The following is a 60,987-nucleotide window of genomic DNA, read 5'->3' on the forward strand; positions in this document are numbered from 1 at the left end:
TTGTCCTGGCCCCTTGGGGGGGGGGGGTGAGAGGGCGCTGGTGTTGTGTTAACCTGTGGAACTCCCTACCGGGGGAGGCTGTGAGGCTTTGGGCTAATCAATGGTGTTTGACAGGGAGCAAGATGAATCCCCACACAGTGCCTGGAAGCACATATGGCAGACGTGGTCTGGGCTCTCAGATCCCCATCGCGTGGGATGTCTCCTGGATGGAACCAGGAGAGTGACTGGGGCGTGTATCATCCTTGCACAAAACTGAGGTGGCCCTAGGGCTGGCCCAAGTACTTCCCCCCTCCCCCTCCCGTTAGCCCTCACACACGTAGCCCAGGGACATGTGTGGCCGCAGTGGGGACTTCCCTTGGGGGGCCAGCCAAGGCACCGGGAGCAGGCGAGGGGCTCAGTGGGGGCCACACTCACAGGGCTGTGATGCTTCGGTTTTCCCAGGAGCAGCTGATTGTGCCTCACAGCCAGACATGGGACAGTGAGCCATTCTGCGTGCTGCACTCTTGCGGAGGTGCGGGCTCTGGCCTGAGCTCCTGGGGCCCTGGCTGGTTCCAGCCGGCATCCACCCTTCCCCCCTGGTCCCACCGGATGTATGTGAGCAGCACAGTCCCAGGCATGCCCTGGAGCTGCCTACCACAGCCACATGCCGCTTGGTCACCAGGTTGCACTTGGTTGCACGTGCTGCTTACTGCCTAATGCTACACAGTGTGCAGTTCACGCGGCCTGAGTGACGTGCTCTCCACCTCCTCACTCCGGGTGCCTGGGTCCCCCCTGCCCTTGTAAGTACAAAGTGCAACACTCACCGGTGGATCCTTCCCCAGCCTCCGAGGACACACGGGAGACATCGGGGCTGCCGGAGGGGGCCTCCGCCTGGAGGGTCGCAGTGCTGCCCTCGTCCTCCGACCCGCTGGCTGGCTCATCTTCCTCCCCCGCCTCACTGGTCCTGGTGATGGGGGGGTTCCTGCAGGTGTCCACAGGGACGGACAGTCCCTGGGTTGGTGCCTGGCTCAGGATGAGGTGGAGCTGCTGGTAGTGGGGGCAGCTGTCAGCTCCTGCCCCCTGGCCCTCGCTGACCTGGACATAGCCCAGGTGCAGTTCTTTCACCTTAGCCCGGATCTGCTCGAGGGTCCGGGCTGAATGTCCCTGGTGCGAGAGCGCCTGGGCCATGTGGCCAAGATCTCCGCATTGTGGCGATGGGAGTGGGTGTCGTGGAGGGCCTCCTCCTCCTCTTCCCACAGGTCCAGGAGGGCCTCCAGCTCCCCCATGGACCAGGATGCCGCCCTACATTTTCAGCCCCTTCGGGCCTCTTGCGCTGGGGGTGCGGGTGGCTGTTCCCCCCCTGGAGCGGCCATCCTGCTCTGGTAGCTTTTGGGGATGGCAGCAGAGCCGCATGGCAGAGCTCTGGGCCCAGGTGGCAAAGCTGCTTCTGCCTCGTGGGCTCTGCAGGCTGCGTCTGCCTTTAAGGGGGCTCGGGTTACCAGGAAGTCCAGAGCTGCCTGCAGGTATGGAGCGTCCAAGCGGTCACTACAGCTTTTTTCCATTTAGCCTGCTTTTGCGCAAAATGTCTTGCCTGCCTGTCTACAGTGGCCTCTTGTGCAAGAACACTTGCGCAAGAGGGCTTATTTCTGAACGGGAGCGTCAGAGTATTTGCGCAAGAAGCACTGATTTCCTACATTAGAACGTCCGTGTTCTTACGCAAAAGCTCACGGCCAGTGTAGACAGGCGGCAAGTTTTTGCACAAAAGCAAGTGCTTTTGCGCAAAATCTTGCCAATGTAGACACAGCCTTGGATTGCATGAGAGTATAGTTAAGCACGGATTAAAATGTTTGCAGGATTGGGATCATGTTTGTATTCTGTAGTTTTGAGGAAGAAGGGTTCTGAGACATACAGTTTGGACTTGGCTCTGATTCAGAGTTGGAGCTGGGGATGACTTTCAGATCCGAGGCATTGATTCGGTCATTAGAAAGTTAAGGCCTGATCCAAAATCCACTGATGTCAGTGGATGTCTTTGTACTGACTTTTTATGACCTTTGGATCAGGACCTCAGTGGTCAGCTGCAATTTGGATAAAACTTTTCCAAAACAGAACTAGATAAATTCATGGGGGTTAGGTCCGTCAATGGTTAGGATGGGTAGGAATGGTGTCTCTAGTCTCTGTTTGTCAGAGGCTGGAAATGGATGACAGGAGAGGGATCATTTGATGGCTTCCTGTTTCTGTTCACTTGCTCTGGGGCATCTGGCATTGGCCACTGTTGGAAGACAGGACACTGGGCTAGATGGACCTTTGGTCTGACCCACTATGGCCCTTCTTATGTTCTTATAACTAGGGTTATTCACATTTGGAATTTAGCTTTGGATTATGCCTAGGACTGAGAAAAAACAAATAGCATAGTTAGAATTAGCTTTGACTGAAACAATTTTATCAATATTCTCATTAAGCACTTAAAAACAAGAAAGTAGAAGTTGCTTATTTCTCATGAATGAATGTGAGCCACAGTTATTTCAATCATTTCTCTTTTATTTTCTCAAATCATTTTAAGGACAAGTTGATTAGGTTTACAGTCTGCTGACTGTATCATTGTTTCAGCTGTGTAAATACTAGCATATTTACCGTGTCAAACTGTTTGTGGCTAATACAATTATATGCTTTTCACTGATATCTGATCTGCTAATTAGCTGGAAAAACACTTTGATTAGGGTGACTGCTTACCCAAATTATTTAATTGTCCACAAGCAAGGCTGTCAGCAAAAAATCTGAAATTGAACCTAGGAAATGCAGTAAAAATTCACTAGCAGTTGAACATAGAAATAACAAAGTGCAATGTGAAGAGAAAAGGACAAAAAATTAGTTCTGTGTTGCTTTGAAATTATTTTTAATAAAATAATAACATCACATACCTTTTATTTAGCCCTATTTATCCATATACGTCAAAGTAGTTTGCAAAAGAAGGTATTATTAGCTCCATTTTATAGATGGGAAAATTGAGTCTGGGAGAGAGCTAAAGGGATTTGCTCAGAATGGATGACAGTCAGGGTCCACACAAATTTAAATAAAAGGAACTTGATTTTAAAATAAAGATGGCTAAGTTCTGACACTAACTGCAGATGTGCAATACAGTCCACAGTCAAAGAACTGTGTAGGATCCTTTACTCCTACACAGCCATTGAACAATTAGAGGCTGTCCAACATTAATAATAAATTCTACAGGAGAACAAAAACACTGGTAGCTGTGGGTAGGTATACATTGCAATTAAATACTTTTGGCCACCCTGAGTCAGCTGACTTGGATTTGCAGGGTTCAGGCTGCAGGGTTATCAAGTTTCAGTGTGCATCTTCAAGCTCACAGGGAGCCCAAGATCTGGAACCCGATGAGGGGCAAAGGTCACAAAGGCTAAGCAACCAAGACTGAGCCAGCTGATGTTAGCCTCTGTAGATGTTCAATTGCATTTTAGACAAATCAATAGTGTACACACCTTGTCAGAAAGCTGCTACTCTTACTCATTACCAAAGCTAGCAAAGGAAATGCCAGCTCACACAGTTGATCTTGTCAGATCACATGAGCTCAGCAGTCAGGCCTACTCTCCACAGTACTTACATGAGAGACCTTCACTAAAAATCCAGGAAAGGATTTTGTGGGTTGTGGTGATTTTTATGGAAGTCTAGAGCCAATGCCTCATTCTTCTCTTGAAGCAAGATGCTATTTTTTCAGATGAGACATTAAGCTGAGGTCTTGACCTCTACTCCTCTTTAAAAGTCATATAATAATTTGTATAAGAGAAGGGGGTTTTGTTAGCCATGGTGCCTAGGCCTTAATTCTTGTATCGACAATTGTACTTTCCCAACCTCATATTACTCTGCAGTGTGTTGGATATACTATTCTGCTCCATCTTTTCCCTCTCCTAATAGAATCATAGAAGATTAGGGTTGGAAGAAACTTCAGGAGGTCATCGAGTCCAACCCTCTGCCCAAAGCAGGACCAATCCCAACTAATCATCCTAGCCAGGGCTTTGTCAAGCTGAGATTTAAAAACCTCTAAGAATAGAAATTCTACCACTTCCCTAGGTAACCCATTCCAGTGCTTCACCACCTGCCTAGTGAAATAGTTTTTCCTAATATCCAACCTATACCTCCCCCACTGCAACTTGAGACCATTGCTTCTCATTCTGTCATTTGTCACCATGAAGAACCACTTCACTCCATCCTCTTTGAAGCTCTTCAGGTGGTTGAAGGATGCTATCCATTCCCCCTCCCCCCACTCTTTCCTTTTGTAAATTAAATAAGCCCAAATCCCTCAGCATCCTCCCATAAAACATAATATGTTATTCCCATCTCAGTATACTACACAGAGCCCTGTTGAGCAGGTGGTGAGGATCTGTTCCATATCAGCTCTGAGGGAGTGTCTCTTGAAGAATAATCTCTCTGAGGTTGCCACATGCACATGCTGCACCAATTGGTTCAGATTTCTTCCATCCACAAAGAAAATGTTTTTACTCCTGTATTGATCTCCATCAATTCCAGCCCCACCAGACTGGATCTCTCTGCCTATCACTAGGTAATTCTGAAGGGAACAAAGGTAAAAGTAGTTGATTGAAACTCAGCATAAACCAGGAGTTTCTAGCCACCAACTGGGCAACACTTTGATTTAATTAATTTTACCATTTAGTCTACCAGTCTTTCTCCAATTAAATGTTTTCTCTTTCAAATTGTTCCTTGATGTTGTAGAGATTTCTGCCACTTCAGCTGTGATGCTTTTCTATTTTGATAACATTTTAGTAAATAAAAATGCTTCAGTCTAAAATGAAATAAAATGAAGCTTTTGAATATTTTATCCTACCTCTTGAAGTAAATTAGATTCTCCATAATCATTTTCAGGATCAGGAATATCACATTTTCTGATATCTGATAATTTTCTACCATAGTTGTTTATGTGTATTGTTTACCCAACAGACATTTCTCTTTCACTTGGATATTCATTACTAAATAATTCTGTGAGAAGACACAGGCCATTGATTTTTTGCAATTTGCATCACTACATTCTAAGTTATGTTGAAAGCTAAGCTTTTTGGTCCTCTTGCTTTGGAAATACATTAATATTTCTGTGACCTTTACTAGATGGCAGATGAGAATCATTAGGAATAAAATAACAGACACCAAAAGAAACCAATATTTTAAAATGCATATTTCTGGTGCTGGCCTTGAAAGGAGCAAGAAGGAGGAGAATCTACTACGACAAGTCTGTAAACTTTATGTAAATAAATTGTTTTGCTGTAGCCTACAGTTTTTTCCATGTCAGAATGTTTTATTTTTACACATACTATGCAAAATAACAGCAAATATATTTTAGTTTTTTTATACATGTGCATTTTTCAAAACACAGATGGACTTGTTTAAGGTATTTAAGAAAGTATAGAATGGAGTAGTTGAAGACATGCTTATTCACCATACATATTTAGGTTGCTATATTAAAAGCATGTTCACAGTGTCATGACAATTATTTTATACCAAGTGACATTAGGTTAATTCATTTCCAAAGCCTGCAGGTTAAATAGCAATGATGTCTCTATAGTTTATGAGTGAGTGATATTTCTTTTTGTGCCCTAAATGTTCAGCTTTAAATTCTTATTTTTAAAAGAAAAACAACCAATTTCTACCCAGGAAACTGTTTCTATCTCAACAGTATTGTTTTGCAGTGGTTTAACTGCACACCGGAAGCCAACTCTGTTCCTGTTCATCTAGGTACCTATGCCATAGCAAAACAGGGCAGGTCCAGGAATGATTCATTAGCGACTTATATATGCGCTGCTTTATAAGTGGCAGATACATATTAAGGCTCTGATTCAGCAAGGTGCTTAAGCGTGTGCACAGCTTGTATTGCCAGTTAGATGAAGATAAGGGAAGGAGTCATTTGGATGTACACATTTTTGCTCTGCCTTCTTTGAAACCCAAAAGATGAAGGGTTCCGTCGGTAATGCATGTCTCGTAGAAAGTGAAAGTGACTTGAAACTAATATTAATAGCATTTCATTGGCCCTCTTTTCTCACCATTTGCTTTTTCATTTTTCTCAGTTTGGTCTAACAGCATTAACAATTAAATGTAAACCAACCTTTTAGATTTTTTTTATTATGTTTGGTTATCATTTATTATGTTTGCATATCATTCTTTTATATCATTCTAATATAAAAGGACATTCATTTTGTTATTTTAAACATATGGAGATCCTGAATCTCAGCAGGTGTAAATTGCCAGAGTTTCATTAAAGTAATTTAACATTGTTTCTTTTCATTGACATCAAAGGGAGTTAGACTAATTTACACCATCTAGAACATCGTCCACATTTTTTAACTTGACAACTGTCTCTTTAAACCATTGTACTTTCTATGTGTGTCTATCATGTATACTATAATCTAAGAGAGAGGAGCGGAACTCCTAATTTGAACCCACTTGAACTTTGGAGAAGTTTGGATTTTTCTTTGGAATGTGTGGGTCTGACCCATCTCCAGTTTAAAATGTGATCACTGTTTGTTTCAGTGGGATTCAGACTTTTAAAAGTTGGGCCCTGATCCTGCAATGCCATTCCACCCAATGGGACATTACACAGGCTCAGGGGAGGACCAGGGTCCTAGAAGATTTAATTTGACATTCCTGAGGTGCTTTCTGCATCCACCTACCCCCCAAAAAAATGCTGCACACAAATTATGCACACAATATTTTAAAATTCTGCTAATTTTATTTGTCACTGAATGTGGAGGCTCCGGCATGGCACTGAGGAGTACAGGCCTCTGGCCGCACAGAGTGGGAGATCATTCTGCCACTCCTCCCTGGTATGGAGACTCAGTGGTGAGACTGCACCTAGTCGTAACACAGTGCAAGGACCAGGCCTGCCCCCAAAATCCCCAGGGCCCTGTCCCTCTATGCCATGTGTACCAGGTGTGGAGAGGGGGTTAGTATGGTGGGAGCTACATGTGAGTGGAGAGTGTTCTGTGTGGGACAATTTGGGTGTGGGAAGCTCAGTGGGGAATCTGGATGCACTGGGGTTTGTTGAGGGGGACTGTCTGGATGCAATGGTAATGGGACTCTGCAGGCGGGTCCAGGTGAAGCTCAGCAGGGGTGGGGATCTGGGAGCGGGGATAGGATAGAGTTCAATAGGGAGATGGATTCAGGTACAGTTGATTGGGGCTCAGTGAGGTGGGGAACTGGGTGTGGATGACTCCTCAGGGTGCTCCAGGTGCAGGCCTAGAATTCAGCAGGGTTGGTTCTGCGTGCAGGGGTGAGCTCAGCAGGAGGCTTAGGGTACGAGGGGGTACGAGCATGAGGGTTAGGTGGATAGGGGAGCACTCCCTTTAGTGATCCCTCCCCCTTGCTGCTGAGGAGCGATGGGTGCAGGAAGCAGGGGAGGGGGAGTTTGAAGAGTTTCTTGCAGCCTGGGGGAGAAATCTGTGAGTGGATCAGACCCGGCCCTGGATGCTGTGCAGAGGAAGAAGAACTCCCATCCTCCTCCAGCACCAGCTAGGACTAGCAGCTGAGCCTGGAGCAGGGAATGAGCCACTCAATGGGTCTGCCCCAGTCCCACCAACTTCCTTACAGTGATTTACCTCTGTGTCAGCTGCTCTTGGCCCCAAAACCTACTGTTGGGGAGGGTCGCATGACCGTTCTTGTGGCTTCTCTTTGCTTCCCATTGAGAAAATCAATTTTTTGTGGGGAAGGAAATAAATCTGAGGGGGACATGAATTCTGTGCCTGTGCAATGGCACACAATTCCCTCAGGAATTAATGTGAACACTTCTCCTTCTCATGTATATTGATAGCGTAGCATTTGGAGCTGACAACAAACTTTCAAGTGCCTTTGTATAGTACATATTACATATTCATTCAATAAAACATAAAGGATGAAATTTGTAAGAGTCTCTGTAATTATGTAGGAAAAAGACATATACTCATCGGCTACGTCTAAACTGGCATGATTTTCCAAAAATGCTTTTAAGGGAAAAGTTTTCCGTTAAAAGCATTTTCGGAAAAGCACGTCTAGATTGGCAGGATGCTTTTCCGCCAAAGCACTTTTTGCGGAAAAGCGTCCATGGCCAATCTAGATGCGGTTTTCCGCAAAAAAGCCCCGATCGCCTTTTTCACGATCGGGGCTTTTTTGCAGAAAACAGTACTATGCTGTCTACACTGGCCCTTTTGCGCAAAAGTCTTTTGGAAAAAGACTTTTGCCCGAACAGGAGAAGCATAGTTTTTCCGGAAAAGCACTGATGATCTTATATGAGATCGTCAGTGCTTTTCTGGAAATTCAAGCGGCCAGTGTAGACAGCTGGCAAGTTTTTCCGCAAAAGCAGATGATTTTGCGGAAAAACTTGCCAGTCTAGACACAGCCATCTAGTTTTGAAAATTCCACATGTACTGGCATACCAAGTAACTGTACATTTAAATATGCATCTGGGTATCCACTTCCCTGATGTGCAAATTAAAATTTCTGTTTAGTAGATTCAGAGACATGCGCACACTGACCAGGACAAACAAGGTGAATAATTGACAGACATGTTGCATGGGTTTAAGTAGCAGGTCACAACTTCATTCATTATACTTTGGGGAGAGCACTATATTGCCTGCCCCCGTTCTCACATACCAGACATGTAATTGGTCGCACACTGGGTTACAGGGCTTTAAGCACAAACCAAACAATAACTTTAAACCTTGGGTCTCATTTAGTTCTGGGATCTGGCCCTTTTATCCTTTACTCACACTGAAGGTTGTGACAAGTTAGTAATCATAACAACATTATATGAACTGCAAATCCTATTGTTTTTAAGCCAACTGTGCTGATGAGAGGCTGTGAGGAAGGTGAGAACACCCACCAAACTACATGCCAATAAAGGAAGCTAGTATGATCCAGTAGTGAGGATGCAGGTCAGGGAGTCAGGAGGTCTGGGTTCTTTTCTTATCTTTGCCACTATCTTGCTGTGTGACATTGGGCATAACTTCTATATATTACAGTTTCTCTGGAGGTGTGGGGGGGGGGTCCTCTCCCACCCTTGATCAGGCCTGGACTCTGTACACCACTATGCAGTATATAAGAGCCACAGAAACCCCCTTAGCGGTCTGTGGGAGAATATTCTCACTGGAAATATGCTGCATACACAGGCCCCTCACAGACCCTGGTGCCAGTGGGATGGCTAGGGACTAGAGTGAGTGCGATGCATCTACTTGGCCATGGTGCCACCATATGGAATCCAAGATAGGCTGTTGTATCTAGCATACCATGGCCTAGGGATGTGAATGGTTAATTGGCTAACTGGAAAGCATCACCCCGTAAGGTGACATGTAACTGTTGGGGCCCACCACCAGCAAGGGGCACTCCAGCTTGGCCAGAGCAGCTTCTACCCACAGCAGACCTGGCCAGGTACACCATGAGCAGGGGTGCTCCAGTCCAGCAAGAGCTCGCCTCGTTGGGCCTGGCTTGGCATTCTGCGGGAGGGGGCAGTCCAGCCCAGATGGAGCAGCCCTGCCCATAATGGGGGGGAGGGGCAGCCCTTCCCGCTGGCACTCGTTTAATTGGCTACCAGTAAAACAGTTTAGTGGGTTAACTTAGGATTTTACATTCCTACTGCGCCAATGGGAGATGCGAGCAGCTGTGCCTACTGACATGCAGGTAAATAAAGTGTCTGGTGATGCACCAGACGCTAACACTGATGAACTGTGTCCATCATGCAGGAGGGTTGCTGCAAACCCTGGCCTATAATCTTACCTTATGTATGCTACCCACCCTTGTAAAGAATTTTAAGAGCTACTGATGAGAGGTATGCTGGATGACTACTTTTAATATGTTTTTTAAAAGTTATATATACAGGCTACACTGCATATTGAATACAGTATTTATGGCTAATTGTTCTATTGCACCAGTTTCTATAATAATACTGCAACTCAATACAATAACTATCTTTCAAGCAGAAGAGTCTTCCTACTTCTGAAATGATACAATAGCAAGTCATACATACTGAGTATAGAAAGACCACATAATAAAGACTAGCACATCCACCAGACACCCACTTCTGTATTTTTTTACTATGGTCCCATTTTTAAGGAGTATATACTCGACACATTTCCTTCTTTCCCACCATTGGTCATTGAGACTTGCAGTCAAACTGGTAGCCGGATTCATTTTTGTTAAACCTTAATTGTTTCTCTTTCTACCTTGTTGAAAGAATTTTGAGGATAAACTGGAGTAAGTATTTGAGACAAAGGGCCATGGTGATTAAATCGAGAGGAGTATCCACACTTTGCTATGTATCTGCAAGTACAAAAAAAGAAAAGGTTTTTTAAAAATATTTTTTTCACATTTCTCAGAAACACATTCTTTGCTAACCGATGTGACCACTGACTTTGGGGGAAAATTATGCAATTCACAACAGTTCCACACTATTAGATTCAGCTGGCTCAACAATGGTGCCAAGAAATGCATCAAAACAGTCTTTGGTGGAACCCTCTCCCCACCCAGCCTAGGCAAAATGTTCCAGTGTATTCTGAGGTGTTATGGTGAGCCATCGAGTCAGATTATGACTTCAAGCACCCGGAAAGGAATTCCCTTGACACAGGAGAACTTCCTGATAGCATAAATCTAGCACAGGCAGTTCCTACACCACATGTTCCCAGCCCCTGGCATGTGGACCATTTAAGAACTCTATACCAGTGATGTAAGGTAGAAGAATTTCTATTGTAATCTTTATCAGGGCTAGAATTGGTGCAGAAAAGACATCCGATTCAAGGAGCTGTAACTTCCTGCCTCCCCCTGCTTCTCCTGCACGAAGTTCAGACTGGTAATAGGACAGAACTTGGCTTGTGATGGGAGCAATGGTTGAGGACTCAGGTTTTACTGAAAGTAAGTGCTATGAGTGCAAACTCATTTGCTTGTACTAAGAACACAAAGATTTGTTACTGCTTTCCCATATTTTGATTAGAAGAATTAATTTATGTTGCATTGTATATACTTAAGGGATACCACACATACACATGAGTGAGTCTAATTCTGCCTTTATTTACACTTATACAGCCCCACAGATTTCAATGGGTGGGTCACATGAGTATAAATCAGGGTAGAATGAGTCCAAATGTCTTAAATCCTACTTTACCTCTTTTGCATACACTTCCCCAAACAAATCCATTCTCCTTTTTAAAACTCCCTTTCTTTCTCTTACGAAGTGCCACAAGCTCAAAATCTTAGAAACAGCAAGCTGAAAGAAACCAATCCTTCTTTCCAAAAGCAATCAAATGCTATCTGCGCTCAATTACAAGTATACTACTTATTTAAACAAATTTGTGATAACCCTGAGTTGAAAAGATAAGAAGGCTTAATACCGTAAAACCTCACAGTTACAAACACCAGAGTTATGAACAGATCAGTCAACCACACATCTCATTTGGAACAGGAAGTATGCAATCAGGCAGCAGCAGAGGCCAAAAAACAAACAAACATAAACCAAACACAATATTGTATCATACTAAAAGTAAACTAGTAAAGAAATAAAAGGAAAAATTGTATAAAAAGATGTGACAAAGTAAGGAAACAGTTTCTGTGCTACCTTCCTTTAAAGTAAGATTGTTGAAAGCAGCAATTTTTTCTTCTGGATAGGAAAGTTTAAAGCTGCATAAAGTCAATATTCAGACATAAACTTTTGAAAGAAAAAACATAATGTTTTGTTCAGAATCACAAACATTTCAGAGTTATGAACTGCCTCCATTCCTGAGATATTCATAACTCTGTTGTAATGATAAGATCATGGTATTTGTACCACATTATGTAGTCTATAGATTTTTTTCTGATAAATGTCTGCGGATAGATATTTCAAACAGAGACCAAAATATAAAATGTTGCAAAACAAAAACATTCTACATCCTCTGTAACATACCCTTGTAGCTCATGTCTTGACAAAATATTTCTAAAGTGGTATTCAGCTCCCATATTTTAGTTATGTTAAAAGACTTTGAAATTATCTATCATTCAAAACCACAGTATCTGAGAACCACACTAACTAACTAACTAATTAATTATTTATAAAAGAATAATATACAGGCAGTCCCCGAGTTACGCGGATCCGACTTACGTCGGATCCGCAGTTACGAACGGGGCGTTCCTCTCCATGGTCTCCAGCAGACCAGGGAGAGGAAGCAAAGCGGCGGAACACGTGGGCAGCGGACAGGGCTGTCCGCTGCCCACGCACTCCGTGGCTTGGCTCTGCTTTGCCCCCCGTCCCACGGTCCCCCTGGTCTGCAGACCAGGGGGACGGGGGGGGGCAAAGCAGAGCCAAGCCGGGGAGCGCCCGGCCAGCTGACAGCCCAGATGCGTCTGGGCTGTCAGCTGATTGCGCGCTCCGCGGCTTGGCTCTGCTTGGCTCTGCTTTGCCCCCCCCCCCACCCCCTTGGGGCAAAGCAGAGCCAAGCAGAGCCAAGCCGGGGAGCGCGCGGTCAGCTGACAGCCCAGACGCGTCTGGGCTGTCAGCTGGCAGCGCGCTCCGTGGCTTGGCTCTGCTTTGCCCTCCCCTCCCTCTGGTCTGCAGACCAGGGGGACGGGGGGGGGCAAAGCAGAGCCAAGCCGCGGAGCGCGCGGTCAGCTGACAGCTGTCAGCTGGCCGCATCCTCCGCGGCTTGGCTCTGCTTTGCCCCCCCCCCCATCCCCCTGGTCTGCAGACCAGGGGGACGGGAGGCAAAGCAGAGCAAAGCCGGAGCACGCAGGCAGCGGACAGCCCAGACGCGTCTGGGCTGTCCGCTGCCCGCGTGTTCCGCGGCTTTGCTCCCCGTCCCCCTGGTCTGCAGACCAGGGAGACGGGGAACAAAGCAGAGCAAAGCCACGGAGCCTGAGGGCAGCAGGACAGCTACGGTGCATCTGGGCTGTCCCGCTGCCCCCGTGCTCCATGGCTTTGCTCCGGACACCTGTGGTACAGCAGCTGGGGCGCTGCCAGTTGGTCCCGTAGCGCCGCTCTGGGTGCTGCTGGACCAACCGGGCAGCACCCCAGCTGTTCTGCCCCAGGCGTCCTGATTCAGCCACTGCTGGTCAGATTCAGCAGCGGCTGAATCAGGACGCCTGGGGCAGAGCAGCTTGGGTGCTGCTGGGTTGGTCCAGTAGCGCCAAGGAGCGGCGGCGCTACTGGACCAACCCAGCAGCACCCCAGCTGCTCTGCCCCAGGCGTCCCCAAGTCAGCCGCTGCTGAAACTGACCAGTGGCTGACTACAGGAAGCCCCTGCCCCCGGCTTCCTGGAATCAGCCGCTGATCAGTTTCAGCAGCAGCTGACTTGGGGATGCCTGGGGTTCTTAAGTTGAATCTGTATGTAAGTCAGAACTGGCGTCCAGATTCAGCCGCTGTTGAAACTGATCAGTTTCAGCAGCGGCTGAATCTGGACGCCAGTTCCGACTTACATACAGATTCAACTTAAGAACAAACCTACAGTCCCTATCTTGTACGTAACCCGGGGACTGCCTGTATTCATGTTCAATGATAAAAAGACAGTTTTGTGCTGTTTTATAGCCTATGTGACCTATTGATTTCAGCAGGTTTATAAGGAGCTTAATGAATTTCACCCCAGATATTGTGCATCTCTATTCAAACTAAATAAAGTGCAGACGTTGTCTAGAATATTGCCAGGTCTGTCCACAGCTGATATTTTTATATGAACATTCATTATATTATGTTAGCAGAAGAAGACTACCGTTATCTCCTAGGTTTCTCTTAATTGTCTCTAAGCAGGAGTTGCAGAACAATGACAGTGCAACACATTAAATGAGGTAGCTACAGTGATATCCGTCGAGAGCCCTACATATCTATAAGGTTACAATAAGGGGAATCCACAAAGGCCGAAATGTAGAAACAAAATGGATTGTCATCCATGAAAGCAATAAGAAAGTTAGATAACCTCCTCTCAAAAGAAGAGTATGGATGCATTAAAAAATCCACTCCATTTCCTGGTTAGAGTGATCTGACTCAGGAACATCAGAATTCACCTCTCCATCACAGCTCATTAATGGCCTCATCCTGCACTACTGAAATTAGTGGGACTTTTTCCATTGATTTCAAAAGGTGCAAGATGAAACTGCACATGCTGTTCTTCAATATACAGTATACTAGGCTGACCAATTCTTGGGTTCTCACAGGATCTGGATTTTTTAATTTAAGACACCAGTTTCAAATATAAGGCTATATCCCACTATCTTCACTCATGGTGAGTAGTATCTCATTTCATGAGTAGTCCCACTGAAATATATCTGTTATTTACTCATAGAGAAAGGCAATTCTCAGCATGAGTAATGATGGAAGAATTTAGTCCACAGTACCTGTTTTATATACGCTCTCTCACACACCGCCTTTCTCTCATACATCTCTTACATAAGCCCTGTGACTACCTTTTCTCCAGAGAGACCCTATTAGTACAGGACAAGAATCCCTTCATGCATTACAGAAAAAAAATCCATGCCCTGCCATATGGATTATTTTTGCAAATATCATGACAAATTATGTTCCTATTTTTAATAAGTCTAATTGTAGTATGAGAGAAATGCCTAGTTGCAATGCTTACTGCATTTGCATGATAACCCCACAGAAAGCCAAAGGAAATAACAGACATATTTTACTTTCTCAGATTGCATTTGCACCTGAATCTTTGCTTTTGAAATTTAGTATTTGTCTGAATGCTGCCAGTGATTTCTGCAGAAGTACATCAGCATAAATGTGTGTGACATTTAAAAGTAACTTGGTCTTACATCAAGCTGATTGAGTTCAGCTCGATTAGCCAATAAAATCTCCAAGACCTTCTTGTGTATTTTCAATCTTTGTAACCCGCAAACTACTATTACAGAAGAATGCCTATTTTCCAAGTACAGCCACACAAGAAGAAAGGCAAAGGTATCAGGAGAGTGTGCCAGTGGGTTACGCTCGATCATAAACTGCTCTGACAGAGGATTCTTTAGTAACTAGTCAGCTTCCCAAAGCTTGTATCAGTGGTGCATAAGTGTATATTGTTTTAAAACTAATCAAAATAAAAGAGTGTTTAAAAGATAAATGTTTTAGGTCACGTCTCCACTTGCAGAAAGATCAACACTGCAGAAGTCAATCTTCCAGCATTCGATTTAGTGGGTCTGGTAAATCAAATACTGAGGGCACCCCCATTGACGACAGTAGTCCTACTGCTTGTGAGGATAAACTTAAAAAACAACAAATGGTCTGGTAGCACTTTACAGACTAACAAAACATAAGGGAAGTCAATGGGAGTATTTCTTCCATAAGGTACGTTGACTATAGCTACACATTACGTGTAGGTGGAATTGTGCGCCTTAAGCCAACCTTCCACCGTACTGTGGACCTGGCCTTTGAAATTAATGGAGACTTCAATGTAATTGTGAAGTTGTACATCAGTAGGAGGAGTGGGAGGGGGAATAGTCCAAGATTCAAAGGGGCATACAAAAACTTATATGGAAGAGGACAATGAATAATTATTAAATAATTCTCTAGCAGCTTCTGGGAAAGAAAGCAGGATGTAGAATCACAGGAGAGACTTTTATGATGAAAATGTTTCATAAGGCACTCAGCCACTGCAGTGATTAACCTGGTATAGAAGGGAAAAACAGAGTACTGACAATCTTCAGCAATTTTCTGTGAGGAAAGCATCTATATCTTGAGGGCTTCAGATCACCCAACAAAATGCAGCCTCATTTTTGTCATTATTAAATGTAAGTTAGTCTAAAATTTCCAGAATAGACAGATCTCAATCTAGACATAATCACAGGGATCATAATCTAGCCAACATACCCATGACATAACACGGAAACAATCACTATTTTAGGACTCCTGGTTACCTTCAGAATTAATATATATTTTAATGAATTCCTGTGGTAAGCTCTAAAGGAATCATGAAAATCAGGAATGATCTTGGATTTGACTCCCGATATTTTTCTTTAAAACACGGAAATATCATGCTTCAAATTTAATTGTTTTTAATTAAATAATTATAATTAAGACTTTTCTTCTAATGTATCTGAATAAATTGTGCAATATGTCTTACACTTACTTACCCATGCATTTGTGTAATTATCGATGGAGATGTTGATGGAAGATTAGAATTTGCCGGGTGGGTTGCTGTCCAATGAACCTTGCCAGTATATCCAGGGATATTTGGAGTGCTACAGGAAAAAGTTAAAAGGGGGAAGGGTAGGAAAGAACTAAATTAAATGAGTGCAAGCTTGAAATAATCAATCATAGACTGTTGTAAAGCTACTAGCTTGTGTTTCTATCTCCAATTTGGATAAGTGATACAGGGTGTAACTGTGTGATATTATATTGTATGTAAGCACCAAGATTGATCCCCAACTGGTGTAAATTGTTACAACTTCTTTGACATTAATGGAGTCACAATACTTTATACAAGCTGGAGATATGGCCCATGAGCTCAATTTTGATTAGAGAGCAAAAATCAGTTCTCCAGTTTTTCTCATCTTGTTTTGAAATTGTGGGTTTTACTTGATTGTATACTACTCATGACCAATAATAACATTTCATTGAGAAAAAAGAACTAGAACAAGTGGTTCACAAAACCCTAAGGCCAATATTTCAAACATGGGTTACATTTTAGGTGGGATTTAGGTTCTGATATCAAACATGGCATCTAGGTATCCCTCTCGAGGCAAATTGTTTACCTATATGCAAATTTCCTGCAACAGAGGTCCCTAAACTTTTTTTTGAATGTTCCCTATGCATTCAAGATTCATGTCATATATGTGGCTCTCTCCTTCTAAGAAACAGTATTTCTATGGATGCCTGGGGCCTGGGAACAGAGCCCATGAGCACCCTTTGTCAGCTCGCAAGGGTGACATGCTCCAGAAGGGTGATCCCAGCCTGACACAGACAAATGAGCTGCATTCCTATCCTCGTGGTCCTGGGACTCCCCTAAGTCACTCATGCCAGGTCTATATTAGGGGAGAAAGACAACCTGAGATATGCAATTCCAGCTATGAGAATAGTATAGCCGGAGTTGACATACCTTAGGTTGAATTTCTGCAGTGTCCCCACTGTGTAGTCCCCACTGTGTAATACTAGGGTTGATAGGGATGCGTACTAGACACACTATATCGAATCCTGGAAGACTGATCTCCAGAGCAAGAATCAGGGTAAGTGGAGGCAAGCCCTCACGGGCCGCAGGCCTTTCTGGCCCTGGCACAATCCCCAGTATGCATGTGAATGAGCCTGTGCTAACAGGGAGAAACTACTTCCCTAGAGGTACCATACACATCAGGTTCTGAAGAGATAAATGAGCTTCCTACCTCTCACCTCCCACCCTCCACCTTGCACAGGAAGAGATCACTCCCCCTCACATCTTGTACCCTTCTGTCTCCTTGTACTTCCCCACTGGCTGGAACTGAAGACTCAGCTAGAGAGACATATTCCTATTTTATCAACAATATTTTTGAAGAAACAAAAAAAAAATTGCAACTAATCAGGACCTCAGTCTTCTGATAACTTCCTTGTGCCCACCTTGTCCCCTAAGAAAGGGGCCTCATAATTTGAAAACTACACCCTACAACAATTCTGCAGTTATCCAGATGTCAAGTATGATTTCTGGTATATATTATTCTGAGTGGTTTTCCTAAAAATATATATATATATATATATATATATATATATTTGTTCCTGTTCTATCGGGTACAGAGCATTGAACCATCAATACATTTTTACCAAATACAAGCTGTTTAAGACAGTTAGAAAATCCAAGGTAACATGAATTTGTACTGGTGTCTTAATTAACTACCCATATGAAGAAAATAAACAAAGATGTGCAATGATACAATATGATCCAGGGAATCCATCCTGGATTATGGCCAAATCTATCAAATAATTTAAGCATGTGTTGAACTTGAAGTATGTCACTTGCTTAAAGATAAGCACTTGCTTAAGTGCTTTGCTAGATGGGCAAGAGTACTCAATAACTAGCAAGATTGAGCCTTTGTATGTTACAAGATAATTCATACAAAATGCTATACACTGACCATCAATGATAAAGAGAAAAGTAAAGTTTTCATGTGTGATGCAAAGTGATTGTGGAAAGATTTCGAGGGCAGCACAACTGAAAGATCAACTCTTAAATGGCAAGAGTTGTTGGGAAAGGAAGAAAAGGGAAGAGAGAAGCAGACTGAAAGAGAGCTGGAGGAGTAAAAAGCATGTAAGGACCGAGAGGGAGTCCATGCATAGTTAAAAAATGACCATTTTGATATGATATAGAATAGGAGGTAATCAGTTATTGGCATTAGCAGTTAACTATTTTGTCTTCTTCCAGTTCAAGATAGGTAACCATTGAACTATATAATTACCCAGACTGCCCAGAAACAAGCAGACACGTCTTTCATGACAAGCTGTTTCAGCCTGCGACTCAGCTAAGTACAAGGGATTGTAAAGTTTGCAAATGTCACCCTTTTGTGGATTCGTATATTTTGTGGGTAATAACAATGCCCATTTAAGAACTGCTTCCAAAGTACTTTCAGACAGCTATGTGCTCCCTAGAAAAATAAATCTTGGGGTGAATGATGATACACAGGTGTTAATTTTCCATAGAGTGACCAGAAATCCCTTTACGCTAAATTCAGTGCAGGATGCAAGAATCAATCCATGGGAAAGGTGGTTTATTATATAATTCTTTGACTGTGTACTTAGGCAATTTATTACTCTAATTTCTAACTGGGTATAATGTTAAAATTCTATATCTATAGAGTATGAGCTATAAAGCAGAAGGAGAGAAATAGCTCAGTGGTTTGAGCATTGGCCTACTAAACCCAAGGTTGTGAATTCAATCCTTGAGAGGGCCACTTGAGGATCTGGACCAAATCTATCAGGGATAGTACTTTGTCCTGCCAGGAGGGAGGTAGGGACTGGACTCACTGGCTGCTGGTGGTCCCTTCCAGCTCTATGAGATAGGTATATCTCCTGATAAAACATGATGGATGTGTTGGAAAATTCATTTGTCACCAAAGAGAGTTGATCCAGCTAAGTTGTGCTCAACATAGAAGGGGAAAAATAACTTTTTTATATGTCACCCACACAGATCCAATGGCTGAAGGAAAGCTGATCTGGTCAACAGTTCTACACAGGAATAGTTTTAGGGTTGCTCTTTGTTGTATCTAGCTACCAAGGGCCTTCCGTGAGTTTTTTTCTAATCTCCTTTGCCATGCTCTTACATCAGCAGAAGTGGCTTGCAGCCAGAACAGCAACTGTATGTCATCTGAGGATTCTCTTTAATTATGAGGAATCCCCTCTATAGCTGTTTAAAGCACCATTTCTGTGACTTTGTGCCACCATAGCAGCACAACTGAGAATCAGGGCTAATATTGGGATACATTTTCTAAAATAGTCACAGTGGTGTGTGTGCAAAACTGTTTTTTTAATGGACAAATGGACAATGACTTGGCTGTGTGCAGACCATCCAATTGCACATACACATACCTATTTGCATTTTAAAGTATCTATTGTGTGCATGCAAATCCATGGTTTTATTAGTAGAAGGGTACATTTGTGCACAGACATACATTTATCAATTTCTGATCATTTGTTCCAGAAGGACTATTTTTAATCTGACAGTGACTAGAATTTTACTACCCCAAATTTGTGATACTTACAACAGAACCTCATAATTGCAAACACCCCGGGAAACAGAGATTTTCAGAACTCTGGAATGTTCGTAACTTTGATCAAAACATCGTGATTGTTCAGTCAAAAGCGTACAACTGAACATTAACTTAATGCAGCTTTGAAACTTTACTATGGAAAAGAAAAATGCTGCTTTTAACCACAGAAACAATATCTTTACATTGTCTTTTTTTTATAGTTTACTTTTACTTTTAGTAGTTTACCTTTAAATACAGTACTATATTGTATATGCTTGTTTTGGGGAAGGAGTGGATCTGTGATACCTGTTTGTGTACTTCTGGTTCCAAATGATATGTGTGGGTAACAGGTCAGTTCATAACTCTGGTGTTTGTAACTCTGAGGTTCTACTGTAATAACATATCATATAAAAATCGCTCATTAGAGTCTCGGTTATAGAATGAAACTCGAATGACTTCCAAGGAATTGCACCAGAGAGAAAGAGAATTGGGACCACTGCATGAAATCTCATAATATCTTGCAATATATCATAAGGCTAACTGAAATTAGCTCATATAACAACTGTATAATAGCGTGGACTTCTGAGTATCATTATGCATTGTGAAGCATCTGATTTATAAAATCTTCTGACCTTTAAAGCTTGCAAAACCACCTAACCCGGCACTGCTAGTTACACAATTTAATTTCTTTCACTAACATACTTTCCTTGGAAAGAAGATAAGAGAAAAACAACATGATTAGCCAGATGTAACATACAAACAATGAAATGAGTGCAAGAGACAGTCCCAGTTTCAGATTTGTTCTAGATTGTTGTCTGCCTTTTAGAAATGATCCACAGAGTTAACATACTTCCTAGCATGATGAAGGATGTTACACTGAAAATGGAAAAGGCTGTGCAAAGAGAAGCTAAAAGTACAAGGATACTAAGAAAGCCCATATTATGTTTACCAGATGCCCTCATAGGCACCTAAAGAAGGGGTGCAGAAATGTGCTGCGGTTAGGCGCGTGATAAGATAGAAGAAACTGAGGTTAAAAAAATACCCTTTGGGTTTTGTTTTTGGATCACGCTGTCTAGTTCTTTTGTGTTTTCTCTGCTGAGATGTTAAACCAGATCACCTCGGCTGAAAAAAAAAAACGAGTGCCAGGCTACAACTGGCAACATGCAAAACCCTCTGTGGTTAGGCTTCTCGTCATCAAGTTTTCTTTCTGTCACCATGACGTTTCTTTCATCCTGCTCATATGCTTCCTTGTTATTACACAAGCAGCCTTCAACTCACCCCTCCCCAAAAACAAACAGTCAGACAATCCCAAAACCTTCCACCATATTCAATGCACAGGCAATTGAAGCTATGCAAGACCTAAGATTTCAAAGAGAAATTGGGTGCATCCATTTGTGGGTTCCCATTTTGCGACATTTTAAAGGGGCTTGATTATCAGAAAGTGCTGAGTACCTGTTCTCTGAAAATTAAAAAGTGGTGTAAGTTGGGCTCCTGAAAACTAAAGCACTCAGAATGATTAAACACTTTTGAAAATGTACCTTTTAGTTCCCAGTGCTTTATCTTGAGTGGTAAACTTGTTTAGTGTCGTTAACTCCACCAGCACAACAGATACTTGTGCGAAAGCTATTGCTAAATGATCCCTATATATTGCTCTTAGAGCAAGGAAGAGCTCCTACAGCTTTACAGCCCAGAGCTTCAGTTCTACAAAAAGAAAGCACCAAACAAAGCCATAACATACTCACATAAAGAGGTAAAAAACACCTACAGAAAGTTAGAGTATCTAAGTCTGTTTTTCGTCTCCTTTACACATGTTAATGTGTGTCCTTACTCCTGATTTAAGTAAATGTAAACTCAAACTCTGCAAAGTGGGTGAAAAACACTAATATGAATGAATGGCATATTTTGATTTGGCAGGGTTTCACATCCACCTTTCACTCGTGGAAATGACAGAGCTGGGTGGGAAAGAGTTTCTGGGAGAATTTTCAAGAGTTCAAAATTTTTCCCATCCCAAAATCTAAGAGGAAATTCTAAATCTCAAAAATGTTCATGAACCCTTATCCTGAAAAAAACCTGTATTGGGTCAAATATAGCATACATGAATAAAATCTTGATACAAAATGTGACTTTTTATTCTGAATATGCCAAACAGAACCTTATTTTCTTCCCAAAAAAAGTTTGAAACGGGAGAGTTATCAAAACTAAGCCTCTCCCTTAAACACTTTCAGTTTTGACCAATTATAATTTTCTGATGAAAAAGATGTTAATCAGAAAATTTCTTACCAGTTCTAGTAAATGAATACACAAAGTGCAAGATTTTGGAGGAACCCAGTCTCTATCTAATTATGATCCATGAAATGTCTGTTAAAACTTGAAGCTGGCCCAAGGACACATAAACACAATGTTTTAGAGCAGAGCTACTCAAAGGCCCACAGCCTGTTTTGTTTGCGGCTCACGGTGCGGTTTGGGTTTACATGAGGCTCAGCATGTGGCCCTCAGGTGGGATCCTTTCAACATGTCTTTCCTAGGAACATGCTCCACAATGGCGCGTCAATATAATGGTCTTCTGTTGATACGCATTTTAGTAGTTAAATTCCTGGACTGTCATTGCTCATTAAAAGTGTTGTCATATGGGTGGAAATCGCATAAATATTGTATTTTATTAATATCAGCAGAACTGACTTAAATGGGGCCTGCGTGTTGTGTAATCTTGCCTTAATCTTTGTATTCGTGACCGTCAGTGTGAAAGAATCTATTTGAATATATTTGCATGTATATGCAACCACTCTTAAGTTGCGGCCCTCGGCATGTGCTGTGAGTTCCTGGGGCTTCAAAAGTTGAGTAGCCCTGAGTTAGAGTCTGATCTCAACATGTGGTTATATTTGAAGTAATGTAACTGAAATCACTGGAGATCCCCTGGTGTGAGAGATCATAATCTGGCTCAATATGTTTGGGAGATTGACAGTAAAGATGCTGATAACATAGCAGGAATAGCTACAAAGAAAGGGGATAAAAGTTATGGGAGGAGAATGGTTTAGACTTGGAACTCTAGGCAATTTATCCTTTACATGTTCCATGTACAAAGCTCCCACTGCAATCAAGAGCTTGAAGGAGTGGTCCTCCATGAACTAATTCTGCCTCTGACACCATCATCATCTGTGGCCTTGAGTGAGTCACTCACATTTATTTTCCATATATGAAAGTTGAGGAAATGAAGTTAACTCTTACCTGACAGAAAAGTTTAGGAGATTAATTAGGTAATACATGAAAAGCGATATTAAGCAGAAAATATTAGATATCAGTTAAACATTGTGTGTGGGAGAGTGCGTGCATATACCACTGCCCTCTAGTGAATGGAATGAGAACAGCTGGTGTATGGTCACAGGCCTATTGTTAATGACAGCCAGACAATCTTATTTAGCTCAGGAGTCAGGGGTCAGTGCTTTGAAGCAAAATAATTTGAGTTTTGTCCTCACTAGTTGTCTAGTTCCAGGGGGCTGTGATATGTAGCAGAGCGAGAAACAGAAAGTTCTGTTTGTTACAATATGAAAGATAGCTAATAGAATGAGAGATAAAGAGTAGGAGATAGATCCAGTACAAAAGCTGCCACTTTAGGCAATCTGTTAACGCTCACTTTAAGATGCTTTTGTTATGCAAGTTGGAATTTACTAAGTCTTACTACATCATGCATTAGTGAGTTATAGCCATGCCAGGAATAAAAAAAGAATTATTCATGCAGCGTCTGTCACACCCAGCGTCCCCCACATGAATGCTACAGAGGAAATCCCCATCAGTAGTGTGGGAGTTTTTTCCATTGACCCTCAGAACACCTGCAGAACTAAAATATCACTTAGACCATAATTTCATTGCAGCAGCTGCTGGGGGAAGGGGTCAGCTAAAGGAGAAAGCTGGTGACTAAGTTGATGGAGGAGAAAAAGATCTATAAAGGCATTTAAATAAACAGAGTGAGGTGACATCATGAATGCATGTGCTAAAGTAAGAACAGGTTTTTTTCTCAGTACTAAAAATTAACCTTATTACACACTTTTCAATGAAATATTTTTGTTAATTAACAAGAAAGAATTGAGTCATTGCTTATAATAATCATGTGATTTGAAAATAGTGTGCACAGTGAGTGGTAAAAGCTGCAGACGATACAAAATTACACAAGATAGTTATGTCCAAGGCTGACAGCAAAGAGTTATAAAAGGATCTCCCAAATTTGGATGACTGGGCAACAAAATGGCAGATGTAGTCACTGTTGGTAAGTGCAAAGTAATACACATTGGCAAACATAGTCCCAAATATGCATACAAAAGGATTGAGTCTAAGTTAGCTGTTTCCACTCAAAAAAGAGATTTTGGACTCATTGTGCATAGTTCTCTGAACGCGTCTTTTCAATAAGCAGTAGCAGTAAAAACATCCTGAAAGGATGTTAGGAACCATTAGGGTAGTTCCTTGCAGACAGGGGCTGCTGCCGCCATGTGTGGAACAGCAGGTGAAAACTTATTTTTAATTTGGCTCCCCACACAGCCGGCTCCTGCCTGCCACCCTTCACTGCTGCCTCTGTATCAGGTGGCTCCCCTGAATGTTCTTCATTTAAAACTCAGATTGGTGGGCTGGGACTGAGCCAGACTGCCAATCTGAGTTTTCAATGCAGAGCACGGAGGGGGCAGGAATGCAGTTAACTGGTACGTTAACCGATAAGCCATCGCTTATCGGTTAATCTGTTAATGACTACTCGGTGGACATCCCTAAGAGAAAGGCAACAAAAATGATTAGGGGCATGGAAAAGCTTCCATGGGAGGAGAGATTAAAAGAACTGGGACTATGAGTTTTAGAAGAAAAGGTGACTGAGGGGAATTTGTTTGAGGTTTATACAATAATGAATGGTGTGGAGATTGTGAACAGGGAAACATTAATTACTCCTGCACGTAAGAACCTGGGGTCACCAATGGAATTAACAGACGGCAGGTTTAAAAGTAACAAAAGGAAATACTTCATATAACAGTCAACCTGGGGAACTTGTTGCCAAAGGATGTTATGAAGGCTAAAATGCAGTAAATTCAAGGAGGACAGGTACATAAAGGGCTACTAGATCAGATGGTCCAAGACACAGTCCCATGAGTTCCTAAACTTCTGACAGCCAGAAACTGGGACAGGACACAGGAGATAGAACACTTGATAATCGTCCTGTTCTGTTCATTCTCTCTTAGGGTACGTCTAGACTACATGCCTCTGTCGCCAGAGGCATGTAGATTAGGCTACCAGACATAGGAAAATGAAGCGGCGATTTAAATAATCGCTGCTTCATTTAAATTTACATGGCTGCCGCGCTGAGCTGGCAAACAGCTGATCAGCTGTTTGTCGGCTCAGCGCAATAGTCTGGACGCGCGGGTGTCGACATCAAAGGTATCTGTCGACCACCCAGGTATGCCTCCTGGGATGAGGTTTACCTGGGTGGTCAACAAATACCTTTGATGTCGACACCCGCACGTCCAGACTACCGCGCTGAGCCGACAAACAGCTGATCAGCTGTTTGTCGGCTCAGCGTGGCAGCCATGTAAATTTAAATGAAGCGGCGATTATTTAAATCGCCGCTTCATTTTCCTATGTCTGGTAGCCTAATCTACATGCCTCTGGCGACAGAGGCATGTAGTCTAGACGTACCCTTAAACATCTGGCACTGGCTACTGTCAGAAGACAGGGCACTGGTCTAGATGGACCATTGGTTTGACCCAGTATGGCCATTTTTATGTTGTTGTTTTTTATTTATTGGGAGGGTAGATTTCAAAAGCAGCTGAAGAATTTAGGAGCACAAATCCCATTGAATCCTAGTGGAGTATGGGTTTCTAATAGGGATGTCAAATCCCATTTAATTGGTTAATCCAGTCTGGCCAGAGCAGGGCGCCTGGGCTCGCCAGGGATAAAGGCTGCTCCAGATGTCTGCCCCTGCCGGCAACCCACCTGGGAACACCATGGACAGAGGTTGCTCCGGACGCTGCTCCAGCCCCTACTGCTCAAACTTTCATATCCCTAATTTCTAAACCACTTTGGTACTTTTGCAATCTCCTCTTTGGTGTAACTGGCTCATGTGACTTGCCTTATTCTTTGAAAATACCCAGGAATTGGCATTTCACCAGGGATCAGGCTCTCATTTCTCCCACAGTACCCATATTTGCAACAGTTCATACATCCGAAGACAGATTAGGAAAAATACTCAGCAGCCAACAAATCTCATTGTGACACTTGGGACCAATTATCCATAACAACTCTGCACCCTATAAGCATCCAGCATACTGAGCTCTTTTGGAAATCTGCCCATTTGTAGCTGTTGATTTATTTTGGAAAATCTGGACCGCAGTCCACTTTCCTCATTATCTCATTACCCATAACTGCTCCCTGCCTGGTACTTGGCCAGCCATTTAATGTACAAAACCAGATTCAATATTCATGTTTCTTACAAACAAATAAAAAATGAGCAAACTATTTAGTCCATCTTATCTCAAATCCCAAAGTGATTCCCAGATTAAATAAAAAAGGCCCCTATCCATCAAAGCACATTAACATGTGCTCAATTCCATCCCTATAGGTGCGTCTACAGAGGAAGATCAAACACGCCGCTGTTGAACTTCCAGGATTTGAATTAGGGGTCGAGTTAAGACAGCTAATTCGAACTGACAGGGGCATTCCTGTCAATGCTGGTAATTCTCATTTCACAAGGAGTAAGGGAAGCCGAAGGAAGAACATTCTCCCTTCAACTTACTGCAGTGTAGACAGCACCAAAAGACGAGTTAGGCTATTTCGACTTCAGCTACACAATTAACGTAGCTGAAGTTGCATATCTTACTTTGACCTAAACCCGTAGTGTAGACATACCCTATTAGTAAAGCACTTATGCACATGTGTGAGCCCCATCAGTTACAATAGGACTTATACAGGAATGTGCTTTGATGAACTGCAGCCAGGGAGAAAAGATAGAAAGAAGGAAAAGAAAAAAAATATCAAAACAGGCAATAGGGAGACAAGTATAGAGAGGAAGAGGAAGCCAGACAGAAGTGAGGGAAAGTTACAAGACACACAAAGAGCAAACCTAACAGCTTTTGTGCTAGTATTGCAAAGAAAACGTGCAATAAATAACCAGAACATTTACTCCGGAAGATCACTTGACTACCATATACACAGAAAAGTTTTATGTCTGTCTGTTTCCTTCTCTAATGACATGTATTTCCCTCTTCTTAAATCCTAGGTTCTTTCAGTCCTCAGACGTGTTCCAACATAAGCAAAATGAAACAGGAGGAATGGATGAACCTCAATGTATTTACAGCTAACTCAGGAGTGAATCAGCAAACAAAATGTCCTTAACAATGGCCTCCTCAGAGCTGATCTGGTGATTTGCAGGGTATTGTCATTCATAGGTGCTAACTTCCCCTCTAGCTGAGGGGTGCTTGACTCACTCACTGCCTTGTCATGCCTCCATTTCATCCATTCCCCTAAGGCCCCACCTCTTCCCTGCATTGTCCCCTGAGTTTGCCTCATCCCTGCTCCTCTCCTTCCTTCCTGGAGTGCCCTGAATGCTGCAAAACAGCAGTTTGCAGCGAGTGAAAGGTGCTGGGAAGGAGGGGAAGGAGTTGGTCAGTGGAGCACCATTGGTGGGCTAGAGATACAAGCAAAAGGGAGGACCTTGATTGCAGGTGGATGCTAAGCACCTGCTAATTCCCCCCCTCCGCCCCCCCATCGGTGCTTCAGCCCGGAAGCACCCAGAGAGTCAGTGCTTATGATGCAATTTAGGATCTGTTACTGGGTGATGAGAAGCAGGATACTACACTGAGAAATCAATGTCCAGGTCATGCTCTCATGGCAACCCAGACTGATAATGCTGGGCCACTGAGCCAGACCACAAATACAGTTTTGATTAATAAAAATACAGGTTCACAAGTTTAGCATCTGTGGTTGAGTCACAGGTTTCATAAATGGGATCGGAGTTCCACTAGTTATTTTGCATCTGATTCACACAGGGAAAAAATGAAGGTTTACGAGAACACATATGTCTCTGTATCTTTATTGTATTTCATGCTAAAGGAATTCGTGAACATACTTATTAAAATCAAGATTCTAACAGACCACACTTGAAATAGTATTATAGAGGAATTTCAGTCTTGTGGTTAAGGCACTAGACTGGGACACAGAAAATGTGGGTCTGATTCCACGACTGCTGCATAATCCCTGTCCAACTCAGCCAAATCACTTACTGTCTCTGCATCTTGATTCTCCATGTGTAAAGTGGAATAGTATTATTTCCTAGATACACAGTAATCTCTTCAGGGTAGGGACTATACTGTGTCTATGAACAGCACCTTGCACAATGAGTCCCCAGTCTTGGTTATGGGCTTGAAATGGCACCCCAGTGCAAACAATAATGACCAGAATTTGTTTTTCTAATTCCTTTACAAATAAAAAGAATGGCTTTCTGTTTCCCATAAGGATTGAATGGATCAGTCCAAGAGGAATAAACCAACCATGCTCACTCCCACCACCTCTCCTATCTTTTGTCTCTGCAACCAGGCCCACTGTCTGCCCCCAGAGTTCTAGTTTCAGATTTGTTACTGCTGTTACTGGTAAATGCCTTCATGCAGGGATGGGGGAACAACATAAACTTGTCCCAGAGCACTACAGGTTGGACCTCTCTGGTCTGGCACCTATTGGACATGACCGATCCCGAATGAGGGAATTTGCTGTGGCTGCTGCATCCCTGGCCCTGGTCCCACTATTTTTGGTTTCCAACAGCTGCTGTGGCTGCTGGGTGTCCAGCCCCAACCCTGCTATCATGGTTGCCAAGGCTGCTGCAATTGCCACATCCCCGGCCATGCTACTGGGGCTGCTATAGCCCCTGCTGTGCTTCTGGGGCTCAGGAGCTGGTCCTAGCCACAGCCCTGCTGGGCTCCAAGCCACCAGCCCTCTTGCCACTGAGGCTCCCAGGCAGGACTCTCTGGTCCAGGAACACCCGTGCTCCTGCTGGGCCATGGATGTTGTTGGATGAGGGAGTCACGGTTTTGGGAGGTCCAGCCTGTACATGAAAGTCATGTCATTTTAGTGCTTGATACAGGAATTGCAAAACAGCGACTATATAAACAGCTGGTCCATGAGCTCAGGCTGCAAGGCTATAAAACTACAGCGTATCTGTCGAGGTATGGGCAGGAGCCTGAGCTCTGTGACCCTGTGATGGGCGAGGGTCCCCGAGCCTGGGCTTCAGACCAAACAAACCTGGATGTCCACCTGCAATTCTATAACCCAGCACACTAAGCCCTGTGAGCCTGAGTCAGATGACACGAGCCATTTACTGCATTGTGAACATACCCTTAGGGTTAGCATAGTGACCATATGTTTTTTAAAAAAATGCATTTTGGGATAACCATTTTCTATTCTTTTGCACTCTAACTCAACCTGAAGTTATGGGTTTCATACAGACTGGATGAAATTCCATGGTTTATGTTTTGCAGGAGGACAGACTAAATTATCGTAATGTTCACTTCTGCCTTTAAGATCTATACACTTATAATCTTTACTTTAGGCTTAGTGGATAAGGTTTGTATACTAGGGGTCAGATTCTGATCCGCTTAATCACAGGGAATAACATCTTATTATGTAAGTACTCAACACCAAAATTAGTAGAGCTACCTGAAGAGTACGGTGCTACTCAGTGTAGGGTAGTAGCACCTAGTGCTATTTAAACTAATGTGCATTCTGTATTAAATTAATGGAGAGGAATGGAGCTAATGATTACTAGAGCACACAATAAAACCAGACATCGCCACACCTGCTCCATACACTTGTTAAGCATATGTTCTGAAATTTGTGATGTGGGCCCATCTCTCTAAAGGAGAGAGAGGGAGATTGCCTTTTCTGCAGAAGAGATGGGAAATATTTGTACAGCTTATTTTTTCTACACTTCCCATGGTTTCTTTACAAATGTGGACTTCCTGTGTTCACTGAAAACTATAGAAAGAAAAGATTTACCCACTGTATAAAAATAAGAAGTTTGTTCCCATTTCATGTGTAACCCCAGTTTTCCAGGTAAATGCTTCTGACCAGCTCACTCTGCTTAAGAAAAATTCAGGAAGACCATAAAGAAAAAAAAATATATTTTTCAAGTTCATACTGAAAGTAAAAGGAAGTAATATACTTAATGGAATACAAACAGCTTTTGCAAACACAGAGGACATCTAGTGACCAAAGCTAGTAGTTACTTGTTTAGCATTAACAACACAGTCTATCATCAGAGATCCAGTTTTCCATGATAACCCCCCCCCCCCCCAAAAAAAATTCTCTGGTAAAAAAAACATTATAATCAAATTTTTTCCATGATTAAAATGAATAGCTGATTTTTTGTTTCACTAGCCACAACATATATAGGTATCACTTGAACAAGGTGACCATAACACATCCTGTTTTGACCAAGATAGTCTCCCTTTTTAAGCACTGTCCCAGATATCCTGACTTTTGGGGCAAAACTGAACAAGAGCAAATGGGGCAAATGCCCAGTTTTCCCAAATAGTGGGGCACTGCTGAAGGGTGAGGGGAGCAGCACAGAGAAACATTTGGTGGGGGGTTGGGCTGTCAGTTCCAGCCTGGGGGAGCTCAGGCCAGCACTGTGTAGTGTCCTGTTTTCACTTTGGGAAATATGATCACCCTAACTTTCAGTAAAATTTAAATAATGTTTTCATTTTTTTTTACAAAATATAAAAACTAAAGATTCTTTGTAAAAATGCAAATCCTGTGTTTTTCCTCACAGCAATCAGATTTCTAGAACCCCTGTTTATTATTCAGAAACAATTCCTTTTGTTTGCTATTTATGGACATGGTCATTAAGAGTGCATCTACACTCTACCATTATTTCCAGAAAACTAGTGTTATTTTGAAATAACAATGTGAGCATTTACATAGCCAGGGCTCGACAATCTATATAATCTACTCGCCCATGGTGATTACATCCCAGAAGAGTGATGTTTGGGTGATCTGCGCATGTGCAGAATGCCACACAGCGCAGCTGGCGAGAGGTGCTCGCCGCGACTCAGCTTGCCCTGTACATAGCCATTCCATTATTTCGAAATAATTTTGAAATAACAGACAGTTTATTCCGAAATCTGTAAACCTCATTCTACGAGGAATAATGCCTATTCCGAAATAGCTATTTTGACAGAAGGCATGTATAGATGCTCTACTGTTGGTATTTCAGAATAGACCCTCACCAGGGCCGTTCTAAGGATACGTCTAGACTACATGCCTCTGTCGCCAGAGACATGTAGATTAGGCTACCAGACATAGGAAAAAGAAGCGGCGATTATTTAAACCTGGGTATGCAAACCTGGGTGGTCAACAAATACCTTTGATGTCGATACCCGCGCATCCAGACTATTGCGCTGAGCCGACAAACAGCTGATCAGCTGTTTGTCGGCTCAGCGCGGCAATGTAAATTTAAATGAAGCGGCGATTATTTAAATCACCGCTTCATTTTCCTATGTCTGGCAGCCTAATCTACATGCCTCTGGTGACAGAGGCATGTAGTCTAGACGTACCCTAAGTTATTCCTCCCAAGTGCCTCTTGAGGCTTTAAACTAAGATAGCACATCTACATTAGGGAAGCCTGCCTCAGACTAATTTTGAGTCTTCCCTGCAGTGTAGACATGATATTTTGAAATAAGCTGTTTTGGAATAACTATTCCGGAATAGCTTATTTTGAAATAGCCATGCAGTGTAGACGTACTGTAATACTGAAATATAACATAGTAACGTCTAGCTGTATATTAATTTAAGGTTGCACTTTTCCCTACCACCTTTCCCCTCAGAAAAAAAACAAAAACACATGTTGGATTCCAAAAATTGCTGTCCTTGTGTTATGCTCTAAAAAATTCAACATCTCCTTGTAGTGATTTTGTTAAGGACATCATATTAAATGTGACTTGACTTTTTGTTGAATATTGTAGTTCTGTGCATGTCACAAAAGAACACTGCTATATAGCCACATATCCTAGGTATGCATAGCGATAGTGTACATAAACTGCTACTTTCCTCTCAAAAACTATTGAGTTCTTATACTTATTTCTACCAGGACTTTATCCTTCCATGTTTATTGAAAGTAGGCTAAACACTAAATAGTTGCTTTAAAAAGTTTACAATTTATAGAAGATAATAATTAGCAGTAGTATTAGCTGTCCAGCCTTATACACCTATGACATTTTTTTAATTCAGGTGCTTAGTATCTGGAACAAGTATTCATATTTAGGCACCTAATAAATTACTGTTTTCAGAAGTGAGGCTCTTATTTAATCAGTGGGAATTGCTCAGTGTCAGCCTTATCTGAAAATCAATAAAATTAATGGAAAGACTTCAAAGCTTCGATGAACTTTGGATTGGGGACCCGAACTTTGGAAATTAAAATTGGAAAATGTTGGTCCTAGAACTTGGTTTTAAGGGGAGGGCATGGAGTTCTGGATGTTTAACCCCTCTGAAAACCAGGCCTGCAATATCTGAAGTTGGGAAACTGAAAACAGAAGCATCCAAACAAACTATTTGTGTAAAACTAAGTCTTCGTCAGTGTAACACCAACAAAACAAGGAATCCCAGATTCCTGGCTCTCAACACTGTTCTATAGCCACTGGACAATAATGTGCAATGTGGGGCTGGTGCATGCAGGGTGCGGGGCTGGCGAGTGGATTTCGCCGTGGTTTGTCGAGCCCTGATCGTGACTAACAAACATATTACAGGCTGAACTTCCCTGCTCCAGCACCCTTGGGACCGGAGTGGTCCCGAAAAAGAAAATTTGCCAGACCAGGGGAGGTCAGGCATTTGGACTCTCCCAGGGCTCCTCTCCTGGCTACTGCCCCAGCAGGATCTGGTAGCCTGACCTCCTCTGGCCCAACTGCCTGGCTCTGCTGCCCACAGCCTGCTCATGGGGCTCTGCTCCCTGCCCCCAGCTCTGCGCATGGTGGAAGCTGCTCCCTGCTCCTGGCCCCGCGTGCGGTGGCCGCTGCTCTTGGGTCCCTGCCTCTGGCTCTGCTCCCGGGATTCCCCATGGGAGGTGGGGACAGGGAACCCCAGGAACAGCTGCCGCCCCACACAGGGTCAGGGAACCTCAGGAGCAGCTGCTATCCTGTGCAGGGTTGGAGTTGGGGAACTCTGAGAGCAGCTGTACAATAGCTGCTCCTGGGGCTCTCTACCCACACGTCACTGCCCCTGCAGGCTGCTGCCAACCAGACTGGCTCCTTTCCCAGCCACACTCAACCTCCTGCCAGACCATGGAGTCCTGGCCAAGAGAGGTTCAACTTGTACTGAGAGGATGGATCTGAATTTACATGTTTAACTTACATTATTATAAATGTTTTCCAGTGACAATGATATTTTTCTTTACATATTTAAGCCAAGATAATTTAGCAAAATATCAATTACATGTTCCACAAAAAGGAGGAAAATTGTTACAAAATGTTGATTTTGTAGAGGACAAGAAATCATAGAAGTAGAAAAGAACAAGAAAAAGAATACTGAATACATTAAAATATATTCGGGGAAAAATAACCAGGTTAAAAGAAAAATTTGACATTGATAGTCAATAAAAGACCCATATTCCTCAATCTCAATGTGCAACATTTGGAAACAATCATTCCTCTGCAATATTGTCTGCATATTTTTACATCAACATGATATCTAGATACCATTATCATGATGTTATTGAAAAAGTCACCAGATGGCACTCTTACACATATTCTTAATGATAGAAATGTAGCCGTGTTAGTCTGGGGTAGCTGAAGCAAAATGCAGGACAATGTAGCACTTTAAAGACTAACAAGATGGTTTATTAGATGATGAGCTTTCATGGGCCAGACCCACTTCCTCAGATCAAATAGTGGAAGAAAATAGTCACAACCATATATACCAAAGGATACAATTAAAAAAAATGAACAAATATGAAAAGGACAAATCACATTTCAGAACAGGAGCGGGATGCGGGGGAGGGGGGAAAGGAAGGAAGGTAAGTGTCTGTGAATTGATGATATTAGAGGTGGGGAGAGTGGGATGTTTGTGAGCTAATGGTATTAGAGGTGATAACTGGGGAAGCTATCTTGGTAATGGGTAAGATAGTTTGAGTGTTTGTTCATTCCTTCTCGGAGAGTGTCGAATTTTAACATGAATGACAGTTCAGAGGATTCCCTTTCAAGTGCAGATGTAAAAGGTCTTTGTAGCAGAATGCAGGTGGTTAAGTCATTGAGAGAGTGTCCTTTCTGGTTAAAATGGCAAGAAACTGTTTTTTCTTTGTGATCTTGTCTGATATCTGTTTTGTGGGCATTAATCCTTTGGCGAAGTGTCTGAGATGTTTGTCCAATGTACATAGCAGATGGACATTTTCGGCACATGATAGCATAAATTATATTTCTGGATGCGCAGGAATATGTGTTCTTGATCTTATAACTCACTTGGTTAGGTCCAATAATGATATCGGCAGAATGAATATGTGGACAAAGCTGGCAACGGGGTTTGTTGCAAGGGAAGGTACCAGGGTTGGTATTAGTGTGGTATGTCCTGTGGTTGTTGGTAAGAATCATCTTGAGGTTAGGTGGTTGTCTATAGGAGACTGTGGGTCTGTCTCCCAGAGCCTCTTGGAGTATGGTATCCTGTTCCAGTATAGGCTGTAGTTTATTGATAATGTGTTGGACAGGTTTAAGTTGGGGGTTGTAGGTGATGACAAGTGGTGTTCTATTGTTGGTTTTCTTGGGTCTGTCTTGAAGTAGATGGTTTCTAGGTATTCGTCTGGCTTTTTCAATTTGCTTTTTTATTTCTCTGGGTGGGTAGTTGAGGTTTATAAATGCTTGGTAGAGATCCTGAAGCTTCTGGTCTCTGTCAGTGGGATTAGAGCAGATGCGGTTGTATCGAAGGGCTTGGCTATAGATGATGGATCGTGTGGTGTGTTCTGGATGGGAGCTGGAAGCATGTAGATAACTGTATGAGTCGGTGGGTTTTCTGTAGAGAGTGGTGTCTAATTTTCCATTGTTGATTTGTACTGTGGTGTCCAGGAAGTGGATCTCTCGTGTAGAATGGTCCAGGCTGAGTTTGATGGTGGGGTATAGGTTGTTGAAATCTCTGTGGAATATCTCCAGTGTTTCTTGACCATGCGTCAAGATCATAAAGATGTCATCGATGTACCGTAGGTAGAGAAGGGGCGAAAGGGGACTAGAGTTAAGGAAACGTTGTTCTAGGTCAGCCATAAAGATGTTAGCATACTGTGGGGCCATGCGTGTACCCATGGCTGTGCCGCTGATCTGGAGGTATAAGTTGTTCTCAAACTGGAAATAATTGTGGGTGAGAACAAAGTTACATAGGTCGCTATCAGGTTGGCAGTAGTGTCCTCTGGGATAGTGTTTCTAATTGCTTGTAATCAGTCTTCATGTGGGATGTTGGTATATAGAGCTTCTACATCCATGGTGGCAAGGATGGTGTTATTGGGGAGGTTATCGATGTTTTGTAGTTTCCTTAGGAAGTCAGTAGTCTCGGAGATAGCTGGGGGTGTTGGTTGCGAAGGGTTTGTGAAGAGAGTCTACATAGCTGGATAGACCAGTAGTGAGCGTGCCAATACCAGAGATGATGGGATGTCCGGGGTGCCCAGGTTTATGGATTTGGGAAGCAGATAGAACAATCCTGGTCAGGGGTCAGAAGGTGTTTCTGTGTGGATTTGTTCCCGAGTAGCTGTGGGGAGGCTTTTAAGGAGACAGTGTAGTTTCTTTTGGTATTCCAAGGTGGGATCAGAGGGGAGAGGTTTGTAAACACTTACCTTCCTTCCTTCCCCCCCCCCCTACATCCCCCTCCTGTTCTGAAATGTGATTTGTCCTTTTCATATGTGTTCATTTTTTTTAAATTGTATCCTTTGGTATATATGATTGTGACTATTTTCTTCCACTATTTGATCTGAGGAAGTGGGTCTGGCCCATGAAAGCTCATCATCTAATAAACCATCTTGTTAGTCTTTAACGTGCTACATTGTCCTGCATTTTGCTTCACATATTCTTAAGACATTATTTTTCAGATCATGTGGGCATGTTCAGGTTTTGAGAAAAATACTGTATTATTGTTATCATAATTTTCTTTTGAAGTAGCTGTTGCAAACAGCAGGTTCTGCCTTGGTCTAACTACCATCAGTTCTTGAGCAGAGTAACTGCCTGAGAAAAGGGCATTTGTGAAAGAATAATTTGCCTGCGTACTGTCTGACCATCTCTGTTTAAGGCCTGGTGTATACAGTGTAAATAAAATAAACGATAATAAGAAAATACCCAGACTCCAAATCACTCGTTTTTCCTTGATAGGAAATCAACCTGCAGTGCCCTAATATCTGCTACAAAAGGAGTGACAATATTAAGCAGATGTACAGCATGATATCTGCCCTAATGATTATATCCAACAGACTATATACTTGGTGAAACATAATAATTACTGAGGTGGAGAGGTGCTTCTACTTTATTTATCTTTCTTTCTCCAAACTAATTCATCTATAGAACTGTAAGTTAATGAAAAAAGAAGCTTCTCCTTAACTTCTTTTTCTCCTGATGTGTTTATTAGACCAGTTTCAGGAACAACTGTATCACAGGAAGTCTAATTTGGATATTTCAAAAACATGAATAAAAGGGGGTAAGAGAAAAATGAATCAAAAAATCTGAAATAGCATCAGATTTCTCAAAGATGGCAAAAGTCTATTCTGAATTTCTAGGTTAGGGCCTATGTTAGTCCTGTTTTATATTACTGCAGCTACATTAAAATGAGTAGCCCTGTTCAACACCAGATTGGAGGAGAGCAAGGGAGACTAAAGTTTTAGTGTTCTGGGAAGAATTCATGCATAGGTTAGGCTGCAGGTGCAGGGTATGATTTAACACAAATGTGAAGGGTAAAGTAGTAGAAATGTAGCCGTGTTAGTCTGGTGTAGCTGAAGCAAAATGCAGGACTATGTAGCACTTTAAAGACTAACAAGATGGTTTATTAGATGATGAGCTTTCGTGGGCCAGACCCACTTCCTCAGATTAAGTAGTGGAGGAAAATAGTTACAACCATATATACCAAAGGACACAATTAAAAAAATGAACACATATGAAAAGGACAAATCACATTTCAGAACAGAAGGGGGATGCGGGGGGGGGAAGGAAGGAAGGTAAGTTTCTGAATTAATGATATTAGAGTGGGGAAAGTTAGATGTCTGTGAGCTAATGGTATTAGAGGTGATAATTGGGGAAGCTATCCTGGTAATGGGTAAGATAGTTGGGGTCTTTTGAAGGGTAAAGTTTGTCATACTGTAGAAGACAATCCTACTAGCAAAATCTCCCATCATTTTGTACCTGCTGCTGTCGCTACATTTTGAGTATCCAGACAGAAGGGTCCTTTAAATTGGCTCAACTGATCCACTATGTCGAAGCAAAAACACGCTCCTCTCTGTTTAGGCGGCTAACAACTGATTTCCTTTATTGATCAGTAAAGCAAAGTGAGCCAAACGTGGTCCCAGCAAAGCCGGGCCCAGTAAAGCTGCTAATACAATCAATCCTAGTATCTTTATACCCTTAGCCAAACACTCTGATGTCAGGGCATCCAATTACAGAAATCCTCAATTAAATTTGGAAAAACAAAGCCTTATCAACAAGATGGCGGACAGGTATGAGGGAGTACATCTCCTGTCCCAACCAGCCCAATTAACACATACCAATAGCCCATCCTGTAGGCCTCTTCTCACGGGGTGACAGAAAGTTCACTCTGGTCTACGTGCTTGAGAGAAAAGCTGAAATGGTTTCTGATATACAAGATGGCTTCTAGCTAAATAGGAAAATGGTTTCTACAGCTTCTACAACTACAATGGTTGTCTGTCCTGTGTCTCTAATGGGCTTTGGTGTGCTCAGTGAGCCAAGTAGTGAAAACCTTCTGGTGCCTAAAACCTAACAATATCACTTGTGCAACAGACCTTAACTCTGGTCCCTCCATCCAGGACAAGGAAAATCCTACTTCCTTTCTTGTTCAAGACTGGGATTTTGGGCCTTTTTTCTTCTTTTTGAAAAAGTAGTTATAGTAAAAGAAAGGTAAAAGAGGAAACATACTGAGCAGTTCTTGTGTAGCAAGGTTTTGTAGTTCGAACATTGCCAAGAGTAATTACATCTACACTGGCGTTGTCCAGGTCTTCGACATTCTCTGCTCCAATACAGCCACTGTTTGGACAAAAAGGAAAACCAAACACATATACATTTTACATAAGACAGCTGGCAGAGACAGCTGACATATTTCAAGCTCTGTATCACAAGAAAATACATGGAGATGAGCAATCCTTTGTGTAGTAACGTCCCAAGATTAAAACAAACATGCATTGAACTAGCAGCATATAATTAATGACAACTCTACCACATATGTGCAATGATCAGTTTCGACAAAGCTGGAAGTAACGTGAGAAACGTCTGTCATCCCTATTTTCTTCTTTGACTTTTATTAGGGGGCTGTGCCCCCTGCTTGCTATATTCATCAACCCCCTTCTCAGCTGTGGTGGGCCTGGGACCAAGGTCACCCAGCCCTGGCTCTTGCCCACCTCCCACCACCACCGGGGAGGGTCCAAGGCCATACTGGCCCTGGCTCTTCCCTCCTGCCTCCGGTCACTGAGCAGGGCTGGGCCCAAACCGTGCCATGCCCGTCTTTTCTCCTGGCCAGCAGAAGAGGGCGGGCCCAGCTTTCTCCCCAGCTACCAGGAAGGTCTGGGCCCAAGCTGCGACAGGCTCAGCTCTCCACCTCTCCACACTGCCCTGGCTGCTGGGAAGAAAAGCCATAGGTAGCCCCAGAGCTCCATGTGGGCCCTGGGAAGGGCCAGGTTGGGAGTGGGTGGGGCTTTGGGGCTTGGAGTGGGGGGTGATGTGATGATGTCACTCTGTTGTCCCACCGGACATTTTTTTAATATGAAGAGAGAGTGCCATAGTAAAGTATGATGCCTTTGAGATGAAGACTTAGTGGAGCCTCATTCTCAATTCACGCTATAGTAAATGAGGAGTAATTACAGTGAGGTCAGAGGAGTTACCCATGAGTAAGTAGAGGAATTTCAAACCTTGCATTAGGAAGATGAGACAAATTGGCTAATTACATGAAATCAAAACTGTAAAATACATAATGTTTCTCAATCTTTACTTACGTGTAGAGAGGGATATGCTGAGTTCGAGAGCTTGGGCTTACACTGTTACGGATAAAATACAAGATACATCAATTACATCTTTTTTCTAATAAACTAATATAACTGTTGCTAAGCAACCTTTTTATGCACCAAATGAGAAAAATAAGTAGCAAATGACATAGAGACCTATTTTTGATTGCTTACTTTAGTGGCAGAGGGGCAAGCCAAAGTTTTGATTTCAGAATGATGGGGGGATCGAAACATCGAAAGATCCTTTATTGCTCATTTTTTGAGGAATACAGGATCTTTTGAAATGGGGCGTCGAAACTGCTGGGTTTTTTCGAAAAGCCCTGTTTCGAAAAAAAGTGGCGGTCACCACTATGCAAATGAAGTGCGGGATATTTAAATCCCCGCTTAATTTGCACTTTCGATGTGTTTAATTTACATCCCTCTGCTGACAGAGGGGTGTAGCTTAGACACACCCTGACTGACGATGCTTTTGAAAAACTTATGGTACGTCTAGACTACATGCCTCTGTCGCCAGAGGCATGTAGATTAGGCTACCAGACATAGGAAAATGAAGCGGCGATTTAAATAATCGCCGCTTCATTTAAATTTACATGGCTGCCGCGCTGAGCCGACAAACAGCTGATCAGCTGTTTGTCGGCTCAGCGCGATAGTCTGGACGCGTGGGTGTCGACATCAAAGGTATTTGTCGACCATCCAGGTATACCTCATTCCAGGAGGCATACCTGGGTGGTCGACAAATACCTTTGATGTCGACACCCGCGTGTCCAGACTATCGTGCTGAGCCGACAAACAGCTAATCAGCTGTTTGTCGGATCAGCGCGGCAGCCATGTAAATTTAAATGAAGCGGCGATTATTTAAATCGCCGCTTCATTTTACTATGTCGGGTAGCCTAATCTACATGCCTCTGGTGACAGAGGCATGTAGTCTAGACGTACCCTACGTTGCTCTTCAGAAAGAAGCTCAAATCCCACTGACTAGGAGATGTGCCAATGTAACACCAGGTTTGCATTTGCTCTGTCATGCTCTGTCCCCCTTGTTCTCATCCATCACATTTGGACTTTGCTGTCCTTCTCTTTTCACTCTGCTCGCCTGTCTTTCCCTCTCTCGGGCACACTCTCCAGACATCTGTTTAATCTGCCTCTGGCTCATCTCCTACCTCCTCTTTATCTGTCCTTGGCTCACTCCTCTTTCCCTACTGTTCAGCTGAAATGCATTCTGAGATCATTTCTAACACTATACAAAAAGGACTAAGCCTTGGATTTTGTAAACATATACTACAAGTAAAATCTCTACAATAATAAAACTGCATCTGTTCAATGAAAAAAGTCAGAGGTGCAGCTATTATAGAATAATTAACCTCTGGGAACCTCTCTAGCTATTTGCCAACTTTCTAATCCCATAAAACTGAACGCCCTGGCTCCACCCCCCTTCCTGAGGCCCTGCTCACTACATTCTGCCTCCCCTAGTGGCTCGCTGTCTCCCACCCTCATACGCCTTCACTAGGCTGGAGCAGAGGGTTGACGTGTGGGAGGGTGTAAGGTCTCTAAACGGAGGTGCCAGATGGGATGGGGCCAGAAACGAGAGGGATGTTAGATAGAGGGTAACAGAATAGTCAAGTAACAGCATGAATTCTTAGCGGTTAGTCAACTATTTTATAGTCCATGAGGGGGGAGGGGACGGGGGGGGGGGCAGCCAGCAGCCAGTGTGCTCCAGCCCCACTCCTGAGGAGCCCACTGCAACTCTGCACTGCTGCCTCTAATATCAGAACTGGTCAATGGGAACTGGCCAATGGGAGTGCAGAGCTAGTGTTTGGGGTGAAGACAGCGTGCAGATCCCCAAGGTTCTCCTGCCTAGAAATCGGACCTTCTGGCTGTTTCTGGGGCTCAGTGCATTACCACAACTGGTGGGGACTAGACTGCGTTGGTTCTGCAGCACTGCTGAACAGATTTTTCATGACATGGTGATGTCTGGAGCCACCAGGGTCCTTTTCTACCTGGTGCTCCCGTGAAAAACCGGATATCTGTTCATCCTAAATCTGTGCAACTATCTTTGAAAAAGGAACTATAATATACACATAGAGAGATCCATAAAGGAAGCACGGTGATTAAGACAATGAAATATATTTTAAAAGAAACTTACAAATTAATTGGTTTTTGCGGTGAAGTAAAGGATCTTGTTTGAAATCTATCCCAGAGTCCTCCAACAACCTAGAATCACAAAGTATTTCTTGACACATGAGTTCTGTGTTACACAATATCTTCTAATGTGATAAGCTGGATACATTTTTGTTTCCTGATCTTGAAATCAGATCTGGCGTGTACAGATCCAGTTGCAGGACTGGGCTTTAGTTTCCTAAATATCATTTTACAATCAAAAATACAGTATAGCATCTAGAACACAAGATATAGTGTTTTTATCCTTTTTAAAAAAGATACCTAAGTAAATTTAATAGACAACATGCCAAGTTGGAAGTATCACCCAACTAGGTTGAGGGCAGTCTAGCCTAGTGGTCAAAATCAGAGCCATAGTCTGTCTTCAGGACCAAAGCCAAGGGTCAAAGACAAAAGGAAGAAACTTATTACTAGAGCTGGAGTCATTCTTCAGGAGCCAGAGCCCAGGGTCAAACTGGAGGTCAGGAACTGGAACAAGCAGATTAGGCCAGGAGGGGTACAAGAGAGGAGCAGGACAGAGACAGAACTGAGTACAAGGCAGGAGCAGCAGGAAAAAAACAGGTGCCATGGTGGGCAGTGTCCCCTCTAATTTTTCCCACCCTGGAGCAGAATGAATTTTCATAGGTGCACTGGTGTGGAGGTGATGTGTGATAAAGAAGTGGTTTGTGACACATCCCTTTCATATTGGTGCACATAAAGATCATGTGGTCGGAGTGGGGTCAAGAGGTTCTGAGTGTGGGAGGGCTGAGGCAGAGGGCTGGGGTGCAAGAGGGCTTCAACTGGGGTGCAGGCTCTAGGGTGGGGCTGGGGTTCAGGGACTCAGGGCTGATACGGAGGTTGGGGTGCAAAGGCTCTGGCTGGGGATGCAGGTTCTGAGGTGGAGCTGGGGATGAGGGGTTACAGGAGGGGGGACTCCAGGTCTGGGAAGGGCTCAGAGCTGAGGGTTGGTGTTTGGGATGCAAGAGGGAGGTTCAAGCTCTGGGCTGGGGGTGTGGCTTTGGGATGGGGCCATGGATGAGAGCTTTGGAGCACAGGATGGGGCTCAAGGCTGGGAGGGGGGACTCAGCATAGGACAGGAGGTTGGGGCTCAGGCTTACCTGGGCAGCCTCCTGCTGGGAACAGGGAGAAGGGACTCCCCTTCCCTCAACCATGTCAGCACGGTGCTCAGTGCCAGTGGGAACGGGCTCCTGTTTGCACTCCATGGCAGTGTCGGGCTTGGGGAGAGAGGTCTCTCCCTGCTGCAACCTTGAGGCCCTGCACATGACTTAATGGGAAGCTGCACAGCTTAGGGGGAACTTAGGTGGTGGACATAAGCACTAAAAGGCTACCAAACTATTGCTGCTTCTGGCCTAAGAGCCAGCCTGCTATCCTCTGCACCAATCAGGTTGTGTGGCTAATCAGGCAGCCTGATGGAGGCCAGTTGCAGCGATCAGGCTGTGAGGAGACTAACTCTGCTACAGGTCTGGATTCCCGCTAAGAAGATTCCAAAATAAACTGTTTCTCGTGGTCCTTTCACTCAAGGGGCTTGGGTTATAACAGTGATACCCAGTCTGCTGCTCATGAGCCACATGTAGGTCTTTCATGTGTAGCCTGCAGCTCTTCAAGGCTCCCTTGCAGAGCACTACGAATAACTGATTCAAGGGGCTCCTGAAGGGAGAAAGCCCCTGCTCGTCTCCCTCCATTCAGCAGTGTGGGGACTCAGTCGACTGGAGGAACAGGGCAAGTAAAGCTCAGAGTCAGAGCAAGCTTCAGGAGGGAGACTTCCTGTCTTTGTAGGCCTAGGCATCCAAGAATCCAAGGGATGTTGTAAATAGCATTTTGCTGAATGGAATGGTAAAGGTGTGGGTGGAGGGAACAAAATGAACAGCATGGTGTGTTCACCCAACCGTTTAGCTAAATTTAGTTTTCATTGCACTGAAAATGTATTTGAAAATTTTAGAATATTTAGTTCTATTCATAGTTATACATTGAAAATTACTGTACCTATGTGTTTGGTGGGGTGATGCATAGGGCATTCAGTAATCATGCGGCTTTTGGTTAGCGGTGTTTGCAAATGTGGCTCCAGAATCACCTAATTGTGCACACCACTGGGTTGTAATAAATAACCACCTCTGTTATTAATTTCTAAATATTATAGTAGTCACCTTAGGAAAATTAAAATTGATAAAAATCATAAATTACATAAAATAAATACATTGTACACTTTTTTATGTGATGCAGTCATTTCTACTCTCATTTTTTCATAGATTCCTTTCTCTGCTTTGATAGTGTGCATGTATTGCTCTGTTTTCTGCATGCAGTATTTAGAAAAGAGAAAATAAGAAGGCATTCCCTGTGAAGTCAACTGAAAAGCTACTTTCTGAGTCAATTGGCAGAAACTGCTCTGTGAATATTGTGGCCCTGCTCTTTTCTCTTGAAAACTAAAGGAAGCATTCTTACATTTGTGAGCATGAATCCCATAGTTTTGGTACGAATTTCCTAAGCAGCCTGATGCATACCTCATGGCACTTTATCTTCTGATTTGTGATATATTTACAGTCAATCAATTTTAAGACGGTATGGAAGTTACATATTTTGTGTATGAGACAGAAGGAGGAGATTCTCCATACTGTACACTTTAGGGGTACAACCACAACGTTGCCCTGAAGGGGCGAGAGAATATATCATTTTCCCCGCCAGTTCAAAACTTGGCCCTGATTGGCTGCTGCCAAAGGTGCCAATTAGTATAAATTGTGATGACATTTTTTGTCATGTGAACATTTGCCCAATAGAAACTAGATAGAGACTCAATTCAAACAGGCGATTTAGCAGTTATCAGATGGGAACATTTCTTCACTGGATTTAGACCAGTAAGATTCTATGTTTCATGAAGAATCTCCAAAGCCATCCAATCCTGTTTCATTAGCGTTCTAATAAAGGGGACTATATGTTTTAATATTATGTTGCAGTTTGAATTTGTAAAAAATATAGAAAACTAAGGGCCTGGTCCAGTGAACACTGAAAAATCAATAAAAAGGAAGAAGGCTAGTCAAAAATTATCCATCAAAATTGTTTAATAGAAAACTGGTTTTTTGAGTAAATGAAACTTTTCATGAAAAGTGTGCTTTCTATGAAAAATTTAATTTTTCATAAAAAAGGGTACGTCTACACAGCAGCATTATTTCGGACTAATTCATGAAATAACAAAGAGCATGACTACTCTACAAGCCTTTATTTCGACATAATGTTGAGCTGGAGGACTTCTTACTCCGACTCATGGTAACCCTCATTTTACGAGGAATAAGGGAAGTTGAAGAAAGTGCGTTCTTCCTTTTGAGTTCCTGTTGTGTAGAGAGTGCCAAAAGAAACTATTTCGACTTCAGCTACTCAACTGACATAGCAGAAGTTGAATAGCTTATTACGACTTTAGCCATGCTGTGTAGATGTACCCATACTGAACAACTGAAAATAAAAATATTTAGATTCAAATAAACTTCCACATTGATGTAGTATGAGACAGAAAGAGGAGATTCTCCATACTGTACACTCTACGGGTACAACCACAACCTTGCCCTGAAGAGGCGAGAGAATAGTTCATTTTCCCCTGTAGCTGTAGTTTGATTTCCTCATTTCCCAATTCTCCTTTATGGACAAAGCTCCTTGTCCAGACTACATCTCTTGCCCAAAGGCCCAGTTAGAGAAGAGAATCAGAGCACATGTAATTTGAACTGCCCACTAATCAGACACCTTGACAGCATTTTAAAAAAAGTTTTTGATTGGAATAACTAAAAGTCTAAACCTTTTTGTAGGAAATTTTAACTAAAACTATTTTTTCCATTTTCACTGAAATTTGTAATGGAACCCTCTCCCCCATTTCCAACTAGCTATAAAGAAAAGTTTCCTACTGATATCAGTGGGCATTATATTTACAGTAAATGGTTTTTGTAGCTTGTAAATACTTGTTGCACATCCTTGAATTCTCATGAACTGACTCTTTTACTAACCACTTGTTTTGTTGGATATCATGTAATAAAACAAAAGGTAAACTTGAGCTGTCAAGTCAGGATTCAGCTTTGGACTTTCCCAAACTATGGAGCTATGGGTGTTTGGATATAGGGTTTTTCTTGTTGTTTTTTTTGCCTCTCTCTAGTAGATTATAGAGGAGGCCGTAATTTGTGGTTGCACGCTTCATTAGCAAAAACCTAAGTTGTCAATGAAACAAAAAGGTTAATTGACCTGGCTTATTTCTGGCGCAGGATCGTATCTCTTTATTGTAAAACACTGGGAGATGGGATCAGCCATCATTTCTAGTGTTGACTCTGGCTGTGGGACTCTGGGTGGTAACATCTTATCCCAAGGAACTTCTTGATAAGCTCTAGACCATTAATAAAAAAGAGGAAAAGGAACATATTTAAATCAATAATTATAAGTGATGCGTGTAACATGTAAAACTAGAGGATTAAAAATTTATTTTGCATATAAGGATTAGATTTTGTAATGCAAAATCCTAATAGTTTGCCAACATTATATCAGATCTTTACAGGAGAACATAATTCAGAAAATGAACGAACGAACGAGAGAGCGAGAGAGAGAGTGTGTGTGTGTGTGTGTGTATGTTTTCTTGATGCTTAGTGAAAGAGAACAAATTTAAAAGACTTGCCTCCTGGGAAAGGAATTTTCGGTATGCTGTGAGGGACAGACACTATTTAAAGAGACCATACTTGTCTTAACAAAATATCTTTAGTTTAAGAAGGAATACTAAGTTAGGGTATGTCTGCATTGCATTCCTCCTTCGAGAGAGGAATGCAAATGCAGACAAACGAAATTGCAAATGAAGTGCGGATTTGAATTTCCCATACTTCATTTGAATAATCGTGGCCGGCTGCTTTATCGAAATACCCTATTTCAAGATAAAAAATGCTGTTTAAATGCAGTTATTGTCGAGAAAATACCCTTCTTTTGAAATAACCCTTCACTGCGCTTCATTTGTAATTTCGTTTGTCTGCATTTGTATTCCTCTCTCAAAGGAGGAATGCCATATAGATACCCTTAGAAACCAGATGATGTTCTCTTCCACTGAATGCCCTTACTAAGGATTCACACTTCACACCACTCCACTACAAGAAGTAAATATAAATCCCCTCATTCTGCAAATGGAGTAAATAAGGATTCAGAGGTGGTCCAAAACAACAGATGAAGTTGATGGCAGAGTTTGGGAGTAGAATAAGGTCTCTGACATGACAACACAGAATCTCATCTATTAAGCCACAATGCCTCCCTGGAAAAAAAAAGGTAACCATCTATCTTAAGGTTTTATATTTTCGTCCATCACAATAGCGTATGAGCATCTTTCATACAAAAAACAGCAACAGCGGAGTCTCTAATGGATTTCATGGAACCCCAGCCACACCTCTTTTTGGTGTTAAAATGTGGCTTAGGTTAGGGTTTTTTTTTAGGGGTGTGGAGCATTATTAGAGGTTTGGCCATAAAAGGGGTGTTTTAATTGCATTTTACTTATAGGAAGGCCTTAGAGCAGGGTTCTCAAACTCATGGCCTCCAGGACATCCCAAAGCAGAGCAGTTTTGCAGTCTTCCCCGGGAGTCCTAGCAGGCTGAGGGGGGAAGGCCATTCCCATCCTCCATGCGCTGCCCCTTCCCACCACTGTCCCACCCTTTCTCCTCCATGGCACTCCATCCCCTCAAGGGCTGCAGCCTTAGGGATTATTAGGGTGGAACGGGCACAGGGCATTGATGCTATTCCTATATGCTTACCTTTGTCATGCATCTTTAAATCCACAAATTAAAATGTGCATGTAACTGTAAATTATCATTAGCTACATTTCGAAGAAAAAATTGTGAGTAAGAAGCAATGCACTCTAATGGTTTAAGATGAGTGGGGAACCTAAGGCCTGGGGGTGCAGCCCCCGGCTTCCCTGGCTCTGGCCCCCAAGACACAAGGGTCCCAGCATTAGGGAGTCAGTACTGGTGCTTCCGCTCCCCGTCGCCCGCCACCCACCATGGGGGTGGAGTAGGGCATGTGAGGAGAATGTGGGGAGTGTCTTTCCCCTTATCAGTCAGGCGCCACATCAGTGAGGGTTTTTTTTTGTTTTTATTTTGTTGGGGCTTTTTGCTTCTCATTTGTGTGTAGCTCCTGACTGATTTTTTTGTGCTTCAGGGGATAGCCGAGTTAGTCTATGAGGGTATGTCTACACTACCCCCCTAGTTCGAACTAGGAGGGTAATGTAGGCATACCGCACTTGCAAATGAAGCCCGGGATTTGAATTTCCCAGGCTTCATTTGTATAAGCGGGGAGCCGCCATTTTTAAAACCCCGCTGGTTCGAACCCCGTGCAGCGCGGCTACACGGGGCTCGAACTAGGTAGTTCGAACTAGGATTCCTATTCCGAACTACCGGTACACCTCGTACGTAGCCGCACTGCACGGGGTTCGAACCAGCGGGGTTTAAAAAATGGCGGCTCCCCGCTTATGCAAATGAAGCCCGGGAAATTCAAATCCCGGGCTTCATTTGCAAGTGCGGTATGCCTACATTACCCTCCTAGTTCGAACTAGCGGGGTAGTGTAGACATACCCTTACAGAAAAAAACAATAAATGGTCTGGTAGCACTTTATAGACTAATGAAACATGTAGATGGTATCACGAGCTTTCGTGGGCACAGCCCACTTCTTCAGATTACTGGAGTTATGAGTTGGGGATATGAAAACTCAAAATAAATAGGAGAGGGGAAGGGGGAGGCGTGAGAGAAAGAAAAAGGGAGGAGGGTGGGAGACAGAGCATCATTAAGTATCTGGGGAATGGGTACTTAAACCTAAGCAGATAAAAATCAAAGTCAATAGATAGATTCCTACAACAGGAAGGATACCACTCAGGGAGCTGTTAGCACCTTCTGTGGTTATTAAGTAGGTAGAGTCCCCACCAGCCCGTATCACGATTGAGTCCATTATCATGTGAATTGAATTTGTGGATGAACTGGGATTCCAGGGCTTCTCTGTGTATTTGGATTGTAGAGCTGGTTTGTGACAAGACAGCTACTTGTAGGTCTGTCAGACTGTGGTTAGGCAAGCTGAAATGCTCACTAACAGTCTTCTGTATATCCCCTTGATGTATATCCTATTTGTGTCCATTGATTCTTTCCTGCAGAGACTGTCCAGTTTGTCCAATATATATAGCAGTGGGGCACTGCTGGCATTTGATGGCATAGATGGATGTACTATCAAATGACCCTTTGATTTTGTGGCTTATGTTGTTTGCTCCGGTGATGAATTCACCAGTGTAGATATGTGGGCAGTGTTGCAGGGCATGTGGGCAGTGTTGCAGTGCAAGTTGTAGGGCTGGGTTCCTGGAGGTTTATGATGTGGTTGTATGGCATGGTTATCAGAAAGAATACATTTCAGGTTAGGGAGTTGTCTGAAGCAAGAATAGATTTTTTTCCTAAGGCCTCTGAGAGTGAGGGATCATTTTCCAAGATGGGTTGTAGATTGTGTATAATGCACTGGAGGGGTCTGAGTTGTGGAGTGTAGGTAACAACAAGAGGAGTTATGTTATTTTCTCTTTTGGGTCTATCTTGAAGTAGTTCATGTCTGGGTATTTTTTTGGCACTGTCAATTTGTTTTTTGGCTCTGTCAAAATTTGTTTTTTGGCTCTGTCAATTTGTCAGCGGCCTCTGACCCCAAAAAGCTTCCCCACTGTTAATTTAAGAACTGTCTGTGAAACTATCCTGACACTCACTTGGTATGGCTTTATTATACTTTGCCCAATGTTGTGAATGAATGCAGTCTGTGAAGATGTGCCTGTGAAATTGGGCACAACTTGAAAAGAGAACTGCTCATTCACTCCATCTGCAAAACAGGGGTTGAGACCCTTGCTCCAATGCCTTCCTCTAGGAAAATGTTTCACATAAGTGATAAAATTAAAACATCCCTTTTACAGGATGTATTGCTTCATTTGTACCCACCTTTTTTTAAAAAAATTAAAACCTACAGATAAAAATGTGCCAAATGTTATTAGACACATTTCACAGATGGAATGGTGGAGAGACAGAAGATTCTGAGGGTATGTCTACACAAGAGGGAAAACCCGTGGCTAGGGGGCTGAAGCTGTGGGGGCTGTTTCATTATTGTGTAGACTTTTGGGCTTGGGCTCTTGAACCCTTCATGGTGGGAGGACCCCAGAACTTGTGCATATTGTTGTCTGCTGCATATCCTAGCTGGATAGTATGCTGTTTCTTTTCAAGCAACTTATACAAACCCATGTATGTATCCCATTACCGTGGTGATCCATAGGATTCTGTTCTGGCTGCCAGGATTTGTGGAACACGTGTGCTTTTCAGTATAGAATAAAGGCATATCCAATCTGTTATTAGGCCATTGTGTTCAGCAAAAAATTGATAACCTCACTCTAGGGGGGACAGCTGTTAACAAGGTTAGAATAAATAGTTTATAATATGATTGAGTAAGTGCTAGTGAAAGGGACAGCAAAGCCTCTAGTGACTGCATACCTAAAATGAACTATTATGTTCTATCATTAAAATGTATGACCAAAATGGATGCTTCTTTTAAAAAAGGCCTTATGAATTCCTTTTTTATTATTGTAGATTTTCAGATTATTTCCTATTTCATTTTTTCCATTTAAAAAAATTAAACCTATCTTATTTTTAATCATAAATAATACACTGAAAATTAAGAAGCCTTATTACAAATGTATGAAATCATTCAGAATAGGATTGTAACTGATTTGACAAAATATATCCTACAATTTCTACAAAACATCTTGCAGACATACAATATATGTTCAAAGTAACATATTTTACATAATTTTTTAAGGTAGCATTTGGTAATATGACCAAGTTGACATTGTTGAACAGTTACACAAGAAATCCAAAGAAAAGCTTCTTAGGGTCAAATTAACTAAACTCAGATTTGAATAATTACAAAATAAAAAATGTACTTAATATAATTGATCCTTGCAGCAGTCATTGTTGCCATTTTAAAATTAAACTAAGTATTCTCCTATATTCTAAAAGAAAGCTTTCATTATTTTCAAATTTGATTAAACAATTTCACTATTAAATCAATAGTTTATTGCCGAGTAGCATTACAAATTGACAAACTTCAATGTCATTATTTTTGTCATATCTTGCAGATATTTCCATTGTGATACATTAACAATTCTTTCTTGTCTGTAAGCAAGGAAGTGAAAGATAGGGCAATCTCTTGTACTATAGGCAGTTGCCTCTTCACAACATGTATATACACATTCTTTTTTGTGTCTTTGAGAAGGAGGACACCGATATCACATAAAGGAGCATGAAAAGGTTCTTTAAAATGAACCTGTGCTTTTATTGACTCAGAGCCCTGAGATATAAGCTTCTCCCTTAATGTGATGCCAGTGTCATAGAGAAGCACAACAGCTCCTAGAATGAAAATAACACAGCAAGGAACTGAGTTCTCAGAAACTGTCCTTAAATCCCCAATGCTAGCCCTTCTTCTGTAACCCCTGCATTTCCTTTTGGCCTTAGCTCCTCCTCCCCTTGCCTTCTTGTTTGTAGACTGCTGCACAGACACTCTATGACACTGGTCTCCTCTGTTCAAGGACAACATGTAGCTCAGCCCAGCTGCCACTAACGGTGCTACGATTCAAATGCCAGGGAGATAACGGATTCTGTGCTACTGTTTTGATTCCTTGGTTCTGTCTGTGTTCTCATTACTGTGGATTTCATAGGGCCCTACTTTAAACTCTCCAAGTTTAATCACAAAATGTAGGTGGAAATAGACAATTCTGTGACAGAGACAATGGGAGAAATAAATAAGAGCATTTATTTTTGTGAGAAAGGAGAAGTCTAAAGTAATGCACACTTAATGGAATTTGAAGACTAGGAGGTAATGACAGAGAATCACTGGCAGCAGTTATTCAAAGCCTTCCCTAATCAGAAAGACTAGAGAACATTGTCCTCATATACCCTGCCTATTGCCAGTTTTGAATTTCTGCATGTATTGGAACTACTGTGCAGTTTAGGGTTGTAGGAAAACGGAATGAATTTCTCAAATGCACAACTGCTGAAAGATGAAAAGAAGCAGAAAGTGGATAAACATGAAATAACAAAAAAATTATCTTTTTGATAAAAACAGTTGCTCACTTTTGAGTACTTGAGAGGTAGAAATAGTCCCTTGCTTTTTCTTCTCTCCAACTTGCAGAATGAGGGTCATTTGATGTCTAGAGGAAACATAATATGAGAAATAGCATCTACCAGGACGCACAAATTAGTTTTGGGAACTCCATGAACACTTATAAAACTTCAAACTTAAAAAAAAAAAAAAAAAAAAAAAAGATGAACTGGTCAGGATTCATGGTCTCGTCCTGAGGATGGTTAATTTCCTTTAATATCAGAATGTGAAACACACAGTTCCACATTCTTCACAGATTATCCCATGTTCATTAAATTGTTTATGTGAGGATGACAGAGGCTCTACTTTCTGTTTTATTGATTTTTTGGTTCAGTGTTCTTAGTCAGCTCTCGTCTTTAAACATCTGAAATGTATTGGATGACTCTACTTTTAATGTTCTGTGGGAATAACACTGCAAGCTTTTTTAAGCCACTGTGAAAGGCCTACTGTAATATATGCTGGCTGCTATCTGCAAATTATGTTCTTGGCCCCAGTCCATCAAATACTTAAGCATGTGTGTAACTATAAGCATGTGAGTAATCTCATTCATTTCAAATAAGATTAAGACTTTGATGTGGAATGATGAAGGACCATTAGACTTTTCAGGATATGTCTACGCTACAGAGTTTTGTTGGAAAAACAGACGTTTTTCTGACAAAACCTGAGTCACGTCCACACTGCGATTGCGTTCTTTTGAAAAAAAAACAACGTAAGAACAGAGGGGTTTTTCTGGCGATGGTAATCCTCTTTCTACGAGGAAGAAGTCTTTTTATGAAAGAGCTCTTTCGGAAAAAGGCGTGAGTGGACGGGGAAGAGGGAGTTCTTTTGAAAGAAGAGGAAAGAGAAAAAAGCACAGGTGCCCTGGTGGCCACTCCATCCATAGTAATCACAGCTTAAATGCGAGATAGCATCTCTTCAGTGTGGATGCTATCTTTCGAAAAAGCATGTGCTTTTTTGATGTGCTTTTGTGTGTGGACACTCTTTCAGTAGAAGTTTTTTCTGAAATCTCTTCTGAAAAAAAGTTCTTCTAAAAGAAGCCTGCAATCTAGACGTATCCTCATATAGAAAAGGACTCCCTAGGAATTGTGCTGTTGGAAGGTAACTGTTTTATGCAAAAGACTGATGGAGAAGTAACTGATTTAAACAGGGTATCCTTATTTTAATTTTAATCATATCACATTATGTAAATTGTGAAAATCTTCATCAGCTCTGTCTCTGACATGGGTGTGTAGGCATATCTATGCCTTCTATACATTATTAATAGAAAATTTACCTGGTATTCTCAGATCCTTAACTCAAGTTTTGTTTTATTTCATTCAAGAAAATAGGGTAGAGCTGGCTATGAGGGGTTCAGTATGCAGGCTGTCCGAGGGAGAAAGAACTCTCTCAGCCCTCTCTCACTCCAACAGCTTGAGGTCAGGTGAGAAGCACCTCTCCATGGGTGCTGCAACTCCAGTAAGAACAGCTGGAGGAGGGGTGCAAATCTCCCCAGCTGGGGTAGGTCTAGATTCATCTGCCCCCTGTGCTACTCAGCCAGATTGAGGAATAGAGCAAATGATGCACTTTCCCTTCACTCTGTGATGAAGGGGAACAGCCAGAAATGTTCCCATATGAATGGAAGGGGAAGCTTCAGCTCCCTCCTCCCACCACCTAAAGGGCACCTGGATGGTGGGAGACTCAGGGCTGGGGTACTCCTGGATGGAGGGGGGCCACCAACAGCTAGCCCCTTTCACCTTCTGGGTGACTGTCTTTTTTCTGTATGGTTTTATGCATCCCCATACACACCAGGGAAAGGGAACTTCTGACCCCGCTCCAACACAGAACCAAATCCTTACCATGCTTAAGTTATGAGAAGAAGGTGCATACCAAATTTGGTGGTGCTAGCTCTTACCGATTAGGAGTAGTTCTTGAACAAATGGACTCTCGCTCACTCACAGACAAACTCTCTCAAGTATACAATAGATTAATTAATTATTATTATTATTATTTTGCTTATAGACACTTTTTAGAATCCTCAGTCAAGGAGCAGAGCTGAACAGAGTTGATGAAATCTCACCAGTATAAATCTTATTTTTAAGCATTTGTTCATTGTGTGTGATTTCAAAAAGACTTAAAAAACCAGGGATAATGGTCACTATTACAAAATGAATATGTCAACAGGTACTATGCCGTTATTTGTGTAGCAGTGAAATGCTATGCATAATTCACTGTAACAAGACTAGGAAAAGAATGTAGAATACTAGATTACACCACTGTATGGTAAATGTTGGCAAAAGTTGATTTTGTACGTTCACTTCTGTACCTTTGAAGACCAGAAGCTTGCAGATACATGATTTAAAAGTCTATTCTAAAATCCAAGCTTGTATAATCATTGAAACAAAAAGCAGATAATTACCTTACATTTGGGGTCCACATTAAATGCAAAGCTATGAATTTGAAAAGAGTCTTTTTGTTTAGATGGCGCAGGAATAACTTTCTTTGGACTTGTCCAGCCTGAAAGAAAATACATGGTATTGTTCTATTCATTCTACAGCTGTACTTAATTTTTTGACATAAATTAAACAAATGAAATAAGTTTGCACATTATCATAAAGACTGTAATATACTACATCCATATATATTTACCTATTCCTGATTCTTTAGAGAGAGTTACAGGTGTTCAGCAAAATAAATTCAAGTAAAATGCAGCTGAAAGAAACAATAATTAGCATTTCATCAGCTGTGATTTGGCTCTACTTAACGAAATGCCGTGTGTCATCAGTGAAAATAAAGCTATCATATTGAATGTATAAAGGAAAAATATTCAAATTGGTAATTATGGCAAAATTTCACTGAGATGTTATCTACATAGCAAGTTACTGCACAGCAAGCCAGGGTGCGAATCTACAACACACTAGCTTGCTGCAACGCAACATCCCATATGGACATTGCTATAGTACAGTGAATGTCATCCCTATTTGCCTCAGTGTGTTATGAATTTCAAAGGCTAGTTATGACCAAATAAACATGTGGGAACCTTGCTATCAATAATATTATTCCTGTAATGCTGTAATTAATTGGGATGTATGTGTACTACTGTCCTCTACTGAAGAGAACAAGACCAGCTTATATATATGTAGGCACTGTCCACTAGTTATGCTAAAAATTGTTCCTTCAGCTTTCTGGTTAAAGGGTGTCATTTGGAGCCAAAGGCTGAGTGCTTTTCTTCATGCCAGATATAAAAAGTAAATATGACAGCTATGCTGAGTGCAGGTGTTATTCAGAAGCTACGGATAGTATTTATATGCAGATTCAGATAGTCTAATTTTACATGTTCTTTACTAATTGGAGATACATTTTCAGAGATCTCCGCTGACTGTATATTATAATTTGCTCCTTTTTTTGCTGATGAGATAATTCATTTTCTAATTGTTCTTTCTCTCTCTTTCTCTCTCTGTCTCACACACATGCACTCTAGTTTTTGTGGAGAAATTCAGCATAATTATAATAAATTCTGGTCCAGAGCTCAAGTGTCTGGAGTTCCCAATGTCCATCTGGTTTTATTCATTCCACAAGATTGAAGATGGTATGGTTAGGCTTTTTTTGATCAGATTGGGAATTCACTGGTTTGGTTACACAACTTTTTTATTTACCAAGAACTTAATGAGCTTATTAGTGCTGGTTTCTTATTTGAAACTGGATTTCACCCATCATGATGCAAGGATCTATGACATACATTTTTGGGTTCATTTTATTTATCTTATGGTTTCTAAGCCTGTATCTCTTTAGGGTGCCTTTTGAGTCACAGTTTCAAGGTTTTCTGCACTACTATGCAAACTAAACATTTTTTAATGATAGTTGTGGTTCTCATCTAATCACATAAAACTAAGAGCTGATGCTTTATGAAAAACACCTCATATTGCTAGAGTCACAAAATTACAAGAGTTGGTAACAGTATGATCTTCTCGTGAAAGTCATGCACTTTCCTGGACATCCACTGAAGTCAATTGGGAATGTTGGTATTTATTTCAAAAGGAGGTGGATCAGACTCTAGCAACTGACAATGAGATCAAATTCATCTTATTGAGGTGATTACAGCCTTTGTAGTAACATTTAATCATGCATAATTGTTTTTATAAATCTGTGTAAACTGAGATCAACCACTGAAATACGATTTCAAAGAAACATAGAAATAAAAATGATAGTTTAAATTGTAAAGGCTTTCATGACAGGAAAAACAACAAGGAAGAACTAAGGCTGCTGAAGATGCAAATAACTTCTCTATTACTTGGCACAAGTGAAAAAAACGATTACACAATGAAGTATGTAACTGTAAATCATAATAACAAAATCCTTTGAGGAAATATAATTGGTTTTACTAATAGCACAAGGTTCTCAAAGGATTACTTTGGATTTTAGATGGTTCTTTCTTGATGAGCTAATTTACAGGATAACAGGAAGTATACTATTACACATTTCAATACATGCTTGATAATTATTTAAAGGATATATGTTATTAAGAACATTTATTTTGGTTAGTACCAGCTGGCATTTTTCAATTATTGGTTAACTTGGTTTATAATGCAGTACAAGGAAATGATTCTGAACTATGTAAACTATGCATGACTGATTGGCAAGGCTTGATCTTTTATTTTTGTTCATATTATGGTTTTGGGCTGTTTTGGTTTTGTTTACATTTTTGCCTTTGACTATTCCAGTTTCCTTTTCTTCTTAATATTAGGGAGATATCTACATCATTGCATAGGGCAGGGCCAGTGGAGGTAGGGCGGCGTTTCCATCTGTTATTTTGGAGGCAGAGAGATCTTTGAGCCTATCTCACACCCAAGTGGGGAGTATTTACCTGATCCCTTAAGAGAGACTTTATTCAGAATGTATCATAGCCTTGAAAAAAGGGTGGACAAAAGAATATAGACCCTCATACCAAAACAGGCCAGAACACACCAGGAATGAAGAAGGGTGTTCTTTGTCAGGATCCCTTGCCAGTAGAATGTCTTAGTTAGAAATCAGAACAAGCCCATGTCTGGCAACCTCCAGGTTAAAGAGTCATCTTTTTTAGTAGGCGTCTTCTAAACAGCCAATGTGTGAAATGTTTTAGGCATACGTTTGTAAAAATTACCAATTTTAACTCATCCCATGCTGACCATGGCTTGCTTGATGGATCTTTGGACAACGAAGCTAAAATGAGGAATTTGCTTCTACTATCCTAGTGAAATATAGCATGTCTGCTCTTGATCTGTGATGTGTACAATTTTTTTCCCTTAAGGCAGTGGTTCCCAAACTTTTCGGCATCACACCCCCCTTTTCGATTTTTGACAAACCCTCACACCTCCCTCCCAAAAAAATAGCAGCAAAATTTGGAGTGGGATTGACGGGGTGTGTGTGTGGCTGGGTTGCCTCGTGCCCCCCCTGGAATTTCTTGACATCCCTCCCCCCCAGAATTTCTTCACGCCCCCCAGTTTGGGAACCCATGCCCTAAGGTATACTTTAAGGGTGAAATCCTGGCTTCATTGAGGTTAATAGTAATTTGCTGAACTTAACCAAGAATCAACCTTGGTTCCTACTGGGTGTCTGAAGAAAAGCCCCTCATGATTTATTTGTACCTGCATCACAAATCTGTCCTCTATTTCAAGTCATTACACTGAGAACTGAATGACTGATTTGGCCAGAGTTCTAGATTTACTCTCTACCCTTTCCAGACTATCTCCAGCTACTAAAGACTGCTAACTGCCTGCTGGAGAGGCTAAAATCTTAACTCCATGGAGTGCTGTGTCTCCAACCTTCCTTTGTTTCCTCATAGCTAGCAGCAGTCTGGCTTTTTACCAGTCCTTGAACCCTGCAAAGTTCTAATTTACAACAGTATATTATATATATATATATAAAGAAATATTAAAATAATCAGAACTTAGGAAAACTGAATGAGTAAGGTTGGGAGGATCATAAATATTACGTTTCTCTTCCAAATTTATTTTGATCTTAAAAACAGCATATTTCTTTTAGGGTCATTGCATGCTAAAGTTTCAGGTTTAAGGTGAAAATTTCTAAGAGATACAAACCAGAGATTAGGAACACAATCAATTTGTGGTACTCAGAAAGATTTTTGGTAAGGGCCAAGCAGCTTGTTTATGGTTCCAACCAGTATTCCCTTCTCTCAAAAATCTCTTTATTGTAGTCTAGTAACATTTTGCTCTAGCTTTAAACAGCATTTGTATTAAAGAAACCATTAATGGTAATTGCTTAACCTTAACTTACTGCTGAGAATGTACTTTGCCGTTAGAAGGCCTTATAAAGATTTTTGCATTTCCAAAGTTTTCAGCATTCTGCCATTTAAAAGATTAACCAAGAGTCTGATCGTGCTCCTATGAAGGTGAATGGAAGAGTTGTGGACTTCGACAGAAGTAGGATCAGATCCCATTTTACTAAATGAATGCTGTTTGATATTTTGTTATATTACAATACACTGACTTAAAAATAGCTGGATAGAGTGTATTCTTGCTAATGCAAGATAACAGGCTCAGAGAGCTGGATCTTCTCTATGATTACCAAGGGGACAGACGTGGAACAGGTCCTAAGTATGAATCACTTAACACTATCTGCCAGATAACATTAAAATGCTACAGAAGTGTCCAGAGGGATTTCCTTAATAATCTGCTCTATCAGCTCACATTACAATAGAGTCTCATTTTAGTTACTCTATTTTACCACTTCATTTACAGAATATGAGTTCTTTAAACAACGAATATTTTCAAAGACCTCTGCCCTATCTATGTATGTTACAATTTTCTAATTTGGCACTTTGATGCTGCTTTCAGCTAAGTCAATTAATCCTCCAACTATTCGCTTTCATTCCTGTTGCTGGTTTCAGCGTAAGCAAAGTGCAAACATGTTCTGTTAAACTGATTGTAAATGCTTTAGGGGGAGAAGACTGTCTTTATTTGTGTTTTGTACCATGTCATACTTTTTCTGTGTTTAACAAATAATACATAATTTGCATTACCTCCAAGTCTTGCCCTGACAGAAACATCTGACACTGCCTTGGAGTTCCAACGTCTGTCCTGACTCACCTCCTCCAACAGGGCCACCTGTCTTCTGTGTACAGTTTGTGCAGTCTTTTCTGGGACGGGGACCCGCTGGTGAGGTTTCACATCACTGTAATCCACCAAGGACTCAATGGCTCTGCCACAGTAGGGCTGCAAATCAGCATCAGCTCCTGAGCTCATGAATCCTGAACAGGGGTCAGCTAAAGGCACATCATCTCGGTGTGGGAATAAAGGGTAATCTGGCCCCACAGGAGGGCTATAAGGATTGAATTTAAGAAAAGAATTACTGTCTTTTTCTTGGAAGCTGGCAAAATCATGTTTATCCTCAGGTCCTCTCACAAAAGGCATGTACATTTTCTTTAACAGATTTTTATACTGATGGCGATCCATTTTGTGAAGTGGGTTACCTGACCGACTGTAGCTTTTAAAGGCATTTACCTGCCTTTCAGCTACAGGGGAAACCATGGCCATTTTCTTTATTGTTTTAGATGCCAGTAAATTAAGAAGATTCTGCTCTCTTCTGTTTCTTGGACTTTATGAAATCCTGTCCAACAAATCACAGTGAAACTACAAATCATCCTCCAAAAGATTACTGCACAGAAACTATAAAAGCCAACACAGGAGTTCAAATGGTGAATTTTTCCCTGAAAAGCAGTGAGTGATCCAGAAAGGAAAAGAATGAAGCAGTCATATGAGCAAAGAGTCTTTTGGTTGCTCGGCAACTGGTGAAACACTAGCAAACAATGTTTGTTTCAACTAGCAAACAATGACACTTGTAATTCCGTGTATATCATAATAATCTGAGCTCTTGGAGAAACACAGTTAATATCTTTAAATGAGAGTATAGTATAACTATTTACACACATAAATTGTTTTTAATTTTCCCAAGATTTAGTATTTCTGTACAAGTACATTTTTAAACTACAAAACTGACATCAGATAAGAAATGTGAACAGAATAGAGACAGATTTTACCAATGGAAGAGTTATTAACCATATACAAAAGAAAAGTATTATTAAGAGTAAATAAATAATATTGACTGTTGGCATGTAACATTATCTACAAAATATTGCTTATTTTTTGCTCTAGAGCAGGGGTGGGCAATATTTTCTGAGCAGGGACCACTTCAGAAATTTTTGAAGTGTCCCCAGGCTACCCCAGAAGGGGTAAGGCCTTCACATGCTCCCCCTTCCCTCCATCTCCAAGACCTGATTGGCCTGGAGGAGGGGGTAGGAGGGAGAAGGGGCAAAGTCTCTTTGTGCGGTGCTCTTAGAAGCACCACACACTCCTGGCAGAGTGGGAGGAGACTTTGTGCACTCCCCTCACCCCCAATCCTTGATTGGCTTGGAGGCGAGTGGGGGCAGCGCGTGAAGTCTCCTCCTACCTTGTCCCTGTTCTACAAGTAGCATCCTGCCACCCTACCAGGAGCATGCAGTGCTTCTAAGCACCGTGCAATTCTTGCAGAGCGGGAGGAGACTTCACACACTCTTCCCGCCCCCAGGCCCTAATTAGCCTGGGAACAGGGGAAGTGGCAAGGCCTCCAAGGGCCGGATCAACTCTTTTCCCCGCCCTTGCTCTAGTTTCATCAGTTGTTTTTACTGTAACTTAGACATGATGGTAATGGTTCATTACAAGTTAAAGCCAAAAGTTTGCAAAGCGGTTTTCCTAATTTTAGCTTGGAAAGCTGTATTTAAGGCTCTAAAAAGTACCTAACACCCACCACCTCCCACTGATTTAAATGAAAGTGTTCAGTATTTCCAAAAATCAAGCCATTTTTAATTGGGTGCCTTAAAAGGGGCTCACACTTTGGGCACTCAACTTTGAAAATGCTGACTTAAAACTTGAGCTTATGATTGTGTTAGGAGAAACTGTAAGGGTGCGTCTAGACTACAGGGTTTTGTCGACAGAAGTTTTGTCGACAGATACTGTCGACAAAGCTTCTGTCGACAAAGAGCGTCTAGACTACATTCAGCTCTGTCGACAAAGCAAGCTGCTTTGTCGGCAAAACCCTGTAGTCTAGACACAACCCTACATGCAATAACACCTTCTGTCGACAGAACTCTGTCGAGAGAAGGTGTTATGCCTCGTAAAATGAGGTTTACCAGCGTCGACAAAACTGCTGAGTTCTGTCGACATTATGTCGACAGAACTCAGCAGTAGTGTAGACGCAGGTATAGTTTTGTCGACAAAAGTCCGCTTTTGTCGACAAAACTCTGTAGTCTAGACACACCCTTAGTGTGTGATTAAAGGAGGTCTGAACGTGCTCTCAGGTACACTGGCTGTACAGAGCTGCAAATAGAACTTAATAAACAATTCTGCTGATGATTCATAAAATGGAACAGAATTCACAGCTCACTCCATCTTTGTTACCTTGACTCTGTAAAGAATGAAAAGCAATTGTACCATTGGTCTTTAGACACAAAAACATTGCTCTATTTCCCAGACAATAAACATGCAGTAGAGTCCTGCATGGCTATAAAATTTGTATCTGGATGTGATCCTCAATCTGCGGAAAATGATCCTCGGATATGAAGCAGGGCTATATAAACCTGCTAAAACGGATGATGCCATTTCTTTCACCACTTGGAATCTGCCCACATTGGCCCCATGCCAGGACAACTGGTTTTTCCCCCTTAAGATGTCCTATGAAGGGCTCCTCTTGCTTTGACCCCTTGTTGATTTACACAGGGAGGCACCAACCTCCCACAGCCCCATAGGCAGCCATGCTTGTAGGTGTGTTCTCCTGCAAAGATGAGGCGCAAGCCATTTCCCCCTCCCTGCGCTGGCACCACCTGCCTAGG

General features: G+C 42.0%; 1 protein-coding gene across 1 annotated transcript; it reads right to left on the reverse strand.

The window, feature by feature from the left end:
• Positions 1-10,038: 10,038 nt before the first annotated feature.
• SPMIP7 (sperm microtubule inner protein 7) lies at positions 10,039-59,159 on the reverse strand. Its single transcript, XM_006136376.4, has 9 exons — positions 58,144-59,159; positions 53,545-53,642; positions 51,122-51,198; positions 45,206-45,344; positions 40,959-41,026; positions 38,810-38,851; positions 37,740-37,847; positions 16,051-16,158; positions 10,039-10,284 (listed from the first exon to the last, which is right to left on the reverse strand). Exons 1-9 carry the CDS (start codon positions 58,655-58,657, stop codon positions 10,161-10,163), a joined length of 1,278 nt encoding a protein of 425 aa, XP_006136438.1. The 5' UTR covers positions 58,658-59,159; the 3' UTR covers positions 10,039-10,160.
• Between the last annotated feature and the right edge of the window lie 1,828 nt (positions 59,160-60,987).

The sequence above is a fragment of the Pelodiscus sinensis genome, chromosome 2, assembly GCF_052426305.1.
Source record: "Pelodiscus sinensis isolate ZL-2025 chromosome 2, ASM5242630v1, whole genome shotgun sequence".
NCBI lineage: Eukaryota > Metazoa > Chordata > Testudines > Trionychidae > Pelodiscus > Pelodiscus sinensis.

Coding starts and splice junctions, on each gene's coding strand:
- SPMIP7 (XM_006136376.4), bottom strand. CDS start 58,657: ATGGCCATGGTTTCCCCTGTAGCTGAAAGGCAGGTAAATGCCTTTAAA. Junction 38,852..40,958: donor CCGCAAAAACCAATTAATTT/GTAAGTTTCTTT, acceptor TATCCGTAACAG/TGTAAGCCCAAGCTCTCGAA. Junction 16,159..37,739: donor TGCTACACAAGAACTGCTCA/GTATGTTTCCTC, acceptor TTTTTCCTGTAG/CACTCCAAATATCCCTGGAT.